We start from the raw sequence: 62517 nt of genomic DNA, 5'->3' as shown, positions 1-62517 counted from the left end.
GTCAGATTTATTACAGATTTAATTTTTTTCTGCGGGGAGGGGCACAGGGCAGAGGAGGAAGTGGTCTACTGACACTTACAAAGACTGAAAGCAGTGTTAAAAATCCATGACAGCCAGGCATGGCACTGTACACCTATCATCTCAGCACTTGAGAAGTGGAACCAAGAGAGTGGCAGGGTAAAAGGACTGGGAAAATTATTCAGACCCAGGAAGAGAAAGCAGCCCTTCATTCCAGAGTCTGGCTGAAGTCTCTTCCTTGCTGAGAATCCCAAGATAAAGGACAATTGCTTCAAGCCTTTCTCCCTTCCTAGCAGAAAGCCTGCAATTTTTTAGGAATCTCATTAGAAACCCCCTTTGAAGTGAGAGATGTCCTAACTCCCTTGTGCAACCGGGATGGATCCTGATTTTATCTTCTCAGATTGTAATTCCAGCAAAGGTACTTCCAGAGCCACCCTATACTCATAGTTATCAAAAAAGAGGACAAAAGTAAATTTTCTTAGCAATCCTTGGAGATATTACTTGAAGCCACCAAAATAATATCTATGGCTAGTGCTAAGATGTCCAAGTACTGCTTTCCTTTGAGAAGTCCACGCCCATGCTCTGGGGTGTGCCTTGATTTCCTCGGTGCCCTTTAAACTCCAATCCTGCTTCTGGCTGGTTCATCTTCAAGTTCTTTTCCTGCAATAAAGCCAAGGATTCGGTTTCATGTAAATTGAGATCCTGAAAAGTTTACAAGGACTCCCCAGCCAACACAGCTGCCAATAACAGGACTGTCAGAACTGAAAGCCGTACTTGGTTACATAGCAAGTTTGAGGATAGCCTCGGCTATACAAGACCGTATCTTTAAAAAAATAATGAAATTGCAGTATCTTTCAGTTTTCAGTGGTGTGAATTCTGCTAACTATTCTACTGTTCTCTTGGTGGCTTACTGCCTACTGCTTTCATGTCTGGTTTATTGACCTTTAATTCCAGCTAACCCCTTTCTACCTGCTGTTTTCAGAGCTTCCTGCATATTATCAAAAAACAGTTGTAAAAATTGAGGAATTTCTTAGAAAAATATAAAATTATGAACAGAAAATTAAGTAGGGTAGTAGTCAATGTTGATTTGGGATGAGAAATTATAATCAATTAAAAGATCTGTCTGGCATTTAGAAGATAGGCTGACTGTAACCTTCCTGTCTAGAAAACACAATCCCCAGTGGCCTCTGCAAATCTAGGAGGGCTCCTTAGCATCCCCATAAATCCGCTCTTGTGGAGTGGCGGGGAAGGGCAGGCCTGAGCACATGAGAAAACCTTAGTAGAGCAAGTCTCTCAAGCCTGGGGAAATTGGGCTCTTAAAGGTACACAGGCACTCAGAGAGGCCGCCACTGCCATACTCCACTCCGTTAATACTCCTGACTGCACACGGATTTCTTTAAGGATGGCGAGGTTGTGGGGTGAGCTAAAGCAACAGGAGCTGAAGTGGCGAGAAAGGCGAGATGAAGTCCCAGAAGAGAGGCGAACCGGAACAAAGTGTCTAGCTGTTTTGCCGTAATACGCCTTGGGACGGCATTTGTAAACTAAGGCAGGACCGTTAATAAAGGGGGTTGGTTGGATCCTGGGCTCAGCGACGTCCTAGATCTGCTCTGGGTCCCGGCGACCTCAGCCAAGTACTGGAAGCCCAAGGCAAGGAGAGCCGAGGACCGAGCGGTGAAGGCCGTGGGCCGACCTCAGGGAATGAGGGAGGGGACAGAGAAGAATTCCAAAGTTTCTCAGCGAGGTCAACCTCGCGCCGGAAACGGAGCTTCCCCGCCCCGCGTTCACTCCGCCAAAGGCTGAGCGATGCGCCGTCCAACGGTGGCTCGCGCGGCACCCGTAGGGTGGCGGCCATAGAGGACGCCATCCCCTGTGCTAACACGCGAGCCTCACGGTTGCATGGCCAGGGGGTGGCGTGTCTCCCCGTATCCCCTCTCATAGCTAAAGCACCTCGGAGCCACCTTGTCTTTACACCGAAGCGCCTGCACACAGGACAGACGCGCGTAGCCAGCATGGCCGACGATGTGGAGGAAAAGCCGGAAGTATGTTGCGTGGGCGGGGCTGAGGGGCGGGGCCGAGGGCGGGTCCTCGCGTGACAGGGAATAGGGGCGGGCTTGCCGGGGAGCGGGGGTTTGCAGTCAAGTGTCTGCGGCGCTCTCCCGGCCGCCGACTGGGGCTCTCCGCCTTCTTCTGGGGGCCGGGCTGGACCGACTCCGCCCCAGCCAGGTGTCGGCCGGTTCCCAGGTGCCCGCCGGATCTTGGAGATTCCAGTGCTGCAGGCCTGTGCGGCGGACCAGCAGCGATGCAGAAGGACCCCGAGTGCACCCCTTCTCCCTCCGAGTCCACACAACCGCCCAACTCGGCCAGGGAGCCCGAGGTGGTGCCTCCGGGAGATTCAGAGGACTGCGCCCGGCCACTAGACACGGTCCCCAAGAAACTCTGTGGGTATTTAAGTAAGTTTGGTGGCAAAGGACCCATCAAGGGCTGGAAATGCCGCTGGTTCTTCTACGACGAGAAGAAGTGTCACCTGTATTATTCGCGCACCGCTCAGGATGCTAACCCATTGGACAGTATCGACCTCTCCAGTGCCGTCTTTGATTGCAAGGTGGACGCCGAGGATGAGGGCACTTTCGAAGTCAAGACTCCCAACCGGGTTATTACCCTTAAGGTAAATGGAACGTTTCTCTCTTTTCCAGCTTGAGCTAGTTTTCAGGGCCAATGCCTGGGCACCCTAAATTGACCTGGACAGTGATTACTGCCATGTGCCCAGAGCCTGGAGCTTTGCCACAGAGTCTTTACACCGTTTCCTTATTGCCTTCCCACAGGCAAGGGTGAGGGACTCATTTTATGGACCAAGAAACTGAGTCATAGCCAATAAGGGTATGACTCAGACCGGGCATTTACAAACGATGTGGTCCACTTTTGGAATCTTCCAGTGCTGTATCAAAACTTTACTTTGATGGTGCCTAACAACCCAGTTTCCTTGACTTACTTCCTTGGTACTGAAGCAAGAGTCAAGATTTGTGGTTGCCTTCTTTAAGGCCGGATCTGATTCATGTCTTGGTGGTTTGGCCAACGGGAGCGAACACAGACATGGGCAGGGGTTAGGAGGGAAAATATGTAAGTTTAGCGATCAGTCTAAGTTGTTTGTCCAGGCATGTCTGAACTGGTGAGTTCTTAGTAAATGTTGTTTAAATAAACACATAGGCACACACACAGGGTGGTGGAGCCCCAGGTCAGATTCTACCAAGTTGAGAGAAAATGGCCTTTCGCTTAACTGGGAAGACAGATGCGGGGGGGAGGGGGCTTAGTTCTTGAGGCTCAAGAGTGTAAGGATGTAAGGACGAAGGTCTTCCTCCCCACCGCCTCTGCTCCTGCTCCCTATGCCCCCAACCTTCCGCTGTCCAGACACTGGGATACCCACAGGTTTTCCTTCTCCTTTCCTTGCAGGGTGTGGCTAGTTAACTAGGCTCCGGGGGAGAAGGGAGGAGGTTGCCGTTAAAATAAATAATGGAAACTCAGACATTTAGGCCAGAAAGGATGTTTCAGAGGTCTTGTGGGCCTTAGGTCTTGGGCTCGTTCCATAAGACAAATGCTGTGGACAGGGGCCTCTCAGTACATGGTTTTTACTGTTCCGGGAGTCCACGCATTAGGCTCTGGGGTGTGGAACAAGTCTGACTTGTTTGCCTCTACCCCTTCCTCTCAAACAGCGTAAGGTGTGATGGGGAAGCTGGCAGCGTATTTAAATGCCTTTGGAGACACTGTGAAGAGTCTGTGCAGTGAGAGTGTAGTGACGGGAGGGGTCGGCGCCTCCACATGAGGGGCCGGGAGCTCCTCAAAAAGGCACCCCTTAAATGAGAGAAGTAATGGGCTTTTGGACAGGCAAATGATCAAGGCAGTTATGCTGAGGGAGCCTGTGCGCTAAGATGGGAAAACGCAGTGTAACCCTGAGCATCCATCCAGGCAAGCCACAGGAGCCTGGCCCCGAAGACGGAGGTGGAGAGGGAGACACCGGTGAATTGGGCTCAAGGGCTTAGACTTTGTCCAGCAGGTTGTAGAGGTTGTCTAAGAGCCTTACACTAAGGGAGTGCAAGGAGATTAGAGGGTTTAGAGAGCTCAGCCTGGCTGTTGGGCAGGGAAAAAATTGGGGGGAGAGGAAACTGGTAGTCTGAGAGCCCCTCAGAGAGTAACCAGGAGGGAATGATGGCTGAGCAGGAGCTGTGACCCTGGAGAAAAAGCAGAAGGAGGTGGTCAGGAGATGGAGGAGATGGTAACTGGCTGGTTGCACGATGGGGGTAGTGCTGACAGGAGAGAGACCTCAGGGTGAAGAAACTGTAGGACACCCAGATCTGTGTTATCTGAACTAAATCTGGCCTGAAGATCTAAGGGCTACTTTCTGAACCTCAGTGTGAACCAAGATCACGTGTGCTGGCCTGTCACAGGGTTTCCAGTGTTAGCAGAGCCTCTGACAGACTGGTGGCTCAGTGTGACCGTGTCAGGCGAGTTCAGGAATAAAATGAGGTGCTTGTGCTTGGCTGGGGATTATCAGGTCTGGTGAAGCCTGAGAGCGACTGAAGCTTTGGAGGAACAGCGTATGAAAAGAAAAGACTGTCCTACTGATGTCTGCTGTGTAACAGGCCAGAGGACTATCATAGAAATACCCTTGTTCTCATTGAGTTTCTGTTGCCTTGAGAAATACCACCACCGAAAGCAATTTGGGGGAAGAAAAGGTTTATTTGAATTATTTAACATCCTGGTCCATCACTGAAGGGCAGGAACTCAAACGGGAACCTGGAAGCAGTAACTAAAGTGAAGGCCATAGTGGAACACTACTGACTGGGTTGCTCTTTCTGGCCTTCTCAGCCATCTTTTTATACAGACACACCTGCCTAGGCATGGCCCCACCCGCGGTGGGCTGGGCTCTCCTGTCTCATAGACATGGCCACAGGCCAATCTGATCTGGACAGGTCTTCAATTAAGGTTCTCTTTTCCCAGGTGACTCTTAGTTTGTATGCCATGTTGACTGCTGAAGCTTACTGTGGCAACCTCTCTCCCCACCCAAGTCACACCGCGTCTGTGGCCCTCTCCAAAGAGGGAGCTTGCCCTGATTACAGACCTGCTGCCGTTCCTTTGTAGCCTTGATCGTGATCTACTCCCGTGAGCTGCCCATCACCCGTGCCCACAAAAGCTCATGCCTTTAAAATTAGGTCTACAGTAAAGCTCTGCTCTACAGTGGAAAGACCAAGTTCTTGGGCCAGCATGTCATAGCCACTACATGTCTGGACCGCTTGTGTCTCCATCTGGGAAAAGGGCTGATCACGCCTACCGTCTCCCTAGAAGATCCAGCGAGCTAATGGATGTAAAAGCACTGTTCGGGCTATTAGTTGGGAAAGAAATGACTGGCATCAACTGCTGACTTGTTGGAGTGGTGCAGGTTTCCAGTGTGTTAGCACAGTGTGTTTGTGGCTTTCCTGCTCCCATCCAGAGTCATGAGCTGGTATAGCCCTGCAGTAGGTGGGATTACCTCCATCCCACAGAAAGGCAGCTAGGACTTGGGGCTGTCACACAAGGAGAGTGGTAGTCACTGGGCCCCGCCAGGCCACAGTTCACAACTCTCTCCTCTCTCATGGTACCTCTCTTTCTCTGTCTAGGGAATGCATTTGTGCACCTGCCATATCCCAGGCACTGTGCCAAGCACTCTATTCCCCCTATTCTGTCTTCATAAGCACTATAAAAACAGTAATACTGTCCCTACAAAACGCTCGAGGAAACAGATATGAGGAGCCCAAGCAGGAAACCAGAGGCTGGTTCTTTTCTGTGATGTTCCAGAAGTGGATGCAGGCCTGCTGTGCTGTGCTGATGGGTATTTTCTGGGCAGGACAAAGTTCCTAAACATCTGTGATCTCTGAAAGCCGTGCCTAGTGCCACCCTGCAGGCCTGGGACCTGACTAACTAATGCTTGTGCTTCTCAGGCCGCCACCAAACAAGTGATGCTATACTGGCTACAGCAGCTGCAGATGAAGCGCTGGGAGTTCCACAACAGCCCACCTGCACTTCCCGTCACCCCTGCTGCCGGCCTGTCTGGGAATGGGTCCACCCTGCACCTCAAGCTAGGTACCAATGGGCTGACCTCCTGCCACATATGCAAGCATTTGCTAGCCAGGCCTTTCCCTTAAGGCTGGGAACATGGGAGGAGGCCTGTCCGCCAAGGAGTGGAACCAGGAATGGAATATAGGATCAGTTAGGACAGGGATATGGGCTCAAAGGTCAACTACTTGAGTTCAGGTCTCAGCTGTGGATGATGACAGGCAAGTTACCAAGCCTGCCTGAGCTCCAGTTTCCTTCTCTACCAAATGACGTGAATAAAATACCCATCTTAGTGCTCTTCCGAGGCTTAGCTGAATCCATGTACCTCAAACGCTTTGAACAATGCCTGCCTATGGTCAGAACCCAATAGAACATTGTGATATCCCTAGGATATCTCAAGAAGTTACACCTGCCTGGAGTTGTGAGAAGGAAGGGTCGGTGCAAAAGTGCCATGCAAGCCGGACGGTGGTGGCGCACGCCTTTAATCCCAGCACTCAGGAGGCAGAGGCGGGCAGATCTCTGTGAGTTCGAGGCCAGCCTGGTCTACAAGAGCTAGTTCCAGGACAGGCACCAAAACTACAGAGAAACCTTGTCTTGAAAAACCAAAAACAAAACAACAACAACAAAAGTAAAAGTGCCAATGCAGTGGGTTTCTTGGGCATTTTGTAATGGTTTGGAGTATCTGTTACTTTAACCCTGATGATTTCAGAGATCAAAGTTCATATTGCCTACAAGTGCAGTCTCTCTCTTTCTCTTTCTCTCTGCCTTTCTCTCTCTCTGCCCCCCCTCTCTCTCTGCCTCTCTCTCTCTCTGCCTCTCTCTCTGCCTCTCTCTACCTCTCTCTCTCTGCCCCCCTCTCTCTCTGCCTCTCTCTCTCTCTGCCTCTCTCTCTCTGCCTATCTCTCTCTCTGCCCCTCTCTCTCTGTCTCTCTGTCTCTGTCTCTGCCTCTCTCTCTCTGTCTCTGTCTCTGCCTCTCTCTCTTTCTCTGTGTGTGTGTGTGTATGTGTATATGTGTGTGTGTGTGTGTGTGTTTACTGGGGGTTGAATCCAGGACTTCATGAACGCTAGCTAGCCAAGCACTCAGTCACTAAACTATCATTCCTTGCCCTTGGATTTGGGGACAGGCAGGTTCTTGCTGTGTAGCCCAGATTGGCCTCAAAGCTCTCAGTCCTGCCTCAGCCTCCCAAGTGCTAGGATAATAAACATGAGCCATCACGTCTTGCTGTAAGTTCCAGGATATCCCAACATGGAGAAACCTGGAAGTCACACTTCCTCCCACCACGTGCTGATAGATTTCAGCATGGGGATGGACTACCCCACAGCTGCCATGGCAACAGCATGATCAGCTAGGTCCCAGTAGAGTTAGTGTCTAAAATGCCACAACTTCAGGCCAGTTAGCCAGGATAGAGCGTCACATGTCTGACATTGAGCACACACTATCACAGCATGCATGTTAACACTATCACAGCACCACACACCATAGTACACACTGTCACAGCACACAGTATCATAGTATACACTGTCATAGCATGCATGTTAACACTATCATAGTAGCACGCACGCACCATAGTACACACTATCACTGTGCATGTATGTTCTGTAGCTATCATTGTAGCATATACACGCTATTGCTATCCTAATAGTGCCTACATACCATGACCACTGTAACAGTACACCCACATCAATGGGCTATCACTGCTGTAGTGTAACAGCTGCTCCTTGCTATGAATAGCCATTAACCTCTTTGGGCAGCCTCTTTTTCTTCTGTGAGACAGTGTCTCGTGTAACGCAGGCTGACCTTGAATTCACTATGTAGATGAGGCTCTTCTGGAGCTCCTGAGCCCCTACCTCTTCCCCCTCCTCTTCTCAGGTGCCGGGATTACAGGTGTGCATCACCATACAGCTTCAAGCTCATACTCACCAGCATCACACAGCCAGGCATCCCTGTCTATGTGGAAGAGTATAGCCTGAGTTGACACAGTCACCATAGCCAGCTTCAGGGCAAAGGCAAGCTGATCTGAAATGTGAAGAACAAGGCTCCAAGAGAGTGTGGAACCACATGGTGTGGAACCCCAAGGCCTCAGCTGTGCCAGTCCTGGTCCAGGTTCTTAGTTCTATAGCTTTGCTTCAGTACACGGACTAGGCCTGTTTGGGGCTAGCGTTGTTTTTCTCATGGGGCAGGCCACATGGTGTCCCTATAGCCAGGGTGGTGATATCCTAGGGAGAGCCCTGGCCTGAGATGAGGGAAGCAGAGGTCCAGACTTTACCTTCCATCAGCCTTTCTGTCCTGTAGCAAACTGCCCTTGCTGGACCCAGGGCCTAAGTGAAAACTCCTACATCGCATGCACACATACGCCTGCACACACAGAAAACGCTTTATGGAGTCCACTGTATGTTGCTTGCTTTGCTTTGTAGCCCAGGTTGGCTTTATACTCACAGTGATCATCTTGGCTCAGCTTTCCAGATGCTGGGGTTATAAGCATGAGCTGCTATGCCTGACTCCTTTTCTTTCTGGAGTCTTGAGCAAGCTGCTGAGCCTGAGATTAGCTGTTTGGAGCACGCTGCCCTACCTCAGCCCCTCCCTATCCTTCCTGAGGAAGCAGAAGGCTGTGCAAGCCTCCTGATCCACTTCTGACTTTGAGTCACAGAGGCTGGGTCCCGTTTAAAAAAAAAAAAAAAGTTCCATCAACACCCTTGAGCAATCTGGAGGCGCGGTCTCTCCTTACAGTTTTTTGTAGCATTTCCAGCTTTCTTTTATACCTACACAGTGGTCCCCAGAGGGCCAAAGACAATGAGGATGACGGACAGATTTCTGTAATTATATGTTGCCAAAGGAAGCCACAGCTTACAGGGGCTATTCATAAATGTCTGCCATCAGAAATTCCCATTTACCAACACTGCTCTAGCCTGGCCGTGTGTCATCTCACTTAATCCCTTAGTCTTCTAGGTGTCATTCTCATTTTATAGCAGAGGAAGCTGAGGCCCCCTTGGAAAGGAAATGCCAACCCTAAAATTCAAACTGTGCACCCTATAGGTTCATACCTCAGAGCTGAGGGGGCATTCAGGGCTACACCACAAAAGCAGCAACCTCCTGGCCTAGGCCCTTTTGTGTGTGTGTGTGTGTGTGTGTGTGTGTGTGTGTGTGTAGTCAGGGACTTCCTTGTAGTGCAGGAATAGTCCAAGCTCTCAGACCAGAGAAGTCTGAGGGCTGCAGGATATGCCTAGCACAATCATCTCTCCAGGGGCCTGTCTTCGGGCAAGAGGAGCCAGGGCCACGGGCCATCAAGCCTTGTTTCCAGCGGGAAGCGCTGGTCTCAGCTGCAGTAAGGCCACTATGAGTGCCTGTTCCTTTAGTGCTCTGCAGTAGGCCATAATTTCTGGGCACCTCCACTTTTCAGGAACTTCATTCTGCCCCAGCGAGCCACAGAGTTTAGCGAAAATGAATTGCATCTGAGCTCATGTCACTGGCTGGCTTTGGCTTCCCCACACACCTTATTCTCTCCAAGCTGCTCTTTCTGTATTGGTGATACCTCCCTCAACACACACACACACAGGGCAGTTAAGTGTGGCCACAGAGTTGATCTTGGGCCACAGGCAGAGAGATGTGGGAGACCTGACACCCCTAAGAAACACACACTAAGGTACTAAAATCTGAGAGAAACTGATTTTGTTTGCTCTGAATGAAGGGGAGAGAAGGCCATCAAAGTATTGCTGAGTAAGACAAATTTATATCGAATCTGTTTAAAACCTGAAAGGTCGGAGTCCACATTATGGGGCCTTATTCTTTTCTATCTCCATGTACTCTAACCTTGAAGAACACAGGGTAGAGAGGAGCCTTCCTGAGTTTTCATTTGCTTGTTTTGATGTAAGGAATTTCCAACAGATCACAGAATTCTCCCTGTGGAAATAGGACCTGGCCATGGATCTTCTAACCAAAGGCAGGTCTAGTATTTTGGCTCTTGTTGAACAACAAACAACATACACACACACACACACACACACACACACACACACGTATATACACTAATACATGCATGTTCAGATATAAACACACATCCCCCCTCATACATACATACAAACACACATACTCCCCCCCCCCCAAACACACACATCCCTCATGATCCAGCCTCCTAGCCATACCCCACACATGGCTCTCCTGTCTGGTTACCCTGGTCCTTGTCCCCAGGCTCAGTTCTGGTGCTGGAACCTGACCCTTTGCCTTCCCTTCTCAGACAGATCCAGTCAGCTCCAATCCTCCCGGCCCTCCTAGCCCTCCCTGCCTCACTGTTCTTCCCCCAGGGAGTCTGCTCTGGCTTGAGGTGGAAGGACTGTCTTGGCCTCCCAGAACAGCTCTCTCTGCCCCAGCTCCTGCCTAACTGGGTCTGGAGTTGTGACTTCTTCCCCTTGCCTGCTCCTTAGCCTCAGCATCCTGCAGGCTCAGCATCCTGCAGGCTCAGCATCCTGCAGCTTTGCCTCATCTTACTTCCTCCAGCTCTTCCTGGAAGCTTAGTTCCTGTCTGGGGAGAGGGGGAATAGAAAGGAGGCCTCAGAAGAACGGCTTTGAATGTTGTTGCCAAGTCAACTGACCAGCCTGTGACATTGATGGAGCCTGCTGAGAGTTAGCAACATGTGACTCACTATTGTTTAAATGACTGCAGGTTTTCTTAGATGAGTGGAGCAGCCTCCACTCCCACCTACCATGATCACCACTGTGATGATGAATGTTTTTATACCCACATCTTCTTTATAGATATGATGTACAGATAAAGTTCCCCCACCCCTAAAGTCATAGGTTATTTTATTTTACGTGTGTGTGTGTGTGTGTGTGTGTGTGTGTGTGTGTATCCCCACATCAGTGTGATGCCTTTGGAGTCCAGAAGGCTTTGGATCACCTGGAGCTGGAGTTACAAGCAGTTGCGAGCTGCGGGTGGTTGTTGGGAGCTGAACTCTAGTCCCCAGTAAAAGCAGTCAGTGTGGCTCTAGGGAAACCCTCAGGAACCCACAAGGATGACCCCAGCTAAGACTCCTAGCAATAGAGGAGAGGGTGCCTGAACGGGCCATCTGCTATAAGCAGATTGGTGACTACCCTAATTGTTATCAGAAATACTTGATACTCTATCCAGTAACTGATGGTAGCAGATGCAGAGATTCACAGACAAGCACTGGGCTGAGTTCTGGGAGTCTTGCTGAAGAAAAGGAGGAGGGATTATATGAGCCAGGTGGGCTCATGATGGGAGAACCCACAGAGACAGCCGCCCTGAGCTTATGGGAACTCATGGACCTGGACAAACAGTTAGAGGAGCTGACGTGGGGCCGACCTAGGCCCTCTGCGTGTGTGTGACAGTTGTGCAGCTTGGTCTCTTTGTAAGGCTCCTAACAGCGAGATCAGGACCTGTCCCTGGCACTTAGCTGGCATTTGGGAACCTGTTCTCCATGCTGGATGACCTCACTCAGCCTTGTGCGAGGGGTGGGAGGGCTAGGTCCTTCCTCAACTTGATGTACCGTGCTTTCTTCAAGCCCATGGGAGACCTGCCTCTTTCTCAATGGAGATGGAGGAAGAGTGGAAGGGGAGGGGGTGGATGGGAAGCAGGGGATGGGGGGAAGACTCCGGAGGAGAGGAGGGAGGGGAAACGAAGGAAGGAAGGAAGGAAGGAAGGAAGGAAGGAAGGAAGGAAAGAAAGAAAGAAAGAAAGAAAGAAAGAAAGAAAGAAAGAAAGAAAGAAAGAAAGAAAGAAAGAGCAGCTAGTGAACGGAACTGCGGAGCCATCTCTCCAGCCTCACACCCCTAAAGCTTCCACTCTTTCAGGATAAGGGCTTTCCTCCTTTCTGTAGCAGTTCATATTAACTTCCAGAATGCTGGATCCTCTCTCTGACACTTCGAATGATGTTTTTAATGTAGAAACTTACCTTAACATTAAACATTTTGAAGCCACTTTCTCTAGAAGAATTCTTGTCAGAACATTGGGGAAGCAGTAAAGAGGGAAAGGCAGCCCATGTCCATCTTCTAGTGAGGCCCATGGTAATGTCGTGTTATGACCCCCACCCTCCTTTATTTTTGTGTATTTTGGATCATATGCCAATGTAAAACTTCTTTACCTTACTTTTCAGGATTCAGGATTGTGATCTTAATATGTCTCTGTGCTTTAAGTTCTCTTTGTAGCTTCCTATTTTTAATGAATCCAAATTTGTTTTCTAGTTTTTTTTTTTGTCTTTCGAGACAGGGTTTCCCTGTAGTTTCTAGAGCCTGTCCTGGAACTAGCTCTTGTAGACCAGGCTGGCCTCGAACTCAGAGATCCACATGTCTCTGCCTCCCGAGTTTGTTTTCTAGTTATTAAGGTAGGCCTAAATTTTTTTACAGTAGCAAATCTGGTGGGAAAATTAATAAATTGAGAATAGCCTGCTCACCCATAATCCCATCATGACACCTCTGTCACACTTCTTCCCAGTGTCCAAGCATTTAGTGAGTCAGGTAAGGGCTCTCCAAACTGCTGCATACCGGCTGTGTGTGGTTATCAGGGCTTGTCGTTTGTCTCAGAGGTGGCTGAGATAGGTTGGCAAGACATTCAAAAGCTAACACAGGAAAGGTCACGCAGATTCCAGAACAGTGAGTCATGGCACGGCTCATTCTTTCTTATCTTCAAAATCCAGGATTTCAAGCAGAAAGAAATCTGAAGAAATCACTACTCAGGTAGTGTAAGGCTCTTACAAACTTACTATTTTGATTAGAAACAACCCTTATAATGGTAGAGGACATGACCCAACTATTTTTTTTTGTAGGTTTTTCAAAACAGGGTAGTTTGTGTAGCTCTGGCTGTCCTGGAACTCGCTCTGTAAACCAGGCTGGCCTTGAACTCAGAGAGCCACCTGCCTCTGCCTCCTAGGATTAAAAGTGTGTTCCACCACCCAACATAAGCAGAGAGTATTTGTGAAGAGTCTCACATGGTAAAATTCATGCCCTTTAGCCATGCTATGCCTTGAAATCCCATTAAGGTGTGTGTGGTGATGCCCAGATAGGAAGCCAGCCTATGATCTTCTCACTTAGTGATCTACATACTGGTACAAGAGAAACACTGAAGATTAAAGAGACCGAGACTTGGTAAGAAAACAGTTTAGTGCAGCCATAAAATAACCCACTTGATGTCACTTGAGTGAGTGTGTAAGACCTTGAGACTCTGGTGACTTTTTGTTAGGTTGTGGTTTTGAACTGCCTTGTGACAAATGGCTGATGATTAGATTCAAAATGACTGGAAGTCTTTGCCGCTAATTGATCTTAAGTCTTGTTCATATCTGCATAGTTAATAGCACCAAAGTGATGGGAAGGTTCCAGCAACTCTTAAGATCAAGAAGTTTATTTGTTTTGTTTGGAGAGTTGGAACCTTGAATCCTGGAGCTTGTGCATCTGGGCAACATCCCTGACCCATGCAAGTCTATTCTGAAACTTTTCAGTGTAATTGAGAACAACTGCGACTCCATTTTTAAATCTGGCATTTTCCATTTGCTATTATATTCCATGTATGTTTCTATGTTCTCTGGAGGGAAAGGCTGACTTGGAACTCACAGCAATTCTCCTGCTTCAGCTGCCCACTTCTCTTGTGTTACACAGTGGAGTGGCAGTTGTATGGATGTATCAAGGTTTACCCGACCTGCTCCCGGGTTGTAAAATCTTCGTTTTTAGCTGAGCTTGTTGTTGTGCACCTGTAACTTGAGAGCTGGAGGCAGGTGTGTGGAATACAAGGTCAAGGCCGGTGTGAGTAATTTAACGAGACTCCATGTCCAAATAAAGAATCGGGGAGCTGGCTCAGTAGATAAAGAGTTGCCATGCACGCCTGAGAACCAGCAGTCGGATCCTAGAACTCATGGAATACCCAGGTGGGTGTGGCATTCAGCCCCCTGTAATTCTGCCTCTGGGGAGGTCAAGCCAGGCGATTCAGAGCAAGCTGAATAGATAGATATCCTAACCAAGAAGCTCTGGGCACAGTGAGAGACCCTGTGTTAGTAAATAAAGCAGAGATGGAGAAAGATAATCTGACGTCAAGTTCTGGCCACCACACACTAACACATACATATGCATGTGTGTCCAATACACATTCACGCATGTATATATGCTCCCCACACATACATGCACATGCTAAAAAACAAAACAAACAAACGAACCAACAAAAAAAAAACAGAAAAAGTTATTTCTACTTTAAGGTACTACAGATGATGCTAGGATTGACCCTTTGACACATCAAGTTTCAGTACATTTCAGACATCTTCTAAATGGCTCATCAGATACAGAATAACCTGCAGGCCTGCATGTTCGTGAAGAGTCTCTGCGCCTGCATCAAGGTCGCTAGCCCAGCAGCTGTCACAACCCTGTACGCTGTCAGTCAGAGCTGAGCCCATAGCCCAGGACTAAGTCATTCCTGCCAAGTATGCTAGTTCACACCAGTCTTGACTGCCTGTCTTTGGCTCCCTAGAACAAGAGGAGGCGGAGCTGGAAGAGTTCCTGTGTCCTGTGAAAACACCCATCGGACTTGTGGGTGCAGCAGCTGCCTTGCAGCCTGTCCCTGCCATGCCCTTGGCCCTTCAGAACATCTCCCTGAAGCATCTCGGAACGGAAATACAGTGAGTGCCCGAGGAGATAAGAGGCAGCCAGCCCACCATACCCCCTTTCTGTGAGCTTCATCAGGTGGGGTTCTGTGTAGAGTAGACAACGGTGGGATTGTTGCCTTATTTTCAATTAACCACATTGTTATTTAAAAATAGACCAGGTACTGGAGTCCCAGCACTTGGGAGGCAGGGGCAGGAGTACCATGAGTTCTAGGCCAGCCTGGGCCACATAGAGAGATCTTGTTTCACAATACACAAACAGGGCTCAGCTGGCAAAGCGCTTGCTGCCCAGATCTTGTGACCTGAGTCCCTGAAATGAGCATAGAGGTGGGAGAGAGAACCAACTCCAGAGAGCTGTCCCCACGTGTACTGTGTGGCACAAGCACCCACCCACCCTACCGCACCCACAGGCACACCATGCCTCATAATAATAAACAATATCTTAAAAGGACAATTAGAAATTACCCATACTTTTATCATTCATCATGCTTAGCAGTAGTAAATAGCTCTATATATCCACTCTAGCTGAGATCACATCAAATGATGAGTTTGTATCCAATTATTTACTTCTAATACTTGTACTTTATCACGTCAGTCATGTCAGCTACTCTGTAGTGAAAGGTCTCGAGATAAGGTCTTACTCTGTAGCCCCAGGCTAGCCTGGTACTCACTTTGTGGCCCTGGCTGGCTTTGAACTTGCAGCAATCCTCCAGTCTCAGCTTTTTGAGTGCTGGAATTATAAGCACGAACCACCATGCCAGGTCCTAACTCCTTCACATTTTTAATTTTTTATTTTATTATTTTATGTGTGTGCTTGAGAGGGTAGCCATGTTCTTCCCAGAGAGAAACAGGCTTTAGAGAAAAGAAGAGATGTGACCTTTTAGGGCCTGCTTGGCTGGAGGAAGTGCTAACCGCAGCCATTTGGACAGAGGGGCATGGAGCCCATGAGAGAGAAGCCTAGAGGATATGGAGCATGGGTGAGCACCCAGGGTGCAGGGCTTATCCCCTGAGATTCTGGGAGGAACTGGATATGTTGGCAACACGCTAAAGGGAAGAGGAACCTGGGAAGGCCAGCCTCCTGGCCAGCGGGTATCCAGGGCGGGTGGTTTGTGCCCAAGGGAGGCCACAGCCCCAAAAGTGGAACAGAGGGCATGTGGAAACTGAGAAAGGGAGGTGGTTTCACAGCCTCACCCAGGCAGTGCCCTCCCATCCCTTGTGATGGCCACAGATGCAAGGCAACAGCAGCATTGCAAGACTGCCCCCTGCACCGCCGGGGCCCCAGACGATGTGGTGAAATGAGACCCTGCCCACGGGCCTTGCATAGGTGCTGGTAGGCCTTGAGCTTGCGGTTGTGCGGCCTGAGCGCAGGATGAGGGGCATCCTGAGCACTGCGGAGACTGTGCTCTCACTGACCGCCGTAGCCAGCTGCCGTGTGTCCCAGTGTTAGACTCACACTGGGTTCTCCTCCCCTTCCGTCCAGGGCCACTTCCAGGGCTGTCGGGAAGGTGAACCGAGGAGAACGCATCTTCTTGTAACTCTCAGGACTTAGCCCCCAGCGGAGCATGTGTTGGGATCTGTTCTTAATCCCCCTGGCTGGCAGGAAGCCACCCTGGAGGATAGCTGGCTTTCTCACTGAGGTTGCCCTTCACCCCTGTGCTGGCCAAGCCTTTCAGAACAGAGCTGAGTTAGGTACTCTTCTCATTGCTATGACCAAATCCCTAACTAACCTCAAGGAAGCAGGGCTTGTTCTGGTTTAAGAACAGGTAGCCCGTGGTGTCCTGGAGGGCATGGAGGCGGGAGCCAGGCACACTGCATTCACAGTCAGGAAGCAGACACAAATGAGTGGTAGTGTTCACTCCTTTCCTCCTTTTTATTCCTTCTGGAACCCTCCTTGTGCATTGATATTGCCCATCCCATTGTAGGTGGGTCGTCTCCCTTCTGGAAACACCCTTACAGGCACACGGAGAGGTGCATTTCCATGGTGATTCAGATCTAGTAAAGCAGACAGTGGGGGTCAGCCACGCCAGGAGCCAGCATACACGGAGAGTAATTGCTCCAAGCAAAGTCGATGGGTTGATGGCAGAGAGATGCTCCCTTCAGAGACAGTGACCCAGAGAGAAACCATCCAGGACCAGAAAGGTCCTTTCCTGCCTTCAAGTTGGGGTTTTTCTTGCTCTCCCACACCCAAGGACCACGAGTCACAAACCCTGTGACATGCTGGGGAAGCTTAATTCCTGACAACAGAAAGTGTGGGCAGCAGTGACCAGCACCCCACTCAGCCCAGTGCGTCTGGCTGTGGCGTGTGTCCCTCAGTCGCTCTCCAACTTTTGTGGCTTGTGACCTGTGAGACCCCTGCATAGCAGCGCTTAGCACACACTAATCCCCATCATGGTGGTCTTTTGCCCACTGCACTGTGAGTTTCTGATAGGGGGAGTAAGAACCAAGAAGGGAAATGACCAGCCCGAGAAGTCAGGGGTCTTTTGTAATAGAGTTTTAACAATAACCAAATGCCATGATCTGGTTATTAGCATCGTAATGCTGACCTTAATCTAACCGATGGCTACATTCTTTATCAATCCATGAAAAGACAATCGCATTCTTTTCTTATTCTGAACCCATCTATTTAAAACAAGCAGATTGGATCTTCTTTTAGAACTGAGTTTCCGACTGGTGAGATGGTGACGGCATCTGCTGCCAAGCCCGATGACCCGAGTTCTGTCTCTGGAACACACTTGGTGGAGGGCGAGAACTCTCTCCCACAAGTGTTCTCTGACCTCCCTACATGTGCTGTGGCAGTTGTATATGTGTGTGTTCACACACACACAAATAAAATGAAATGGCTTTTCTTTTAAAAGTCTAACTAGAATGATAACTTTTAGCTAGGTCATGAAAGGGAGAAAATTAAAATTACTAAAGTTGGGAACAACAACAAAGGGTCATTACTGCCAACGTTATAGAGATAAAAAGGATTGCTAGGGCCAGGTGTGGTGATTAGGAGGACCCAGCACTCAGGAGGTTGAGACAGGAAGATTCTGAGTTCAAGGTCAGCCTGGGGTACTTAGTCAGTCCCTGTCAAAAAATGAACAAGCTCCATGGGATAATTTGAAATCTTAGATGAAATGGACACAGATTGCTGGGCCTGACTGAGAAAGAACTCAGAGTCTGAGTAGACCTAATAGCTAGAGCCTGCAGGGATGGGGTGGCTTCCCCAGGAAGTTCTGTAGCTATGGGAAGAGAGGCGCTGCACTCCCTTGGGGGGATGGCCTTTGCTGAAGCGCTAATCTGATCTGTGCACCCCTTTTCTTTTTCACCCCGGCCCAGTCTCCCATCCATTATCAGGCCCAGTCCTTTATTCCCTTCCTTCTCTAGGACTGTGTTTTCCACTTTTCCAGCATCTGAGCAGATTTGTGGAATGAGGATTTTCCAGAGTGACTTGTCTATCCTATTTCTCAAAGTATGTGTCTCACATGGGTGACTCAACAGAGCCAGGGGCCCGTGCAGGTCTATCGACTTTCGTATCCTCTTGTCTGACTACCCCCCAATCCTCCTAACAACCCCCCTACTGCTCCTTAGTAAATGCCCTCCGGGTGCAGTATCACCCAAAATGGTAACAGGTCATAGTGAAAACTAGTTGTCTGTTATAGCTCAGAACAAATTTCTGCAGTTCACAGAAAATCTTAACCCTCACTAGGTGGGGTAACTCTTAATGTTTTTCTCCTTGTTTTCTTTCTCTTTTAGAAAAAGAGTCACCATATCAAATCTATTTCACTTTTTCCTATCCTTTATTTAAGGCTGAAAATGTTGGTGGATACTTTGTGATAGTAAGAATTTTCAGTAAGACTGGGCCAAGAGAAATGTGGGGTTGGGGATGTGGCTCAGTTAGTAGAGAGAGCCCTTGCCCCTCAGGCTCACTGAAGCTCTGCATTTGATCCCTAGCACCCATGGCAGAAGGATGAGAAGTCCAAAGTTGCCCTGTCACACAGTAAACCTGTGATGCCTGAGCTGCAGTCTGAGATGCATGAGACCCTGCCTCAAAAATAAATAATAATAATAATAATAATAATAATAATGGAAAGAGCTAGAGAAATGGCTCAGTGGTAAAGCGCTTGCTGGAGAAACCTTACATCCCTGGTATCTGTCCCTAACTAGAGCACTGGGGAAGGAGAGACAGGAAGCTATCCGGGGCTCACCGGCCAGCCAGTTGAGCGGATCAGCATGCTCTGGGTTCAGTGAGACACCTTGTCCCAAAGAAAAAAAGAAGATAGTGAATGAAGAAAACACCCACTGTCCCGGTGTTCACTGTAGCCTGCACACAAGCGTTGGGGGGAAGGGGCTGAGTTTAACTTTTTTTTTTCTGAATGGCGAAAGGATTTTAACTGTAAGATCTCTGTGGACTCACCAATAGAAACATTCAAAACACGGTTCAGTCACTCAGGCACCGGATTCTTCCCCATCGTTTGCATCTACACTGAAACAGATCTCAGGGAGTTTCAAAGGCCAGTGATTAAGTCTGTCTGCCTTCAGAACCCATCCTAGAACTCCACTAGGAAGCACAGACACTCTGCGGCTGGCTTTCAGACACCATCACCCTCCCTGCCACACGCCGTGGCTGCCCTCCCTGGACAGGTGTGCCTCCTGTGACCTATTTCTTTTTGTGGCACCTGGGCTACATAATATACATATACATCTTGCATAGCCTGAGTTTTATTTATTTTGTTTTTTTTTCTTTTTCAAGACAAGGTTTCTCTGTAGCTTTGGTGCCTATCCTGGAACTAGCTCTTGTAGACCAGGCTGGCCTCAAACTCATAGAGATCCGCCTGCCTCTGCCTCCTGAGTGCTGGGATTAAAGACGTGTGTCACCGCTGCCCAGCTGCATAGCCTGAGTTTTAAACAATTCACTTAGGGAGCAATTTTTCTCTCCCTTACTATTGATTTCAGAATTGAGCTTTTATCTCTTTGCCAGGAAAAATAAACACCTGAGCTACCTCTTCATCTGGTAGACTGTGAATTTTGCTATATTCTGTATTCTCAGGCTAGTCTTTGATGCTACCTGGTTCCTTTCTATAAATTGCACAAGGGTTAAGTCTGGACTCAGGAATGGGGCCTCAGCTTCGACAAGCTATTGGCTGAAACTGGCCTGGGCACGAGTGTATTAAGTCCCTTGGAAGCCGTGAGTCAGTGAAACCTGCAAGCCTGGGTGGGTCTGGGTCCAGGAAGAGCGCAAAAGCAGAAAGCTGCCAGGAAATGCTTACAACATGCCTCAGCAGATCAGAGCTGGGAACCACTGATGGGCCTTTGGGCCATAGGATTTGGGGAAGTTAGGATGACAAGTGCATTCAACATTCGTTCAATAAACGTGAAGCAATTTCTTATGACAGTCACTGCTCTGAGTCTATGAGCAAGCAGAATGACAAGTGCGGACACCGCTCCAGATGCGGGGTTGGGGCTGCAGGAACCAAGCCTGTGAGAAACGCAGTGTTCATTGCACTTGTGAACTCGCAGCAGCTGGGGTTACCTGTACAAGATAAAGCCATCAGTAATTCCAGCATCAGTGGGGGGGGAGGGAGAGGCTCATGAGGCCCCACCCCTAGCTGAGGAACTATTGGCAGCTGGTGACTGTTGGGGGCAGGGTCATTGTTCTTGAGGGTTATGGCCAACAGTAGGTTCTTCATGCTCAAGCTGGCAACAGTAATTGGACTCAGTAGGAAGGGCATATGTTGGGGGCACTAAAGAATGGGGGAGGATGGGGTAGATATATTGTAGGGGGCTGGGGCAATAGCTCAGTGGTTAAGAGCACTTGTTCTTTGTAGAAGATCGCCTGGGTTCAGTTTCCAGCGCCAACATGGTGGCTCACAACCATCTGTAACTTCATTGCTAAGAAATCTGATGCCCTCTTCTGACCTCCACAAACAGCAGGAATACACATGGTTCACAGACATATATGGTGGTTTGAGAGAAAATGATCCCCCAAAGGGAGTGGCACTATTAGGAGGTGTGCTCTTGTTGGAGTAGGTGTGGCCTTGTTGGAGGAAGTATGTCACTGTGGAGGCAGGCTTTGAGGTCTTATATATGCTCAAGCCACATCCAGTATCTTAGACTACTTCCTGTTGTCTGCAAGTCAAGATGTAGGACTCTGAGCTAACTCTCCAGCACCATGTCTGCCTGCACACCACCATGTCACACCATGATGATAATGGACTAAACCTCTGAACTATAAGCCACCCCAATGAAATGTTTTTCTTTATAAGAGTTGCCATAGTCATGATGCTTCTTCACAGCAATAAAAACCCTAAGACATACATGCAAGCAAAACACTCATAAAAATAAAATAAATCTAAAAAAATAGACGGTATGTATGTGTGAAATTAACCAGGAATAAAAGGGTGTGGGAGTGTAGTGTGGCAGGGATAAATGAGAAGGAAGAGGGGTTGGGGCCTGGGGGGGGGGGGCAGGTGCATCACGCAGGATGCTGAGAGTGGAGACAGTCTGGGTGGTTGGAGACATGCTGGTGAGGTCAGAGCCCCAGCAGGCAGCAAGCAGGGCAGAGAGGTTGCCAGCCTCATCCTCGTTGCTTCTCCTTCCAGAAACACCATGCACAATATCCGGGGCAACAAGCAGGCCCAAGCCATAGGCCATGGACCACTAGTGGAAGAGTCTTCACAGGGTGTGGAGCCTCAAGGTGGTGAGCAGCCCTCAACCTCTGATCCCGGTGCTCCAGGTGAGCTCTGGCCTGTCTCCTTCCCGCCTGCAAGAGCATATGTGTGTGTGTCATGCAGAACACGCTTACTGGGATTCTTCTAGTTAGGTGGAAGGCTGAGAAACACAAGGTCAACATGCTGAAGATTGGCATCTAGTCAAGGCTCTCTCTTCCAGGCTTGTGGATTGCCGTGCTCTGCCTTCTAGGTGGCTGAGACTCTCATCTTCATCTTCATATTCATCCCCCTGTCATGGGGCTCCACCCTCATGCCTTCATCTCAATTACTTAAGTCCCTGCCTCCTAATGCCGTCACACAGGGGGCTGGAGCTTCTTCCTGGGGCTATGGGCAACACAAACGTTCAATCCTTAGCAGGGTGTGTTATGTGACAGACTTTTCCTGCAGAGTTGTAACACACACACACACACACACACACATACACACACACGACTATTAACCCCAGAAAGGGAACCCATGACAGACTAAAATAATGATTCCACCAAAGTCCTAAGTGGCGGAACCAGTGGGTTTGGGGTTACTAACGGGTATGCACAGCCGGGGAGGGGGGCAGTATTTAAAAGGCCAGGGATGACTCAGAAAAGCAACTGCATCACCCAAAAGTGCCCAGCACAGGTACAGACTCCCGAAAGCTGCAACCCAGAGCTCCCTGCACACCTTGCAGGCAGATGGGCAATCTGTATAGTCGGCTTGATCAGTCTCCTCCCCAGCAGTAGTTTACTTAGTTTTACACTACTGGGGAGGGGGCTTCCAGAGTCTTCCAAGTGTCTCTTCTCCAAATGAATTACCTTTTTTTACATTCTGAGTCTTACGAGTCTCCCTTCCCTCTGGAGAGAAGTGTCAAAGACGAAGGCCTCCAGAGTTCTCCTGGGCCTCCAGAGGATTGGCTTTTTCCACCATGAGACAGGGTGTCCCGTATCCCAGGCTTTTAACTTGCCCTGTAGCTGAGGGTGACCTTGAACTTCTGATCTGCTGCCTCTGCCTCTGTACTGGGATACAGGTGCGCACCACCACACCAGGTTCAAGTGTGTTTTATTGTAGTAAAATACACATAACAAAACTTAACATTTGACTGCTTTCCATCACACCATTCTGTGGCATTAAGTGTGTTCACACTGTTAAATGACTGCCGCAGAATTCCTAGTAACGATTCATAAATTAAGCAAAGAGTATTCCCCCCTTTCTAATCCATAGGGAAAGAGCAGGAAGGTGCCATTGTGTGGGTGTGGCACCCGTAGGTGGATGGACCATTATATTGTTTCTGCCCATCCTGACATCTGTGTTTTTTCATCTCTAGCAGGAAAAGAGCCGGAGGAGCCTCCCAAGCCTATACCCAGGTCCTCTCTGCCCTCAAGTCCCATACAGAAGCCTAAGCGACAAAGCAACACCTTCCCATTCTTTTCTGATGGGCTGGCTCGCAGCCGCATGGCCCAGGAAAAGGTGGCTGCCTTGGAACAGCAGGTGCTGATGCTCACAGAAGAGCTAAAGTCACAGAAGGTAAGCCCCAGCGCCTTCCTGGGAACCCCATTGTGTCCCCTGGCCTCTGAGCCTTGCCGAGAACTGTGCAGTGCATCAACCCAACCCAACACGGCTCGTATGTGGTTTTCAGAGGACAACTGTGGAGGTCAGAGGTGCCTCACTATCAGTCACTCAGAGACAAGCTGTCACACAAACTAGGTGATAGGTGGCCCCCAAAGGCACAGGTCTCTGGGGGGTTTGCTTTAATAATTGATTTTTGGATGCCTCTTGGGGAAATTTGGCGGTCTGATCCAACATGAAAGCAAGGCAGTGTCTGGGAGGTGCTGTCGAGATGCGAGGTCTCGGGAGGGATCCCAGGGAGGGTGGATGGTAGAACCTGATGATATGTACAGAGGCCCGAGGGACTGACCCGGGACAGAGAATGCTGGCAGTGCGTGGCAGAGAACAGTGGCCGGAACGTGACTTAGTTTTCGCAGGAGTTCACTGTAGCAGACAGAAGGAGATGTGGGGCCATTGTGGAGCACACAGGGCATATGCCCAGAGGCGTTAACATTCAGAGGGCTTCAACTCGGAGCAAGTCAGGTTTTTATGGGTAAAGGCCGTTCTCTGACGTGGTGAGCATCAGTGGCAGGAGCGTGGGAGAGCTGCAGCGCTGGGCAGATGCCTCTCTCCAGCGTCATGAAAGTGAAGCTCTCACAGCTGTTACCTTAAAGCCCCCTTGGTGGGCTCCTTTGCCCCTGTGAGGGAAGCGGAAGTTTGTGTTTGAGCTCTGGCTGCTCAGAGCGCTTCCAGCTTCCTTCCCTGGCCCCTGTCTGCCCAGGACTCTGGCTGGGGTGGGGCATGTGGTCTGAGCTGTGGAGTCTTCACTCCCTTCTGTGATTCTGCTTGTGCTTTCTGCCCAGCTTGGAGAGAGGCAGTTGAGAGAGGCCCTCTCTCCTACCTAACGTTGCCCCTTCACAACAGGCCAGGCCTGACACAATTAGCAAGGCAGATGGTGATTGGAGGGGCTTCTTCCATGGATTGGTGTGTCTTCACCTCAGGCCCATAGTGCGCACGCACGCACACATGCACACACACACATGCACGCACACAGCACAGCGTGCTGCTGTCCGGGAAGGACAGAGTGAAGGTCACAGGCTCAGCCCATCCGGGACTTGCATTGCATCACAGAGGCAGCTGTGGGGCAAATGAACACCCAGGCATGCACTTGCTGCATGTGACATATCCTATGAGAACACAGAGCGATGTGTGAGCTCAGGTCTCCCCTGAGCCCCATGATCTGTCATAAAAGTGTGTCGAAAAAGTGTGTCCAGTTGACTGTACTGCGTGTCAGATCCCCAGATTCATGTCACTGAAGCTCCTCAGCCAAACTTGGAAGAAAAAGGAAAAGGAACCATGATTGTAAACACTGCGTGTCCTGTTACCGCATGTCACTTCTTCCTAGAATATATAGGTAGCTTGCCCTTTACCTGGTCTTCCTTTCTAAGGCATAACAAATGGCCAGAGGAACTCACAAAGCCCTTGGAGACCCGTGCACCTCTGGAGTCTCCCTGCCTTCCATGAACGAAGGCAAGACTCTTAGGGACCTTTAAGGGTTGCCAGGCTATAAGTACCTATTCAAAGGAGAGGTCATGGGGAAGTTGTCTGGGTCTTTCAAAATGTAGACTTTTACTGGGTAATTTCCTAGGAAGCCTTCAGTTTGTTGGGACAGATGGTTGGGAGGAAAGAGCTTGTGGTTCACCTGTTGACTTTTAGCCCAAGTGCACATTACTGCTCCCAGCCTGTCTGATGCATGCAAGGCAGCCTAGCAGTGACTCCCAGCACAGGCCCACATTCTGACTGTGACATGTCTGTTAACGTCCCAGCCCATCTCCTCTTGGTAAAGGGAGGTATGGCTGTTCTGGCTGGAGAGGTCCAGGTCTGGACCCTCAGGTCAATGCTGGCACCCCTCAGTGCACCATAGTTGCCAGTGTCCCCTTCCTTGGGCTCTGAGGAGAGATGCTCATCTTAGGCCCTCGGGGTCTGGTGCACTTTGCCTTTCTGTCACTGCAGTAAACACCGTGACCAAAAACAACTTGAGGAGAAAAGGGTTTATTTTATCTTACATATTGCAGTCTGTCAGTCATTAAGGGAAGCCATGGCAGGGACTCAAGGCAGAGCTTACAGTAGAAAACATGAAGGACATTGCAATGCCACTTACTGGTTTGTCCCCAGTGGTTTGCTCAGCCACTTATTTTTAATGCGGTCTAGGCTCACAAGCTTCTCAGGCCCGTCTGATCTGGGCAGTTCTAAAGCTGAAGTTGTGTTTCCCAGTGACCAGGTTTGTGTCAAGCTGACAGCGGGAGCTCACTGTGACAGAACCCATCAGGAGGAAAATGGCTCCTGGCTTTCCCAGGGGCAGCACCTCTGAGATGCTTTCCTGTGTTTGGTAGGAAAGTGTGCTAGCATCAGGAAAAATGGTAACATGTCTAAGTTTAGCCATCCAAGTAGACCAGTGGTTCTCAGCCTGTGGGTTGTAACCCCTTTGGGGACTGAACAACCCTTCCACGAGGGTCACCTAAGACCACCCCAAAATACAGATATTTATATTATGATTCATAGCAGTAACAAAATTGCAATTATGAGATAGCAACAAGAATTATGTTATGGTTGGGGGTCACCCCAATGTGAGGAGCTGTATTAAAGGGTCACAGCATTAGGAAGGCCGAGAACAACTGAAGTAGATGAGCATCAGTGGATTCAGAAGCCCTGTGAGGATTTACCTCAAATTTTATGCTGTGGAAAGCATGCTGGGACCAAACCCTGCCCTCAAAGACTCTGCCATCCTTCAGGGAAGAGAAAATAAGGTATGCTCATTGCCGGTGTTGCATGGTCCCAGCACAAGGCAGTCTGAGCACCAGCTATAGCTCTTAACCATGGATCCCTCCTGAACAGAAAACTGAAGGTCTGAGGTCTGAGACCTCTCCAAACCAAGCTTCCCAGGGCCCAAACCAGGCCTCAGAGTCTGATCTTTACCACTGAGGAGTCCTTTCGCTGGGCCTAGAGGTCGCTTGCCTGAGGCCCGATCTGCAGGCCTGGAATGCTGCCCACAGCCAAAGCTACCCTCCCTTATTTCCCAGTCCCATGGCCTAGCATCAGACACGAATGCCAGGGCTGCTCTTGGAAAACGTCAGGGCACTCTCAATGCTTCCCATGTCAGTAAGTCCACAGGGACTCTGGTACCCATTAAGCCATCATCCCATTATCCATCTGGACAATCCCATGCTGGCCCTATAGAGGTTTAGACGCCAGGAGACAGCTCCAGGTGGCCAGCTGACTAGGTGCCTCGGGCCCCTGAGCTGAGAGTCACACCCAGTTTGAAATATGTCTGCCCTGGCAGATGGCTGGTGTTGGCCATCTGTCAGCTGCTGGGAAGGTTGGACCCCAGTGGGCCCACTTAGGCTCACTCTTGGTTGTTTGTTTAGATGGGGGCAGTCCTTCAGCCCCCTCCCTGAAACTCTGGCCGGAAACTTCACAGTACTGCAGACAGGGCCTGGTCCTTGACTTGGAGGGAAGGTGGGAGGCACCCTGGCTGAAGCAACTTGAGGAAAGGCTTTCGACACTTCTTTAATTCTTGAGGCAGCTCTTCAGGGAACTGAGATCTTTAACACCAGCCTAATTAGGAGAAAATTGATACTCTGTGAAGTGGCCAGCCCACCCTGTTAGAGTGACCCTCCTTGGATCTGTTAGCCTAAGGCAGGTTGCTTTATGAAGAAAAGGGTTGTTGTGTCTCAAGGTTCCCCTGATTTCTGGGGTTACAAGTACACACAACCACATAGCTTATTGTAGGCAAGCACCCCACCAGCTTGAGCTGTCAGGCTGAGGTGTCATACCTGGGGTGGCCTTGCTGGCAGAGTTCTGAGGTGATTTAGGGCGTCCCATGGCAAGAGACAGGGAGTTCTTATGTGTGTGACCTTTGGTCTTCACCAGCAGGACTGAGTTGTGGAGACTCCACCATCATGACCTCTTGAGGACCCAAGGACCCATTTCCTCCCTCTTAGGAGCTCCCAGTGGGACCACAGATCAATACGTGAAGCTTAGACACAGTCACGCCACACAGAGCCTGAGGCCTGTGCTGACTCCCAGCCCCTCTCCTGAGTGTCACTTAGCGATGTACATATTGGCGCTCTAGGAGAATAAAGGCTGGTTTGAAAGGATAACTTACTGGCTTGTAGAAATGAAAATAAAGCAACTCATGGCCAGGTATGAAAACCTGAGATGGCCCAGACAACTGTTGGGTTGAGAAGTATCACTCATTCAGCCTTTCTGCTTCCTCCAGCTGGCCCTCAGTACACCTGACCTTGGAAACCACCTGGCCATTCCTCTGCAGGGGCCCAGGGTGCCGGGAATTGTGCCACATGCATCCTTGAGTTCCTGACATGTCACATGTGGGTGCTGCTACCCAGTGTCTGTCAAGGAGGGCTCCACAGCCTCCTAAGGACACAGCAGCTTCAAAACTGTGATACTGGGTTAGGGTGTAGCCCGTGATGGTGGAGTTCAGGCTAACATGAAGCAGGCCTGGTAGCACACCCTTGTAATCCTAGCCCTCAGGAGATAAAGGCCGGATGATCAGATGTTCAAGGCTGTCTTTAGTCACACAGCAGATTCCTGAGGCTCCGTGAGAGCGTGTCCCCAATGTGATGAACTGCAAGCTTCCCTCAGCATTTCTCTGTGGTATGTGTGTGGAGAGCGAAGCCAGTTTCCACGGGATGGCCGTAAGCCTGGCGTGTGGCTTATATACTTGGCTCCAGACCTGTCTTGTCCATCTCTGCCCACTCTCCGGCCCTCGCTGGTCCTGCTTTCATTGTGCACCTGCCTAGGCTCATCTGCTAGAGTCCTCCCAGGTGTGTCCACATCGTAACTCCTTAGCAGGTGAGAGTTTGAGCCTTTCGTGACCATATAATCAGTGCTGGTTCTAAGTGGTAGTTTTATTATTTTTTTCCAAATCATCAAAAATTTGCATAAAAAGCATGAAGCCTTTGGTCAGAAAAAAAGTAATGTAAATCATGTGCCTTTTTAACCGCTGTGCTGTGGTGCTGAGGCTGGAGCCCAGGCCCATGCCCATGCTAGGTGGGCCCTCCAGTGCTGTCTGACTCCAGCCTGCCATCTGCATTTTTAAGAGCATTTGTTCATTATGGATTTGAATGGTTATTTTTTATTTTTTAAAAAAAAATTACATTAAAATGGTTCAGTTACTGCATCTTTTGGCACCCCCCCATCTTTGTAGTTAAAAAATAATAATAATAATAATAGCATGACCACTGGGGGAGTGGCTCAGTGGCAGAGCATCTACAAGGCCCTGGGTTCTAGGCCCAGCACCACAAAAAACAAGCAAGCAAAAAAGGTACCATAAAACCACAGTCTGGTTTTAGGTTTGGTTGGGTTGGTTTTGGTTGGTTGGGATCTCCCTGTCACTGTTTCCCCAGTGCCAGGACCTTAGATGAATGCTACCATGTGGCATCCTGTAGCCATTTTAAAGCATTCAGGCCTGCAATGATGTATATGTTCATATTGTACAACAGATCTCCTGAGCATCTTCCTCTTACAAAGTGAGACCTGAGCCACTCCTGCTCCCTGCCCTGGGGACCACACTCTGCTCGGTTCTATGAGTCTGAGCATTCTAGTTTACCCCCGACCTGCAGAATCGCAGCTAGTTAGTGCACCACCCTCACAGGTGCATTCAGAGCTGACAAGGTAGTTTGGTGGATAAAAGCACTTGCCACCAAGCCCAATGACCTGAGTTCAATCCCAGGGGCTGGAGGAAGAAGAGAACCAACTCTCATCCACAAAGGGGCACTCATGGGCATACACATACGCAAATAATAACTAAACATTAAGTTTGTTTTGTTTTGTTTTTCGAGACAGGGTTTCTCTGTGCAACTACTCTGGCTGTTCTGGAACTCACTCTGTAGACCAGGCTGGCCTCGAACTCACAGAGATCCGCCTGCCTCAGTCTCCCAAGTGCTGGGATGAATGATGTATGCCACTACCAACTGGTTACTATAAAATTTTTTAATATTAAAATTTTTAAATATTTTTAAAATTTAAATATTAAAAACTTTAAAAGCTTTTTAAATTAATAAAACATCCCTGTGATGACGTATATCAAAGTTTCTTCTTTTTAAGGTTGAATAATATTCCTTCACATGTATACAACACATTTTGTTTATATATTCATTCACTGGTGATAGATACCCTTTGACTGTGTTGTAGCAATGAGGTCTCACTGTAGATGGCCTCAAATCTCTGATCCTCCTGCCCCCACCTCCCAAGAGCTGGCATGGCAGGTATGCCCCACCACCCTTCGCTCTTGGCTACCTTGACTGATATTGCTGTTTATGGGCTGTTTCCATTTCAAAGAGAAATGGAAAGAAAGTGTTCTGCTTCAGAACCTGTGTGCTAAGGGCATGGAGAAGCCAGGACTCCTGAATTGAGACTTGGAGTCCCCTGCTCGAGCCCGCTTTAGTCTTAGCTTTTCTCTGGGGCTTCAGTCTCTATGTGCCAGCATGGTGGCTGGGCAGGAGGTCCACGGGGTCTCTCTGGCCTCCAGGTTTTCCATATATAAGCATTTCCTGTGAGGCTGTGCCCTTTTCCCAGGCTCCCTTCTCCCAAGCATGACTTGTGTAGGGATGGAGTGGGGTAGTGGTTGGGGCTTCAGGCTGGAAGCTGAGAATCTGAGAAAGAAGGCACTCGCTGGCTGTAAAGAGCCGGCTTCCAGACCCTCTGAAGGAGGGGAAGATGTTTGCCTGCTTCTGGTCCAGAGCAAGACTCAGCTATGGTGTCTGGGCCTATTTCACCCAGCAGTGACCCAGGGCCATCTCCATGTTTCAGCTGGACCCTGGAGCCACAGGAATGTTAATCTCTCACCCAGGAAGCTATGTCTCCATTCTGGGACATTCCAGACATAGTGGTCTGGTGTGCAGTCATATCTCCACCCCCACCTTCTGGCCACTCCCAAGAGCTCCCAAGGCTCTGAATCTTCTCTTTTTGTTCCCCAGACCTTTGCTTGGACTGTCTTTTGAGTTTTTGCTGGGTGCCCAGCCTGGAAAGGCTCCCCTGCTCTCACCGCCTGTGTGCTGTTGGCCATCTCTGACCCTCTTCGTTCCTCAGGACTCTGAAATGCTTTGTCATGTTGTCCGGTGTAAGGACCTCTTCCGCCCCTCATCTCCACCCCAGGCAGAAGCCACTGTGCCCACCCAAACACCTTTGCCCACTACAGTGGGCAAACCATCCCACTACAGTGGTCCATCCGTACTCCCAGTCCTTGGAGGTGGGAACAGTGACCTGTCCCTTTCTGGACTGCAGCACCTGCCATGACAGTGTGGGGTTAGTTCTTGAATGTGGAAGCCTGGGGCAGGAGGATCATGAGTTTGAGGCCAGCCTAAGCTGGTAGTGAAGACCTGTCTCAAAAGCAATCAAGAACTGGTGAAGAGATTGTCAGTTAAGACCCGAGGTGGTCTTATCAGCTGCTCCGTCATGGTCTCTGGCGCTTCTTCCAGATGGAGTCATGCTAAGTAATTAATTCCATCCAGCTGATTCACGTACTGAACTGCTGCAGCTTGGACACAGTTGAGGTGTTATTAAGAGAATGTGTGTTCCAAGTGCACTAGCAGGGTCAGGATAGTGGCCTGTGGGGCTTCCCCAAACCTGGCTGCTGGGCCGCCTGGCTTCTGAAATTCCGATTCTGGCCCTGGATCAATTCATTCCCTGCTTTGGGCACAGCAAACCTGAGTCCTGGGAGGTTAGAGTACTCTGTCCCAGTGACGCACTGCAGACCTGGAGGGTCAAAGGGGGAGAGGCCAGTGCGATTTCCGAGCTATTCGGCATTTACTTCCTGTACCAGCCTTGCAGGCACTGTTGATCATTGCTGGGCTGAAGGCTAGACTGAGTATGCTCGGCGAGTGTCCTCCAGTCCTGGCTTTTCCCTCCAAACCTGTCTCAGCTTGCCTGGAAGTGGCTATTTGGATACTGTATTACCTTTCTAGTGGCTGTAACAAAACTTGACAAAAGCAACTTCAAGAAAGAAGGGTTATGTTATTTTGATGCCCCTTTCAAAGATAACATTCCATAACTGCAGAGAAGTCCTGGCCGGCAATAGGGACTTCTTTTCACACTGCATCCACTTAGAGAGACAAATGCAGTGCTCAGCTCCCTTCCTCCTTTTCTCCTTTATATTTAGCCCATAAAAAAGGTGCCACCCACATTTAAACTGGGTCTCCCCACCTCAGTTAACCTCTAATCTAGAAACTGGTTCACAGACACGCCCAGATGTGTGTTTCCATGGTGATTCTAAATCCCATCAAGTTGACAGTCAGTGTGAGCCACCACAGATGCCATCTTGAGGATTCTGAGGCTTGCACTACCATAGCAAGAAGGGCTGTCACACAGTCTTTAGTAATATGTGGAGACGAGAGAGAGAGAGAGAGAGAGAGAGAGAGAGAGAGAGAGAGAGGAGTCATACCTGTGTGCCACACACACCTACACCCCAACTTTATCACTAAGCTTGGGCTTTGGGGTGTGGATGTTTTAGGATTGACATCCTTTCCTGGACTTCCGTTTGCTCTTCTCTAAAATAGACTTGAGTAAGTCAGAGTGTGGGATCAGCCCCTGGAGCAGAGAAACATCAGAATGCCATAGCCTAAAGCAAGTTCAGAATTTCTTTTTTTATTTTGCACTGAAGAATCCAGATAAGCAAGCCCAAGCTGGTGGAGGTGGGCAGCTCTACTATCCTCAGCATGGACTTCAGCTCTGGGGTCTAGTGGCCGTTCCCTTCCAGCCCCCTCCCAGCCAGAAGGAAAGGGATCAGGACCCATAGAACTTGTTTCTAGTGGTCTCCGAGGTGACCCAGAAGCTGCCTACCTCTCTGCTTATCCAAGTTAAGGCAGAACTTGCTGAGATGTGTTTTGTTGTTGGTCTGTTTGTTTTTTGGTCAGATAGCCTGTGCTCAGCTACCATTCTTGCTGGACCAAGAAAGCAGAAAGGAGACCTGGGATAAGATGCCCAGGGGAGCTGCTGGGCACCTCAGAGTTTTGAGGTCTGGGACAGTACGTACCTACCAGGGCTTCCAGCACTCACCGCTGCTCCCTTCCCATCCAGGAGCTTGTGATAATCCTGCACAAGGCACTGGAGGCTGCCCAGCAAGAGAAGCGAGCATCCAGTGCTTACCTGGCAGCCGCTGAAGACAAGGATCGGCTGGAGCTGGTCCGGCACAAGGTGCGGCAGATCGCGGAGCTGAACCAGCGGGTGGAGACTCTAGAGCAGGACCGAGAGCGCCTGGCGCATGCGGCTGGCCTGCTGGAGCAGCAAGTGCAGGAGCTTCAGCAGCACGTGAAGCTGCTCATGGATAAGAATCAGGCCAAGCAGCAGGTCATCTGCAAGCTCTCCCAGAAGCTCACCGAAGACCTTGCCCAGCCAGAGCAGCCTGCCAACGGTGACTTCCTGAGCCAGCAGGAGAGAATAGAGCACCTGAAGGTAGGCCCTCTCTCCACCCAGCATGCTCTCCTGGCATCTGGATGCCATCAGAAATCCATCAACTGGATTTCTAGTTGGGGCAGAAGTCACCCCTCATGCTGGAGCATCCAAACCAGAACTAGGTAGCAAGCAGAAAATTCTCTTCCCTCTTTCAGTTTTTTTAAAAATATTTATTCATTTATTATGTATACATTATTCTGTCTGTATGTGTCTGCAGACCAGAAGAGGGCAGCAGACCTCATTACAGATGGTTGTGAGCCACCATGTGGTTGCTGGGAATTGAACTCATGACCTTTGGAAGTGCAGGCAATGCTCTTAACCACTGAGCCATTTCTCCAGCCCCCCTCTTTCAGTTTTTGAAAGCCCAATGCAACTTGACCTTCCATGCTGTGTGCTGAAAAGTGAGCAGTTCCCCAGCTTATCAGTTTAGAGTCGAAAAAGCTAACTAGTCTGGAGCCTGGTTTGCACAGCCCCCTTCAATGGCGTTCTGCTGCCCAGGATCCCCAAGGTGCCCTCAGCGTGGTCTCACATATAGAACAAATGACCTGTACTGGCTGTGGCTGACCCAAGGCAAGGGCTCTCCACGTGCCGGTCCCGTCTCCAGTGTTTGCTGTATCAGCTCACTGTGGCCTGTGCCAGCCCTGCCAGGCGGTGGCTGGCAGGTCCTATTTTCGCAGCTAAGGTTGCTGAGGCAGAGATGTTTGCCCAGCAGCTGGCACAGGGGTGGGAGCAGGACTGACTGGTCAACCTGCCTTGCACCTCCCAGCCCCTTTGTGCCACCTTCAGGCCTCACCCTGCTTCCCTTCTCTGTTCACCTCTCTTTTCAAGCCTCCCCAACTCACAGGGACCAGCCGTGACCTTTAGGGCTGTCATTTGAGGTGTGATACCTGCTGTGGGCCACAGGCTGCTCTGAAGACTGTGACGGGGCCGCTAGCATTCCTGAGGCTGAGACTAGGCGCTCCTGACCCTCACTGTCCCTAAGGACAGCACACAGAACCGGGGTCAGTATGGTCCCAAACACTGCTTCTCATGGCCTCCCGTGCTCTTGTACAACTCAAGCCAAAGAACTGCTGGGTGGCGGGAGGTAGGGAGAAAAGGGGCTGGTGAGTCAAGTATGGCCACTGCCCACCTATGAAGTAAGCCGGCATTGGTGCTGACCCTGCTCTGTGCCTTACTAGCTGAGCGACTTTGGACAAGTCTCTCTCTTTCTCTCTCTGAGAAGTGGCCTAACTGTTCCTAGGCTGAAGAGTCCTTAGGATGTAGGAAGAGGACTTGAGACCCTTACTCCCTTCCCTGCCAGGCAAAACTAGCAAGCACAGGACCACTGTTAGCCTGAAGCCAAAGACTGCTTAGAAACACTGCAGAATGAAGAACAGTGAGGCCTGCTAGAAAGCCGCTGGCCGTGCGCGGGGTGGTGGGAACATGTCTTGTTGCCCTGTATGCCAGAGGCCTCTGTACCTCCCTATTCTAGACCCAACAGAGCAGCACAGGGCTGAGACATAGATCAGCTGAATGGTTCTGGAGTGCCGAGGGCCACTTGTTATCCTGCCTCCCCTAGGGGCCAAAGTGTGTCCCTCATTCACATCTGTGGGAACATCATTTATCCATTGTGGGATTTCATGCTTGTAGATCATGCTCCTGAGCCCATACTGGGGTCTGACAGAGCTGCTGCTGTCTTAGTTTGTAGCTCTTAGAAGGCCCATCAAATGCCAGGCCTCATCATATGTGGCCACAGAGAAGTGCTCACATTTCCTGCTTGCCTGAGACACGATGCCAGCCTTCCTTAGCTAAAGGCCCTCTTATCCTGTCATTTCAAGAGCAGTGCCGTTGACCTCTTGAATTTCAGAGCTGGGATGGGGAGAGCCCAGTATTACCAAACTAGGCTCGTAATCCTAGTACTAGGAGGAAAGTGGAGGCAGGAGGATTAGGGATTCAGGCCGTCCTCAGCATAGAGTTGGAGGACAGCCTGGATTATATGAGGGGTTCAGAGATGGGAAGGCTGGGATCCAGCTGTGCAGGTGTACTGCCGGCAGGTACAATAGCCACAAGTGGGGAGTGGGCAGCAGGATCAAGGTAGACTCAGGTCCCCTACAGGAACCTTTCCTGTGAGAACCTGTGATATCTGACCCTGCACAGGCTGCTGCAGGCTCTCCTCCTGGGCACCTTCTGCATGTTGTCCTCTTGCTTTGCTTGTGACTTTGTGTGGCTTTTTTCTTCTCTGAGGTCTCTCTTTTTCCTCCCTACAGTTCTGAGCCAAGGAGCACAGCCAAGGTAGGGCACCAGTCTGATTGGAGGCTGCCCAGCTGCCATTCCTTACCCACTGTGCTCTGAGGTGTGTTCACACCCACCTCCCTTCCTGGGCACAGCTTGGCTTCCCTTTGACCCAGAAATGGGCACCCTTAATGACAAATAACATATTCTCAAAGTCTGAGGGGCTGCCGTGAAGAAGAGGTGCGAACAGGGAGCAGGAGTGGGTATGGTCTGGGCAGTCAGTGGCGTGGGCTGAACACTCCCAGGGATCCTTGCTCTTCGACACCAGCTGTGTCATTGAGGGCTTTACCTTCTAGATCCGTGTTTCCTCATCTGTAAAATGGGAACAATGCTACTTTTAACACTCATCACCCACAGATGGCACACGGTGGGACTGCAGGACTGACATACACTTCATTCTCTCTCAGCTGGATGCTGTGGCTTTCCCAGGTGCTGAGGAAGAATCCCCTTGAGCAGCCGCAGCATGCTCCCCACAGACTGAGTGAGCAGGCAGGCTGTGGCAGCCATCTTGTATGCCTTACACACACAGTGACTAATGAAGGCACTTCCCAAACCCACAGCCCAGGACTCTTCCCTAGCAGGAGAGGAAAGACTTGGTTTCTCAGGGGATATGAGTGGACCATGTGCTTGACTGGCTTCTGGAATATTCTTCTCAACAGAAAAAAGATTGTGCTGTAGCCTTGGAACCTTCTTATGACTTGCCCAGCCTCTTAGCAGTCCAGGCAGCAAACATCGTTCCCTATGCAGGACTGTGAGGGGCAATCTCAAGGCTCGTAGCTGTTTATCACGGTAGCATCATACTTAAAGCACAGCTAAAACACCCAGGGCTCACATTTAAACACATCAAAACAAAAAGAAAACAAGGGCTATGGTGGTGTATGTGTATGGCCAAGATCTGCACAGTTTTGGGATTGACAGGGAAAACAGGAAATGAAGAAATGACAGACACAAATAGAAAAACTGGGCTGGGCTGGGCTGGGCTGGGCTGGGCTGGGCCAGCGTGTTCCGATGTACCAGCAGCCTGGAAACTCAGCACTAACTGCGGAAGCAGGTTTATTTTTTACAGCCGCACCAGGGGACAGCCTCGCCACTCCCATGGGTCCAGGCTCTGGCGTCCTTGACATGGTCATGCTCACGTCAACCATACACACACTCAGGACTTCACTCACTCCGCACAGCCTGTGGTCTTAGCACTTGGGAGACAGAGGCAGGAGGATCTGCAGCACAAATCCATCTTTAGCTGTGGAGCGGATTTGAAACCAGCCTGCAATATATGAGACCTTGTTCAAACAAACAAAACCAGAAAGGAAAATAGAAAGAAAAGAAAATTAGTGTCCAGTGTCCGGGAGAGTGTGGCCCCATGGCAGAGCCCATACTCAGATGCCACAGAGGCTGGATTTGAGTCCTAGTGTTAAAAGTAGGCAAGCGTCACACAGTCATGTTTACAAAGTGATACTTAGCACAAAGCAATCCACACACAGCTGCAAATACCTGGAACATGTACTGATTTAAAAGCAACCAAAGCGATTCTAGGGGCGGTGCCTTGTCCTAGAGTTTGAGGGGTGGAGGAATTCCAAGTCACCCACAGCAGCCTTGTCAGCTGGAACCAACCTGGGCTACCTGAGACCCTGTCTGAACTAAACAAAACAAACTGAATGCTTTGCTGGGTTCTGTCGCTTCCTTGACGCTGCCTGTTAGCTGTGTGCTGTCCCAGCCACTGAGGGGAGATTCATGGCTGCCTTTCACAGGTAGGAAAACAGAGGGTCAGAATGGTTCAGAGATGGCAGCCATCCTGAACTTCAGGCCTCTGGCTCTCCCCACTTTGTGCTGGAGAAGTCTTTCAGACCCCCTTTCTCACTGTAGTTTTGGAAATTTCTCAAGGAAGGTAGCTTTGTCAGCTCCTTTGAGGGTGACATCTCCTGACCAGGATGTTTGTGGCGCCCCTGCTGATTCACTTTGCTTTTCTCCAGGATGACATGGAAGCATATCGGACCCAGAACCGGTTCCTTAACTCTGAGATCCACCAGGTCACCAAGATCTGGAGGAAGGTGGCAGAGAAAGAGAAGGCCCTGCTGACCAAGGTACGGGGGCTGATGGCCACATCTATGGTCCGTCCCCTCCCTGTCCCCTGCCTGCCCTCCTCTACTTCCCTAATCCCCTCCAGCCCCTCACACCTGTGACTGCTTTTCAGAAGGTAGACTTGGCATAGGGGACAGTTCGGAGTCTGTACCAGAAATCCCCGCACTCCTGAGGTCAGGTTCTCCACGAGAAGAATAAGGTGGGCAGGAAGAAACAGGAGTGTGGGGAGGCCAGGGCAGGGCTGGACTGAAGTGTTATAGAGTGTCCATAGCAAGTGGCTCCTGAGCAGGACTACAGCCCTGAGCTCGGGATGGGAATCGAGCTGGCCCATCACAGCAAACGCATCAAGGTAAAATTCCACCATTCCCATCCTCCAGAGACAAAAAGCAAGGCCCAGAGAGCTCACCTGACACACCCAAAACCATCTGACTTGTGCACTGAAGTGGGTGGGGGTAGGGATGGGAGTGCAGGGCACACCCTAGGCTGAAGATGAGGGTCTCCAGAAGCCCAAGGAAGGGAAGAACAAAGGAAGGGCAGCAGTATCCTGCCAGTCACCACCTGCAGGGAGCTGTCTCTGTGCCCAGTGCCTGGCAGGACTTCAAACAGGGCTCACTGCACCTTGCCAGAATCCTGAGGAGACCCCGTGATACCCCTGTTCTGAAGAGCCTGAGGTACAGGGTGAAATAGCACATTAGCCGACCTGTCACAGGCCACACAACTTGCAGTGCCTGAACCCTACGTGAGCCGAGCTGTATCTGCCCTTGCTTCCCTCCCCTATTTTGAACCCAGCTCCCTCCTTGATCCTGGTTCCTCTTACTTCCCTTGCAGTAAGCCTTTTTCCATCTGCCGCTCCAGGAGGGGGCAGACAGGGAGCCCAGAGCTGGGAGGGTTTGAAGCTGCTCGAGGCTTTGGCAGCATCAGTGTCCCAGAAGCCTGACCAGCTGCTCCATTCCCGCAGTGCGCCTACCTCCAAGCCAGGAACTGCCAAGTAGAAAGCAAGTACCTGGCCGGGCTGCGGAGGCTGCAGGAGGCAGCGGGGGCTGAGGCTGGAGGCTTTTCTGAGTTGCTGCAGCAGCTGGTCCAGGAGGCACTACAGTGGGAAGCAGGAGAGGCCTCAGGCAGCGTGGAGCTGAGACCCATCAGGTGAACCCAGTGGGCAGCCAGGGAGGGGCTGCGGGCATGATGAGATCATTGTAGCTAATGCCAAAGGCCACATATGCCAGCACTACATAGCTGTGGATTCCCCAGGCTCAGGCACATAGTATGCAGTGTCACCTGGGGTGGGGGCAGGCTCAATGGAGGCACACAGACCACCCAGTCACCACACCCATCACACCCAAACTGTCTCCTCCAGCCAAACCCTTGCTGAGCACAGCAAAAGAGGGAAGCTGTATCTGATGGGCTCTGGGGATCACGGACAGGATGCTGTATGCCCCAAGCAAGGTACCTTACCTTTCTGCATCCCGTGTTCAGCCCCCGTGTAAGTTGGGTAAAGAGCCCTGGCTCTCAGGCTCCCTGGGAATGGCACACACAAGACACACAGTGAATTGCAGTCAGTACATCTCTTCTGGGCCACACACAGGCTCTTCTAGTTTACCAGAGGGGATCTCCCATGTCTTCAGGAGGCAGAGCAGTTCTCCCAACTGTGCAGATAAACTGAGGCTGGGCCCTGGGGTGATCTCAGTGCCACCAGGGTGGAAGCCCATTTGAGACAGCCGTGCTGATGCGGCCCTTTTGCCAGCAGCGAGTATGATGATTATGGCTTCCTGACGGTGCCGGACTACGAGGTGGAAGACCTGAAACTGCTAGCCAAAATCCAGGCCTTGGAGGTGTGCTCCCACCAGCTGCTGGCCCTCGAGGCTGTGGAGCGGCCACTAAGGGAACGCTGGGCTGCCCTGACTGAGCTGGCACCCTCAGCTGAGCTCAAGCAGCTGCTGCGGGCAGGTGTGCCGCGAGAGCACCGTCCACGTGTCTGGAGGTGGCTGGTCCACCGCCGCGTCCGGCACCTGCACTCCCCAGGCTGCTACCAGGAGCTCCTGGCCCAGGAGCGGGCATGCGAACACCCCGCTGCCCGCCAGATTGAGCTGGACCTCAACCGGACCTTCCCCACCAACAAGCACTTCACCTGCCCAACCTCCAGCTTCCCAGACAAGCTCCGCCGAGTGCTCCTGGCCTTTTCCTGGCAGAATCCCACCATAGGCTACTGCCAAGGCCTGAACAGGTGAGAACAAAGCTCTCTCTTCCCAGCACTGTCTGGCCACTCCGAGCCCAGGAGGCAGAGAGAGGGCATGCTCACGGCTGAGATAGGCTGGGGTTCAGGTCCTCAGCCTGTGTGCTCTGAATTGATCTAGGGAGATTTTACTCATGGACCGCTCAGAAGTGGCTCTCTGTGGCCAAACAGACCAAGTCAAGATCATGTCTCAGATGAAACCCACCCAGGGGAGCCCAGAGGAGCAGGAGTTTGCAAATGTTAAGGAAAGAAAGCAGACCCTAGCAGCAGAGGCCACAGCTTGCATGCCTGCATTCTTCCTGTGTGCACCCGCCCCTCTGCAGCCACACAAGCCCTGGCCTCTCCCTCTCCACCTCTTCATCCTCCTCTCAGTGGGGCAACCTCTGCCACTCATTCTGTGGACATGTAGGTTCCACCAGGGCCGCCTTGAGCCTGCCTACTTGACCCCTCCCTTCCCACACTTGGCCCCTCATATTCAGGCTTGGAATTCCAAAAGCAGAGTATGAGTGGTCCAGCCTGGTTACTGCCTCCCTGGCTCCAGTCCACAGCAGAGGAAGAACGATCAGGCTGAGGATGGAACCACTCAGTTGGGAGAGGTGTCTGTCCCCCTCCAACCCTGGGGGACTCTCATGAGTACCCTGGTTATTGCCATGAAAATTGCATAGTCTCACATATTTCCCAAAGCAAGTTTGACTCAATTTAGTTCAAGCACACATATTCTTGTGCTGAATTTACACAAGCTGTCTACTCTCCCTTCAGAACAGGTGATGTGAGACATCTATTTAGCACAGCATCAGGCTCAGAATGTCCTCACTCGGGTTTAAGTGGGTCCCAAGGGCAGAGATTTTCGATATGCCCATCTCTAGTCCAAATGCAAGTAAAATTGAGCAGGCGTATGTAATTTCTGCGATTTGTGAGCTAAACCCCCAGCAGTCACGTAGCTCAGCACCCCTCAGCAAGATTGTCAGGATGCATCGCCGCTCTGCCTGGGACAGAAGATGACTGTAGACAGTCTGCCCACTCACTCCTAGCCCAGCAAGACTGCCGCACTTTCTAAACGTGTCAGATTCCAGAAGGGACACACGCGAAGCCTCTTTAGGAATAGCTAGATGCGAAGGACGTGCAAGATGGCCCAGAAGGTAAAGGAGTTGGCTGCCATGCTTGATGAGCAAGCCCCAGGGCGGAACGCACATGGCAGAGGGAGAAACTCCCACAGGTTGTCCTCTGGCCCACGCACATTCAACACACGCCCAGCGCACATACATGCACACGTAGAAATAAATGTAATTTTAAAAAAGTTTAAGAGGGGCTAGAGAGATAGTGTCCTGGTGAGTGTTTCTATTGTGATAAAACACCATGACCAAATGCGGGGGAGGGCAGAGATTATTTCATTTTGCTGCTTGTAGTCCCTCATCCAGACAGGGCAGGGCAGGGTTCAAGGCAGGACCTTATACAGAGGCCATGGAGAAGCACCAATTACTGGCTGATCCCATGGCTTGCTCTGCCTTTGTTTTTATTGAGCTATCTATTTTTTATCTTCTCCCCTCCCTACCACTCCTTCTGCCCTCTCTCCTTAATCCCCACACTCCCAGTTTACTCATCTGCCTGGTTTCTTATAGCACTCAGAAGTGCCTGCCCAAGGATGGCACTACCCACAGTAGACTGGGCCCTCCCTCAGCAAACACTAATTAAGAAAATGCCCCACAGACTTGCCTATAGACGGATTATATGGGAGTATTTTCTCTTTTGGAATTTCCTTTCCCAAATGTCTCTAGCTGGGGTTGAGTTGATAAAATACTAACCAGGATAGGTAGTTCGATAGCAAAGAGCACGTGCTGCTCCTCCAGAGGACTAGGATTTGGTTCCCAATACTCACATGGTGGCTTGCAACCACCCATAACTCCAGCTCCAGGGGATCTGATGCCCTCCTCTGGCCTTCATGGACACACGCACATAAATGAGGTGTGCATAATAAACCCACGTAAGCACAACGCAGACATGCATAAAATAGTAAGCAATTCTTTAAAACAGCAAATGTCTTGACCAAATTCTTTACCAAATCAATAATAAAATAAAGGAGGAGTTAAGAAGATGGGTCTGACGTCAGACAACTATAATCTTAGTTACTCCAGAGACTGAAGCAGGAAAATCACGAGTTCAAGCCTGTCTAGACCATTGTTGAGTACAAGGACAGCCTGCATGATTTAGTGAGTACCTTTTCTGGGGCTGGGGTGGGGGATGGAGGTGGGGGTGACAGGGAATGCCTGAGGATATAGCTTAGAACGGTTCATGGGTTCAATCCCAAGCACCCTCCAAGAAATGGCAGGGAGGGGAAGCTGTGAGGGACCAGAGGGACCAGAAACTCTGGGATTAGGTGAGTGGAAGGTTTTATCTGTGACCCTGAAGGTGGGAATGAGCTGAGCACCCCATTTTCCAGCCGAAACCTGAGATGTTGAAGAAACTGCCCAGAATTTCACCATGCACTGCAGCCCTGCAGCCCCTGGCCTGGGTTGTTGGCCCCATACCCGGACCTTCATACAACCACCCTCTAAGTGGGAGCTGGGCCAGAGAGGATGCTGGGCTGCATCAAAGCCTTCCTGATCCATGTGTCCTTTTTGGAGACCAGGGAACTTAGCCACACTGGGGCTCTGGACTTCGGAGGTTGGCCAGCGGTTAAGGGACAAGGGAAGGTCTGATGCTAGGAGGGCCTTAAAGTCAAAGTCAGCCTCGGGAGCAAAATATCCTGGTGTAGAAGGGAGCAACACGTGCACAGAAGGCCACAGGGACACATGAAACAAAAAAAATCAGGTGACTTTCAGTATATCTCTCCATTCTGCCTTTATTTAAATTGATGTGCAAGCACACTTAATTAGTATTTACACAGATATTTATATTATTGCTTTAAATAGAAAGCTATGTATAATAGAGCCTACCTGGATCTCAAGAGGTGTGTTTTGCAGCTGCAAGCCCCTTATGACTGTCTATGTCACCATCTAGTGGTCAATCTTAGAACTGCATGCAGTGTGTCAGAATAAACAGTCTTCTCATAAAGCAACACAATCGAGCTTGTCCTGGAGGTAACAGATAATGTGAAGATGTCTAATGCCAACTCAGAACAAGCCCTTGAAATCCATTTCCCTATGATAATAATTGTAGTGCGCTAAGTGTAATTCTTACCTATCTGCACACGCCTTTGCAGGCCTGCTTGTTGGTAGCCTCTGATCTGTGGTGAGCCCCAATGGACTAGTCTTGGATAACTGACCTTACATATACAGAAATCTAAACCAATACTGACAGCAGTTCCTGAGGACATTCTTGGGCTTTGGGGGAACAGGTGGGCTAGGGTAGACAGCAGTAGGCTGGACTTTGGGGTCCTGGATTCTGTCTGCTCTGCCAATATGATCTTAAGTGATGGCCACTTTTGCCTTTTGAGCTCCAGTTTCCCCATCTGTGTGGTAAGAGGTTTGCTTTGATCAGAGGTTTGCTTTTTCTCAGGAAAAAGCTTCCTAGAGACCCATTTGAAGTGTCCAGGCTCAGTAGCAAACAGTTCCATTACGTATGTCTGCCCTGGGCATTGGTAATACTGACCATTGTGGTACTGACACACAGGGCATTTTCTGTTCTTGAGCCCAATGACCTCTTCAGGTCCCCTCCCCCAGCTTGGAGAGGGCAGAGCCTCCTGTGTCCCAGGAGACCTGAGGCTGTTTTTCTCTTTTTGCACTCAGCTCAGGCTCAGGAGGGTTTGTATAAACATGTAACAGAGCAGGGAACAGTTACCTCTCAATCGGCTGGAAAAGGAGAAAGGATTCCCCCCCCCACACACACACACCCCTCCCACTTTGTGAGACTCAGCCCTGGTTCTAAAAGTCATGAATCTCAAAAGAAAATGGAGGTCATGAATCCAATCCATTAAGACCCCCCAGAAGCATAAATGCGGCTCTGAAAGACTCTGCAGACAGTGGGGTTGCACCCTGTGACCCTAGCACCTGAAAACTGAGGCCAAAGGATTCCAAATTCTAGGCCAGACTGGCTAGATATTGAGACTCTTAACAAAAAAACAAAACAATAACAAAAATAAAAATAAAATAAAAATTTTTTAAATAAAAATCAAAGCTTCTTGAAGTCCACAGAGAGCCCATGACTTCCAGTGAAGGCCCCCTTTTCCACGGGTACCCTGAGGAGGGCTGTGCCTCATGTACAATGTACAAAAGGGACCCCATGGTCCCCGTCCCTCCTCCCCTCATCTGACTCTCCCATGGGGCTTGTTGCTACAGAATGTCCTGAGGCTTTGCTGATGCTGAGCACTGTGTACCTCCAAGAGTGGCAGGAACGGGCCGTGTTCCCAGATGTGGGTGGGACCTTGTGTTTACCAGGGTCCATGGAAGACCTGCTGGGGCTGAGGCTGGCCCTGGGTGTGACCCCTCAAGGTGGAAGAACCGAGTGCTTCTCTGGGGAAGATGTCCCCACTCTCTAAGCTCGTGTCTGTCCTGCCCGCAGTCTCAGCCTACCTAACTGGGTGGAAGTGCACAGGAGGGGAGGTTGTGTGTGCTGAGCACAGGCTGTGCGGATGAGTGGGGCATGAGGTCTGTCTGCTGTCACTGGGGACCACGCAGCTCTGTCTGGTGGGCAGTATCCCTGAGAGACTCTCAAAGCTTGCCAGTATGAAGGTGAAGATAGCCAGCATTTCCTGCTGACTGCATGCCATGCACGCTTGGACAGCGAACGTGCTGACAACCCACAGGGCTGACTGTTGGTCTTCACCCAGCCCTGGTGACCATAAGGAGGCTGAGGCTCAGAGAGGTTAAGTTCACCCAAGGCCACCCAGGAAACAATTCTTGCCATAACTCACACCCGGGCAACCCAGGCTGGAAGCCTCTGTTCTGAATTGGCCCTCGTTGCTCTGAAAGTCAACCCTGGCATCCTCCTTCAAGCACACCAGGTGCCATGACTACCAGCCTGGTAGGGGGAGTAGGGCTAGGTCAGCTAAGGTTATGTCCACTAGGGCTCAGCCCCAGGACCCAGGATGTTGCTTCTACCATACAGCACCACAGCTGCTATGGTCACTCAGGCCTCTCCCTTCTCCACAGGCTGGCGGCCATTGCCCTGTTGGTCCTGGAGGATGAGGAGACTGCTTTCTGGTGCCTGGTGGCCATCGTGGAGACCATACTGCCAGCTGAGTACTACAGCAAGACACTGACTGCATCCCAGGTGAGCTGGCTGCATCTCAGGGTGGGCGGTATCTGGTGACTGGTCAAGGCAATCCCCCAGTGGGGTTCCTTCAGGCCAGCAGATCCTGGGTCCCTGTGGACTTAGAAATTCTCAATGCAGAGTCATTCCCCGGTCCCCCACTTCTGTGAAGGCAGCCTTCAGCTTTGACACACCCAGCCTCCCTCCTCACCTCTCTGCCCCCCACCTGTCATGTCTGACACCTATCCCCCCTCCTGGGCTGCCCTTTGGATGGCAGGGATCATGTCCAGCTGCCAGGAGAGAGCCCGCTTGGACTCCGAAGGACTGAGGGAAGGGACTGCATCCAGCCTCACAGAAAGGAAGGGCCCAAGAGTGGTACCCGGTCCTCGATGCTGTCAATGGTCAGGCTCCTCCCAGCTCCCTTATCCACCATCCTCATATTTTCAAGTGGTTTCAGGAGGAATGCATCTCCCTTAACCCTGTGACCATGGTGTAGGCCAGAAGAAGCAGACAAAGGTGGGGCTAACCCTTTCAGTCCACAGTTTCAGTCCACTTCCTGCTTAATTCTTTTTTTAACTCCCCCCCTTAATTCTTAAGGTCAGAACTATATCTTAGGTTTGCCCCCCCCCCCACTGCAAGTTAGCCTAGGAAATACCATATTTCACCTCTGGATCTTAACATCTCTAAAAGGGAAACGCACTGAACAACAGCATCAAGCTTACCTTTGGTTTTATTTTGGTCATGGAGAATTTGCCACATTCGGAACAGTAGAGAAGGTTCCCACCCAGTGTCTCTGGCCACCAGCAGAGGGAAGAGGCCTGTCCCCTGCCTTGACTGCCTTGGCGTGGATCACAGGCAGTTCTTTGGCTCCATTGTGTCAGCTCTGATGACTCACCTGGAGCTCTGGACTGGCCGTGGCCTCTGCGCCGCTACCCTGCTTCTGAGGGAGGGGGAAAGGCTGCCCTGAGTACTCAATGCAGCAATATTGAAGCCCAGACGGACTGGCGTGGGGGCTGCCATGGTTCTAGACAAGAAGGTGCAGGAGGAGGGAGCCGGCCCCGAGAGTGATCAGTCCACAGAAATAAATAAGCCAGCGCCACCAGGAGAGGTCACCAGCGGCCTTCAGCTGCCTGCTGTCTGATGTGGCAGGACACTGTTCTCCCCGCCAGTATCTGTCCCAGGCACTCACCCCCAAGTGTCAGCCAGTAAGGGTCTGAAGCCTAGAAAAGATGTTCCTGGCTTTCTGTGCCTGTGAGCATGAGACTGATTGCCTGATTGTCAGGTACGCTGGCTGAGTGAAGGGGCCATGGACTTACCCACAAAGAGGCACATGCCAAAACCTGTTGTTCCGCCTGGGTATTTCACCTGTGCTGGGAGCCATGGTGATGCCACTGCACCCGCCATGTGCATGTGCGCGCGCACACCCACCCACCCACACCCCCATACCCCTCCACACACACACACCATCCCTGGTACAAGAGAGGCCCACCCAGGCAGCTCTGAGCGTATAGACTGCTGGGGTCTGAAAAGCAGGCGGAGAGACAGCAGGTGGGACAGGTCTCTGCTGCCTTCCAGGTGGACCAGCGGGTGCTCCGGGACCTCCTGTCAGAGAAGCTGCCCCGGCTGACGGCACACTTGGGGCAGCACCACATAGACCTCTCCCTCATCACCTTCAACTGGTTCCTCGTGGTCTTTGCCGACTCTCTCATCAGTGACATCCTCCTGCGAGTCTGGGATGCCTTCCTCTACGAAGGGACAAAGGTGGGTATGCCTGGGCCCAGCTGCCCAGCCAGGCCTCACGGAATGGACAGCCTGCCAACTGTCAGAGCCATTTGGGACACCTGAGAACACAGCTCCCTAAACTGTAGTGTTTGTGCAATATGAGAGGAAGCGGTGGCCCCACCTTTGAAGCTTGGCTCTGGTCCAAACCCTGCCTGTGACCTTGCCAGGAGATCTCAGTGGGGGCTGCCACCAGCCAAAGATGCTAGTGATACTAACCCCTTGACTCCAGCAGGGCCCTGCTCCCTCGTGCCTTGTGGAGGGATCAGGTACTCAGAGACCAGATATAAAGCCACGCTTCAAGCTGTGCTCCCTTTATGGTCTTCTATTGCCTGCTCTTCTAGCCCTCCCCCTTCCCCCGCCCTCCACACTGGCCTGCCAGGAATCTCTACATTCCCAGAGTCTCTGGGCTTCTCCATGAGCAGTACCTTCCTGGGCTCCTGCACCTCACCTGAACCCCCACTTTGCCCCAGGTGGTGTTCCGATATGCCCTGGCCATCTTCAAGTACAATGAGGAGGAGATCCTGCGGCTGCAGGACAGCCTGGAGATCTACCAGTACCTACGCTTCTTCACCAAGACCATCTGCGACAGCCGGTGAGCTGCCCACCTCTCTCTCACCCACCCCTCCCCCAGCTTAGGAGTCCTGAGGGCCAGTCTACCTTCAGTCCATCTGTGTCCTTGTATGGCATGCCAGCTCCCCAGCCCATCTTCACCCTGCCATCCACAACCAGGGTGTGGAGCAACCAACCCCACCACCGCCTGTGCTCTTAGTTTCTCCGACTTGGAGCCTCCTGGCCTCTTGCTTCACTGCCACCACTGTCTTGGGCCTGGTCCATTTCTTCAAAGCTAAGCCCCTTCCCCCTCCCCCAGGAGCCCTCATGAGCAGCCCTTCCCTACTGGATCAGGGGCCTGCTGAGCTCCTTCTAGTCCCTGCTCTGGGTCTTTATTGCCTCCTGGAAGGTAAGTTCCAGAAGGCAGGGTCACCATCCCAGGGCAGATGGGTGTCAGGACAGGCTCAGAACTAGCCATCATTACCCTGGCTGACTATGCCTTCCTCCCAGGAAGCTCATGAGCATCGCCTTCAATGATATGAACCCCTTCCCCATGAAGCAGCTGCGGCAGCTGCGGGCAGTCCACCGGGAGCGGCTAGAGGCCGAGCTGCGGGAGCTGGAAGTGCTAAAAGCCGAGTACTTGGAGAGACGGGCTTCCAGGGGCAGAGCAGTGCCCGAGAGCTGTGTCAGCGAGGACGAAGGGGAAGGTGATGGCTGATCGGCCACTCTGCTTCCCAAAGCCTTTCTTACCTTTGCTGGCAGGAACACAGAACACAGGCATGGGCCAGAGGTCTGCGTGACCCTGGAGAAGGCCCGTCTCCTCCCGTACAGACAATGCTTGCTGGGAAATCATTGGTTGGAGTCTCTCTTCTAAGCCTCCCAGGCTTGCCAGCCTGTATTACAGCACCACTGAGCACTTTAGCATTGTAGGGAGACAGGAGGACATTCGTGATCACCCGGAGCGTTCTCTGAGGCATGACTGTTTCGGTTTGGCTTAGGTTTGGTCTTCTGAGATGGGGTTTTGTGGAGCTCATGCTGGCCTCAAACTCACTACATAATTGAGCCTGGCCTTGACCTTCTGGTTTTCCTGTCTGAGGCACGTGGGGCATAAAAAACATCCTTCCACCTTTAGGACAGACACGCTCTCATTACCAGTGTTCCTGGGCAGGCCAAGGTGTCAGGAATGTTCCCTGGCACCCTCTGACTCAGGGCCTTGGTCCCTATTCTTGTGGCATTCCAAATTAAAGACCTGCATTTTCAGGGCATCTGTCTTTCTGGGCAGTAGCCCCTCTGAAGTGCCACCTGGATCCGTGTTGAGACCGCCCTGCTTGAGGGGACTGTTTCTGGAGCCCCATGCCTGAGGCTTCCTTCCTTTTTGTTTACAACCTACTGGGGACATCCCAGGAGAAACCCCTGCCTGCCACCCTGAGGAACTCAGGACAGTGGGCCCCAAACAACTATCTACTTTAATATGCCCTTGTCATGTGGGGCCAACGGGACAGGTTGGGAGGGCAGGTGGGGCTGCAGCCCGCCTGGCTCAGCAGAGCAAGTTGAACACAGTTTTCTGGCCCAGCGTAGCCCTGTTCTCCATGTTCTTCCTATCTTTTCAGTAGAGAGGGCTGCCTGCCCGGTGTCCTCCCTACCTAGGGCAGACAAGGCGCACAAGGAGTCCATATCTGTGCAAACTGTGGCTGCCATCGGAGCCTTGAGCCTGGCTCTCAGAGGGCTGAGGGGGGGAGGTCTCTGTGGAGTCTGCTCTGGAAACTCCCAAAGTCAAGGCTCCTATGGAGCTGGGGCCACACCCATTGTATACAGGCTAGCATCTGAGAGCCACGGTGTGACCCTGAAGGCAGGGCATGCCTGACACCCACAGAGTACCTTCCCTGCCCCACCCCCCCCAACACACACACCAGCTCCTGGGCTAAGGAGTCCTGTGCGCACCCTACACTGGGGCTTGCCTGCTGCCTCTGCCAAGACCTCTTACCTGCAGAGTTTCCAGGAAGTGGGAGAAGACGTAGGAGGGAGGTCTTGGGATCTGGGCTGTACCCTGACTGGCACAGTAACCCTAGAGTGAGTCATAGAGGAAGAGGCAGCTCAGCCCTGTGGAGCACGCAGCAGAGTAAAAGTTGTTGTTGGGGCCTGGTGCAATGAAGTGCCCAAGGCGGTAAGCAGCCTGAGGAGACCTGGCGAAGTGGGGTCTGGATATCCCCAAAACAGGTCAAACGGTGGACACAGGCTGCTGAATAAATGGTTCCTCCAGCCCTTCTCTGCCACTCCCTCCCCCAAGCCACTGCCCCCACCTCTCCTTTTTCTCACTCCTCCCTAGAGGAGGTCTCTGCCCAAGCCGTTGTGCTCCTCCTTGAGGGACTAGACCAGCTTTCTTACCAAGCTACACCCTAGAATCTTGGGCAAGCTTTTTTCTGTCCGTGTTGCTGGGCTTGTCCTCTGATGCTTTTGGGGCCATGGCGTTCTGATAACCGTGGGAGGGTTAGAGTTCTGGGACTAATTGCCTCCTCCAGCCCCGAATGAGGAGGCAGGCTGAGGACAGCTTGTCCTACGGTTTTCACCCAGGTCAGGCTCCGGTGACAGGGCACAGAGAAGTTAATGAATGTCACACAGCAGGGGAGGGTGGGCAGGCCTGGTCTGTGATGGCCTGTGGGCACACCCACAGGATTAACTCTAGGAAGAGAAAAGGGGGCGCCATGTGTGGTGGTACACACTTCTGGTCCCAGCAGGCTGGGCTACACCCTGGGCTACATAGCCAGACAGTGTCTCAAAGAACAAAACAATAAAAAGAAAATGGATACATGCCTGAGTTGCTTGAACTGGAACAGGGATGCACAAGGGGTACAGGGTGTCCCGAGCCTGAGAATATCGGGCTGCTGCTGGGGCAGAGTCGGCCCCTCCCTCGGGGGCATGGGGCCTACCCCTAGTGTCAGGTTCCTTGCTCGCCCCACAGCTGTTGCCCCTTCCCCAGGGATCACTGCTTCCTAGACTGGGGGATCTGATCCCACAATTCACCTTCCTACCCAGAACAGGGATGGGACTCCATGCTCCACCCCTCCCATCCCTGGACCAGCAGGCCTTATCACAGAGAACAAAGGGACTGGGTCAAAGGAAGGGCCTGGGGACCTGATAAACTCCTCAATCCATGTGGGAAGGGCCAACTCCCTTCCAGACTACTTTGTTACAGACCCTTGTCCTAGGGGCTGTCTTCTCTCCGTACCCCCACCTGCCACAGACAGGCACATTCTACAGGAAACTCCACGTGGGACAAACAGGTAGATGGAAATAAAGCAGTAGACGACATAAAGCAATGTCCCTGTGACGAGGGCTCTCCACCATCAGGACAGAAGCACTCTCATTACGGGCGCTCCCCTTGGGACTCCATGCCCCCACCCCAGGAACATGGAGTTGGAGCCTCGTTCATATCCTCAAATTAGTCATTGTCACTGTCCCCACCCCAACCCCATGTGGGGCTTAACTAGGCCCTGGTAAGTTGTATCTCTGCCCAGTGTCCCCTTGTGTGTAACTTGAGTTTTTAGGCAGAGTCTTCCACACTTGGGGCAGGACTAGGAGAAGGCAAGAGGAAACAGGGAAGGTCCTTCCCCAGGCACAGAAGGGTCATGCCAGGTTTCAGGCCTCCCCTCTGATTTGTAGGTCCATATGTTCATGGTCCCCAGAGAATCCCTGTCAAACAAGACTGTCCCAAGACTGTCTCAGCCGCCACCTGGCCTGGCACCCATGAACAAAGGTTTCTTAGAAAATGACTCTTCTAAGAGGGGACTGTGTGGGCAGAGACTCAGGGGGTTGATGTTGGGAGAGAGATACCAGAGAGCCTGGCTTCAGCCTTTAGTGAGCTGGGACATTCAGGTGGCTCAGCCTGCTCCCAGATAACACCTTAGCTGGCCTAACACAACGATACAAATCTGCAATCCCAGCTCTTGGGATGTAGAGATGGAGTGAGTTTGAGGTTCTTAGTTCATAGACAGTTTAAGACCAACCTGGGCTATGTATGTGGGGGAACATGTCTAAAAGAATAAGAAAGCGAGCAGGCTGGCAAAATGGCTAAGGGGTAAAAGTACTTGCCACAGAAGCCTAGCAGCCTGGGTTCTATCCCTAGAAACCATGGAATATGTAGCATGGCAGAGACAAGAGAGACCTTGTCTCAACAAGATGGAAGGAAAGAACCAACTCCTGAAAGATTCCTTCTGACCTCTACACGAAGGCACATGCACACACATAAATACACATGTTAAAAAAATGATAAAACTCTTTTGAAATAGCATGGACCCATGAGTGCAAAGGTCCAACTGCTGCACGGCCACATCTGGTGTGTGCTGTGCACCTCTGCCACACAGCTGCATGGCCACATCTGGTGTGTGCTGTGTGCCTCTGCCACGCAGCTGCATGGCCACATCTGGTGTGTGCTGTGTGCCTCTGCCATGTAGCTCCAAGGGGCCGAGTTTGGACTGCAGGGGAGGCTTTGGTGCAGGAAACCCTCAGCTCTAGACAGGAGAGTTACCAGAGCACTGTGATTCGGGCCCCTCAGCAGGCTGTTCTAAAGTGATCAGGGTCTCCACCAGAGCTGAGTGTGGTGGTGTACTCCTATAACCCCATCTACTTGAGGCTGAGGCAGGAAACTAGTTCAAAGTCAACCTGAGCAACTTAGTGAACCCTTCTTTCAAAGAGAAAGACAGAGAATTCTCACAATGTAGCTCAATAGAACACTAGAACACTTGTCTGGCATGCACAAAGCCCTGTGTTCAATTCCACTGTCACAAATGCATGCATACACACACACACACACACACGCACGCACGCACGCACGCACGCACACACACACACATTAAATTAGTTAATAGAGCCTGCCAAGAACTTAGCCAGTCTCAACCTCTTGGCTATGAAATGGGAGTATTATTATGGCTAGATTGAAGAGGTGGTAGGTCAATGTAATAATATGTCTACTTATTCAATATATACAGCACCTACTATGTGCCTGGTACCGCGCTAGAACCCTTCCCCCACTACCACCACCAAATGCGTCACTACAAGACACGAAGAACTCTTTCCAAGATAAGTGGCGTGGAGTGGTTATTATGAAAGACGCGACGTCCCATCTTCCATGTTCAGTGTGCACAGGGCTGATAGCGGGCTAGGCTGGGCAGCAGCGCCCCCTACTGGCAACTGCGGGAGGAGGGTCTCCCTCTCGGGTGCGCAGCCGCCCTCCGCTTCCCGGTTCTCCCGCCGCCTGCGAAGCCGCGGTGCGGGCATTCGCTGCGTGATCCAGCCAGAAGCCACCTGGGAGGCAGACGCGGTGACTGTCTCCATCTCAGCAAGGGCAAACTGAGGCTGGGGACCCGAGTCCCACCCAAAGCCTGCCGCTAGAGCGTGCGGGAGGCGAGAGCGTGTGCACGCGGGACGGGATCCGAGCTGCGGGCGGCGGGCGGCGCACAGGCGGGGCCTCCCCGTCCCGCCCCGCCCCGGCCCCGGCCCCACCCGGCCCGGTCCCGCCCGCCGGGCTGCGCGGGGAGGTGGCGGCGCTGGGCGCGGGGACTCGGCGGGCGGCGCGGAGCGCGGAGCGGGAGCTGGAGCCGCCGCCGCCGCCACTTGCGCGGCCGCCAACAAGGTAGGGTGGGACAGGGCCAGGAGGGACGCGCGCTGCTCCCGGGTTGCGGCTAGGCGGCGGGAGGGATGCTGCCCCCGGCTCCACGAGACCTATCTTCTAGCCCTCTGCACGACCTCACACAAAGCCCTGCCCCATTCCGGTCCTCAGTTTCCCCAACGGGATAGCGGTGCGGCCGCCCCCTCAACGGGTGACTAGCAGCAGCGACCAGGTTTGGGCTCCAGGGGCTAGGGGCTAGTCCGCACCGCCCGCGCCTCCTGCAGCGGTGAGCGGCCCGCCCTGAGCGCGGCAGCCAGTCCCGACAGGCCCCAGTGTGGCCCTGGTGCCCCGTGGACCCGAGTCGTGATTGTTCCTCTCCTGGCAGGGTTATCCGCGGGGCTTCAGCTTCCAGTCCCTGCCTGCCGAGGGGACCTGGACGCGCGGGTGGGGCGAGCAGTCTGCCACCCAGACCAGCTTCACGCCTGGAGCTGGAGGAGGAGCCCCGCTCTGGCGGTGGCCAGATCTCAGGGGCAGGAGCCCAGTTAGTTGTGTGTACCAGTCTGGTGGGACAGGGTTGACTCTGCCACATTAGGACTTCAGAGAGTCCAGGAGGGCAGTATCTCCTGGGGTTGGGGGACAGAGCACTTGTCTACGGGTGCAGTGGCTCTAAGGTCTGTGAAGACTTCTGCCGTGGGGCTAGGACCGTTCTATAAAGATGCCCCTGGATGAAGGTCTTGTGTTGCATTCTTCTTGTGATGGGGATCTCATTAGCTGAAACTGGGAAGCCTGCTCCTGCTGCAGCTGTAGCCCTGGCTAGTGTCCTTTAGACAGCATCTGGCCCTTCTGCCCCAGAGCCTGCCCTTGTGCATATGGTCCAGGGGCTTGTTTGTAACCGGCTGCCTCGGCAAAGGAATGTGTCCTTATGCTGTCTTTGCCTTCCGACATCTCTTGTGGTTTGTGGTGGGAGAGAAGGACCTGGACCATCCCTGGGCCTTTCTGCCTCATTTCCTGGCATTTGTCCCAATTAAGGAACAGGTTCAGCGCCTGCTGATTTCCTCTCTCCCACCCCCTCACCTGTCGAAAGCCAGCTTCGACAAAACTCTACCTTCCAGGGTAGGAGCATGAAGATTAGAATTATTAAGCAAAAGGAACAGAAGTATAGGAGAAATAAGAGACAGAAACACAGAACAGCATCGGGAGGGACGCTCAGTGAATACTGAATTCTCATTTAGCCTTCCCCACGCCTATCTACTTCACTCCAAAGGGAGGGGAGATCCAGCAGATTCATTAACATGATATAAAGAATAGACTTGAATTCTCCAACCTTTGGTCCAAGTGGAGAGGACCCACCTTTACCTCCAGAATACTAATTAACCACGCCGTAGGTCAGCATCTCTCATTTGTAGCCACACCTGTTGTCAACAACTTTGAGAGAGCAAAAATAAGCTCATACTCTCCAATCACCGTAGGACAGGCTCACATCAGTGCGTGCCCTGACCCTCACTCGAGGGCTTTCTTAGGGCTGAAAGAGGGGACTTGCCCATCCTCCAGCATCAAGGCAGGTGGTGAACCCAGTGTCATCCTAAGTCTACTGGGAGAGGTCTGGGTGGGCATTGTCGGGTGCCATGGTATTCCAGGGCTGAGGCAGGGTGGCAGGGACCTTGCCCCTTGGGCCCCAACCTGGAGCTTCACTGCCAATGAGTGTTATTATCCTCTCATAAAGGGAGGCTAAGTATAAGTGTGGTTGTGCCAGAGCCCAGCACCAGCTTGGAGGCCTAAGTACTACCTGAGTCCCCTGTCATTGCGTACGTGTGTGATCTGCAAGGCCACTGGATGGTGCCTGAGGAAGGCAGGTTCGGCTTATTACAAAGCCATCCCATACTTTAAAAGTAGACTGTGGCGTTGTGGGTTATCTGCCTTGAAAGGGGTCTCTAGAAATCACCTCATCCAATCTCCTTATTCCATGGGTAGCTATCACCTGTCTCTGAAGGGGATGTGACTGGTAAAAGCCACACAACAACCAGCCAGGAATCCTAATTCTAAGCAGGGCGTGTTTAGCCGCTAGCGTGCAGCCCAGCGGGCAGAGTGCTTCCCTAGCTTCATGAAGCCCAGTGCCATCCCAGAACAGACTGCACGGTGACTCACGTCTGTAATTCTTCCACTTGGAGGTGGAGGAAGGAGGATCGGGAGTTCAAGACCACCCTCTGCTACAAATCAAGATCTAGGATAGCCTGGGATGTGCATCTCCAATTTAAAGAGGGCGAGAGTAAAAACGTATCATAAATGAAACAGTCTTATTGCTGTGTAAAAGCAGCGAGATAGAAACATAAAAGGTTAAAACTCCGCCCTGGCAGGGCTGCAAGGATTAGCCTGAGGTGTGTCCTTCACCCATTGAAACAAAAGTCTACTCAGTGGATCTGCCTGCCCTTTGCTCCCAGGCCTCTCCTTCGGGGACTTTACCCTAAGGCGGTCACTAGAGAGACTTGTACTCACTTCTACTATCTCGAAATTGCCTGACCCTGAAGAAGCAAGTCAAGGCTTCTGAAACATTTTATTTGAAGAAAAGTGGTGTCAAGTGACTACAGTGAATTCCCACCACTGCCCCAGCTATCAGGCGGGAAGACCCTGAAGCAAGGTGGCAGATCCAGACTCCCGCCCCACTGTGTGGCCTCAGGTCAACCCTGCTCCCCAGCACCTCACTTTCTCCCCTGTGAAGTGGGCGTGGCCTTGGCAGTAACTGCACCTCACTTTCTCCCCTGTGAAGTGGGCGTGGCCTTGGTGGTGGCTGCATCTGCGCAGCTCAGCTAATGGAGCCTTTTACTGGAGGAGCTGAGCGCTCTGGACGTCCTGAGATTGTGACACCCTCCCTCCCCCAGAGATAAGTGTCCTCCCTCAGGGAGGGTTGCCAGCTCCCCTCAAGGGGTTCTGCTTGAAGCCTTTGCTCTTTTGAAGTAGCTCTGATTCAGGCCTTGGGGAGCTTTTCCTCTTCTCTGGCAGTCACAGGAGGACCCCAGATGCTCCTGCTTTCATTACGAGGCGGAGGCTTCAAATTCACCTTTAGGACTGGAGGGAAGAACTTGGCAGGCGCTGCATCCGCAGGGCTAGGAGTCCTCACTCTTTCTCTGGTTGCCTCCTGGGGACCTGCAAGGGCTTACACATTAGTGTAAACCTCTCCAGAAAGGCTTATGTCCAACTTTTTTTTTTTAACTTACAAAAAAATTGTGTGGTTCAGCCTAAGTAGAAAAGGATATAATTAAAGATGTAATTATGGTTCCTTACAATAAGCGAGCCATGGGGTGTGGTAGGGGACTGGGAAGGTGTGATTTGAGACTCAAGTAAGGAGGCCTTGAGTCAGACAATATATTACTGGCAACCACAAGGCTGCTGTGCTATCGGTTGAACACTCCAGGCCTCTGTCCCCAGTGTTTACCAAACACCTCCACTGTAAACAAAACACTCAAAGATGTCCCGAAGGAGTTTGCAGTCTGTCTGAAAGGGACAGAAGGCAGAAGGTGACAGAGGCCGAAGGTGACAAAGGAAAGAAAACAAAGGAATCAGGAAGGAACAAGGAGTTTGACCACAGAAAGGGGGACTGCCATTTTAGGCAGGGGTCTGCAGGACTCTCTAAGAGGGTGACTTGGGCAAACGGGGTTGAGGTGTGGGGGAGGAGGCAGTAAAAAAGCCCTTAGGTAGGTGGGTACTGGGAAGACCAGGAAAGCAGGTAAAAAGAATGAGGCAGAGGCCATGCTCCTGATTATCTCCCCCCTCCCGTGTGCAGTATGGAATCCTACAAGTTAGTGAGAGGTACTATTTTTATGCCTTTTTCGGTTAAAAAAAAAAAAAAGCAAACAAACAAGAGGTACAGAGAGGTTTGGAAACTTCCAGCTCTGTCTGAGAGAAAAGCTAAAGCTTCTGGCGCAAGGCAGTGGGAGCCATGCAGGCTTTTGCGCTAGTGGGATTCCCCAAGATCGCTGTGATCTGCCGAGTTCATTGGTTGGAACTGGCACCCCCAAGGTAATGGCATGGGAGGAGGTGATTGGGTCAGGGAAACAGAACACTTCTGATGAGGATTCGTGTCCCTGCAAAAGAGGTCCCCTGAGACATACCAGCCAGCAGGCACCCTTCCCTGACCCCGGAAGCTGGCCCTCCGGCACACTCCCAGTCTGCAGCCTTATCTTGGCCTCCGGGCTCCAGTAACAGTGAGAACTGCATTGTGTGATTCACAGGCCACTCATCCATGGCACCTTGTTACCAGGTCTCAGAGGTGGCTGTCACAGAGTCCAGACCTAGGTGACTATGCCTGGATTCTCATTTTTAAATGGATCTGTTATGTTATAGGTAGACTGTATCTCAATAAAGTTAACTTACAAAGAACATTCCCTTGGTTTTTCTGCAATGCCTATTTGATGATGGTGGATAAAACATTAGGAAGGAGGGAAAGTAGAAAATTAATGTCCCATGTCCTCTTGTCCTGGGTCATCGGTGCCATCACCCTGTGGCGAGGTTCCTTCCTCTTGGACACTGCCACCCCCATTCTGCAGATGAAAAGACTAAGGTCCCCATGTTGCCCAGGGGCTCACTTTTGTGCCGTGCCATCTGCCAGCAGAGTTCAGATCTGGCACTGTTCTCTGTGTCTGAAGGCAAAACCCAGAGTGCCCAAATTGGCGTGTTTCATTGAGTCACCCCCACCACCCACCTACCTAGCCAGCCTACTCCTAGCCCTGTCCCAAGTGCAGCAAGAGGGACCTTGTCCAAGGGTTCCGGAGACTGGGGTCTCATTCCAAAGAGAAATCAGGCATAGGAGAACCTGTGTGGGATTTTCACCACAGCTGCTTCTAGCCTGGCCTGGAGCCCAGAGAGCTTGTAGAGAGTTGGCAAGTGTCATGACCCTGTCCCCCAGGGAGTCCCAGGGACTTCAGGGAGGCCTGAGCCAGAGTCTCATCCTTCAGCCCTTGTTGGGAGGTGGCAGGGAAAGGGGAAAGGGAGGAACTTTGCCACAGTCACGCCGCCCCTCCCCCTGAGGACTTTTCTCCTGCAACCTGACTGCATTTCTCTCCAGCACTGGGCCTACACACCCTGGCAGCCAGCCACTGCCCGGTATGCAGTCATCCAGTTCCATCCAGCTCAGCCGTTAACTGATCTTAGGCCAGGGTCTTTACATGCTCATCTGCAATGTATCATGATGGCGCCAACCCCTGGCTTCGGGACATATGTGGAGAGTACTTGACAGGGCTTGGTATGTGGGTGCTCAGTACATGGGCAGGTCCTGCAGCTACCCCGGGGGTTGGCCAAGCTGGTGGACTGAGCTCCCTCAATCTCCTGCTAAGCTCCCCTCCCCAGCCTGTGCCAGAGAAGACAAGCGTAAGCTTCAGGGTGAGACCCAGAGTCCAAGGTTGTAGATAAAGGGCTCAGTAGGGTGGAAGGAACACTTGCTATAGGAAAGGGGCCTGGCCGTGCCACTATGGTGCCTCTGTTATGCCGCAGTACCCCCTCAGGAAGATGAAGTTTTTTCCCCCAGGCTTATTGATCGTGGTTATCACCATCCCCTGAGGTGCTTCTGAGTTTAGAGAGAGGGAGGGGTAAGCCAGAATCAGCACTACCCTCAATCGCTCACAGCCCGGGGGGGGGGGGGCATAACTACCCTAACCATTCATAGCTGGGAACCAGGAATCTCCTAGCCTGGGAGGGGTGGGAGCCCAGGAAGACAGCCTGGAGAAGGCGTGGAGTCAGCTACCTCTAAAGGTCAGACATGGGGTACCTCGCCCATCTCTCCAACCTTTGTTTCTCCCTTTATAAAAAAAATAGGAATGGTTGGGCTGGAATGTAGCTTAATTGGCAGAGTGCTTATCTAGAGTGTAGAAACTCTGGGTTCAATTTCCAGTATCCCATAAACTGGGTGTGGTAGCCGTGTCCTGATCCCAACACTTGGGAGATGGAGGCAGGAGGATCTTTAAGTTCAGGACTGTACAGCAAGTCTGAGGCCAATGCGGGATGCCTGAGAGTATTTCAGAAACTGGAGTTTGTGGATAAGTGTGTGTTTCGGCAAGGGTACCGGCCTCTTTAGAGCCACAGGCCTTGAAGGATATGGAGGTGCTCTGTGACTTGCATAGCACCGGGCACCCCTCCCATTGTGCTTGATCCTGAGCTCTGGAATATCCAGGCAGGGAGCGCTTCTGGTGTGTCGTGCAAGTTCTGTGACCAAACTGGACAGACAGATGTTCACCACTGCCCTCAGACTGCTTGACTGAGAATTCCAGAACATGTCCACCACAGTTCACTTGCAGGGGGTCCTGGTGGCCGCTGTCACTCAGTCACCAATCACAGCCCCCTGGGGAAGAGAACCGTCTGGGCCAATAAGACCCATGAGGCTCATGTGTTGTCCCCACTGGTGAAGGCCCCTGGAACCTGTCTGAGGGGCTGTAGGGAGCTGCCAGGCGCAGGGGTGGGGTGTCATGACGTCATAATGAGGGCCAGCCTACCAGAGACAGGCCCAAAAGGTGGCATGCTATTGGAAAGAGAACAGTCTGGGGGCAGAAGGAGCGTGTTTGAGTTCAGATATGAACAAAGGACATGTGTGCATACGTAAATGTAGGAAAACATTCGTGCCAGGCTTGGTGATGCAGATCATAATCCTAGATGTCTGGGAGGCTGAGACAGGGACTGTGAGTTGAAAGCTAGACATTTAGATTCTGTCTCCTGCAGCAACAAAGAGGGCTGCCAGTGTATCTCAGTGGGAGAGTGCTTACCTGACACATAAGATGCCCAAGGTTTGACCCTCAGTACCAAGGAGGGTGGAGGGTAGGAAAACTATTCAGACATCTGTCTGGGGAATCTTCAGTGGTAAGGTGGTGTTTTCTGTGTTTTGAATTTTCTAGACATGTACCCATTTTCCTGCTATAATTGTAGTGCTGTCTGTATCTGTATCGTGGGTACAGCGAGCAATAAGACCCAGTTGGTATCAGCAGGCCAGAAGGTGAAGAGCACCTTCAGGTCAAGAGCAACGGGGCCCATCTTGAGGCCTCGACACCGTTTCCAGGGACAGCTGTATAGAAACACCCAGAGGAGAGGTCTCACATCTCCGGGACTGCAGACACAACTGCAGTCAGGAGCAAAAGACCACCAGACCCAGGAGGTGGGGGTCCTGCTATAAGTGGGGCTGAGACAGCTGGCACAGATCTGGGGACACGGAGTGGGCAGGGGCCCAAACCTTGGGGTCTTTGATGCATCAGAAGCCAGGATAATGAAATGGGCCTCGTTCCCTGAGCAGCATGGGGCCTTGGTCTTTGTCCCTTGGAACACACAGACTTTCAGCCACTTTACACAGTAGAAAGAAGCTAGGCTACTATATTGATTTGATGTGGTTTTGAGACAGGGTTTTGCTATATAGCCCTAGCAGATAATATGCTACTTATTATATAGCCCATGCTAGCCTGGAGCTCCTGGCAAGCCTTTTGCCTCAGCTTCTGGAGTGCTGGTGTATGCTACCATGCCTGGTTTCCATCTAGATATGTGTTTGTGTGTGTGTGTGTGTGTGTGTGTAATATGAGTGTTTTGTCTACACACGAATATCTGTGCATGACTTTCATACCTGGTGCCCACAGAGTGTAGAAGACGGTGTTGTTGGAATTACAGACTGTTGTGACTGTTGTGAGCCATCTTGTGGGTGCTGGGGATTAAACCTGGGTCCTTTGGAAAAGCAGCCAGTGCCCTTAACCACTGAGCCATCTCTTCAGCCCCACATTTAGACTCCTAAATCTCTCCTCTCTAATCCCCATAGCAGCCTCAGGCTAGATAGAGGCACAGCTGGATTCACCCCTGCTCACACTAGGTCCTACCTCTAAAGAGCTTCCTCATCCACAGCAGGTGCTGTTTCCAGGGACAGCTGCATGGAAACACCCCAGCTTAGGGCAGGGGAACATGCCCACACTGGAACAGTTCAGACGGCCCAGTGGGTTGCCCATTAAACATCCTGGCAGGAGTTTGGAGATCTTGGAGAGCTTGCTGACCACCTACTAGCCTCAGCCCTGCTGTCACCGTTACCCAGAGTGGCTTGGCCAGCGGCCCACCCGGGAAAAAGCAAGGATATTTACTCTCCACAGGGTGCTGGAATGTGGCCCAGACTAGATCAGCTCTTCACTCCCTACATTGTTACTGTTTTTCTATTCTATCTTTGAGACAAGGTTGCACTGTGTAGCCCCAGCTAGTTTGGAACTTGCAATGCCGGACCAGGCTGGCCTTGAACTCAGTAATCTGTCTGCCTCTGACTCCCCTTGCTAGGATTAAAGTCATGTGCCACCATGCTTAGCTGCTTTTCTTTTTCGATGCTATTTTTTTCCTTCCTTTCCTTTTAAATAGTATTTTTTCAGTAGGACCTTTGTCTCCATATCCATGGCTTTCTGGGTATATAGCCCAAGGCTCAGTTAGAGACACTAAGGGGATCCAACAGACCCAGACCTTGTCCTTATGGACTCATGTCTGAAGGTGTCAGAGGCATTGTACAGTCCCACGAAACCTGAGGCAGGTGTGTGGAGAGGGGAAGAGAATAAAGAGGGGGTGGGGTAGAGTGTGGCCGCCCTGAGCTTGAAGACTAAATGGCTTCCCTGAGGGAAGAACTTATGAGCTGAGCTCTGAGAGGCGAGCTCTGAGAGGTGTGTGGGTGAGGGTGGGGAATGGGCATAGCGGATAGGAAAGACAGCCAGGGCAAAGCCTGGGGCAGGGGGGAAGAGCCTCCGGGAAGCGGAAAGGGCTGTGCATTAGCAGCTTAGCTCCTGAGCAAGATGGGGCTGGAGAGTGGGGTGCTTCAGGTCAGACACCTCAAAAAGCAGAGGGACAGGGAAGACCCGTGAGGGGCCTTGAGCCAAGTAATCTCAGCATTTGGGAGCGGGGACCAGGAGTTTAAGGTCATTACCAATTACATAGTCAATTCCAAGACCAGCTTGAACTACAAGAGGCCCTCTCTCAAACAAAACAGCAGAGGAGAGGAGGAGGATCATTGACCTGCTGAAGGGATAGGCTTCATCCTGGGAGTGGGAAGTTACAGAAGTCTTGAGAGGTCTCTCAGAGGAGGGTTCATCCACGACGGAATGGCTTTGGGTGCAAGGAGGAAGAAGCCAGATAGAAGGTCTGAGTTCCACTTGGTCCCTCAGTGCCCTTCCAGGCCATGCTTGCAGAAGGGAGCAGGTGGGAAAAGCATCCTGCACCCCGTCAGTACCTCCTGCCCCTGGCTGGGCCCCTTTACAGAGCCACCACCAAGGAGGCAGAGATGGAGGTTCCCCCAGTGCAGGGGTATTCTAGGCGCTGTGGGAAGTGGCAAAGAAAAGACTTTAACAGGTTGATAAAAGAAACCCGATGTCCCAGGAAGTGGTGCATCCAAAGAATGTGATTATCCTGTTGCCCAGAAGCTGCCCCTGGAGCTAGCCTCCTCCACACAACCTGGGCCAAGCAAGTTAGTGGGGTCAGCTGTCACTCACTGAGTCGTGTTGTCCTGGAGGGATCCTGGCAAGGGCTCTGTGGTGGGTGAGATGTGGTCAAGTCAGCAAGAGGCTTCTGAAATTCCCTTAGAAACAGGGTGGTGTTCTATTCATTTAAACCAGTGGTTCTCAACCTTCCTAATGCTGCGATTCTTTAATACAGTTCCTCATGTTGTGGTGACCCCCTAACCTCCAGGTCATTGTTGCTTCACAACTTTAATTTTGCTACTGTTATGAATCATGTTTTCTACTGTTATGAATTTGTGTTTTCCGATGGTCTTGAGCGTCCCCTATGAAAGGGTCATTAGACCCCAAAGGGGTCACAGCCCACAGAACCATTGAGAACCATTGATCTAGACCAAGTTTGGCGTGTGACCAACAGACAGGAGGCCAGCATCGGGAGATGACTTGGGGATGAAACACGCTTTGCAGAGGTGAACGAGTCTCAGGGAGACTGTAGGACTTGTTGAGGTCCAAGGCCTAGGAAATAGAGCACCTTGCAGGGCACTCTGTGCTCTGAGTCCCTTTCCTGAATTTTCCTTTGGAGCTGAAAACCCGCTGCTGAGTCCACACTGTGGGAGTCCGGAGGATGGGCAAGAGTCATGGCCACTGGAGGAGATGCATGTGGGAGGCTTCCTAGAGGAGAAAGCCTTCCCTGGCCTAGCCGACCAGAGTACTGGGAAGGAAGGTTGTGGAAAGGAATGTCCTGTGCCATGTCCGGCTTGGGGAGGAGAGACTTGCTTAGCCTGTGGGGCCGTGCTTTATAGTCTGATTTAGACACTAGAAGGGTACAGAGGAGGGTTGGGCTGTTCTAGAAAGGAAAGGTTGCCGCACACCACACCCCTGTGTCTGCACTCGGTGCGCAATTACCCAGTTACCCAGTTACGGAGATTCGGGCAAGGGGCTGGAGGTTAGAAAACAGACACACACAGTCAGAGAGACAG

At 51.5% G+C, this 62517-nt stretch overlaps 1 protein-coding gene across 2 annotated transcripts; it reads left to right on the top strand.

Annotated features, from left to right (window-relative positions):
* Positions 1-1927: 1927 nt before the first annotated feature.
* Positions 1928-49304, top strand: Tbc1d2 (TBC1 domain family member 2). 2 transcript variants are annotated; one of them, XM_038348190.1, is made up of 14 exons: positions 1928-2057; positions 2260-2683; positions 5988-6129; positions 14566-14713; positions 21283-21416; positions 22709-22908; positions 32026-32400; positions 36642-36752; positions 37709-37893; positions 38492-38971; positions 44068-44188; positions 45743-45928; positions 46420-46541; positions 47009-49304. In XM_038348190.1, the coding sequence occupies exons 1-14, from the start codon at positions 2038-2040 to the stop codon at positions 47214-47216; spliced, it is 2856 nt and encodes a 951-aa protein (XP_038204118.1). In that variant the 5' UTR covers positions 1928-2037; the 3' UTR covers positions 47217-49304. The 2 variants fall into 2 exon arrangements, with proteins under 2 accessions (XP_038204118.1, XP_038204120.1); XM_038348192.1 differs by having other exon boundaries at positions 1936-2057; positions 38495-38971.
* Positions 49305-62517: the final 13213 nt, after the last annotated feature.

The sequence above is a fragment of the Arvicola amphibius genome, chromosome 11, assembly GCF_903992535.2.
Source record: "Arvicola amphibius chromosome 11, mArvAmp1.2, whole genome shotgun sequence".
In the NCBI taxonomy this organism is placed as follows: Eukaryota; Metazoa; Chordata; class Mammalia; order Rodentia; family Cricetidae; genus Arvicola; species Arvicola amphibius.
Note: the sequence above shows the minus strand (reverse complement) of the source record. Positions and strands in the feature narration are given on the sequence as shown.

Coding starts and splice junctions, on each gene's coding strand:
- Tbc1d2 (XM_038348190.1), top strand. CDS start 2,038: ATGTGGAGGAAAAGCCGGAA. Junction 6,130..14,565: donor CACCCTGCACCTCAAGCTAG/GTACCAATGGGC, acceptor TTGGCTCCCTAG/AACAAGAGGAGGCGGAGCTG. Junction 38,972..44,067: donor TACTGCCAAGGCCTGAACAG/GTGAGAACAAAG, acceptor CCTTCTCCACAG/GCTGGCGGCCATTGCCCTGT.